Here is a 54,743-nt window from a genome sequence, read left to right as displayed (position 1 = left end):
AAAGATATTTCAAGTCTTATGGTGAAATACAGAAATCAAAGCTCAGGAAACAACATACTGAATTTCACACAGTGAAGGAATGATCTGACTGTGGAACACAGTGACTTAAAAATAATTTCAATAATCTGAGGGATCCAAAAGGCTCTACAGAGCCATATTAGGCTGTATTGAAACCTGGCTAAGGTAGAATTATAGGATGCATTTAATGAACAAAGAAATGCAAAAGATATGCTATGGAATTTGAATGTATCCTGACTGGTGTAGACATTTTACTATTAATTAGTAATAAAAGTATTCTATAACAGTATTCCCCTTATCAGAGAAGAACATGCTATTTTCTGTTCTGTGTAGGCATGTCTCAAAGCTAGTCTGCTAAGATGAAAAATGAGATATGTTCATTACCAAATCAAGACACTGGAATTTATTTTTATCATTTATTAATATTTTGTTTTCAGCTTAGAATTATGTATTAGGTTTTCCAGATAGCACTGCAACTCATTTCATATAGAGTAAGAGCTACAAAAAATAGTTGCAAGTTTTGCACCAACATATAAATGAAAGATGTTATTTATTTTAAGCCAATTAGCAACTGAAAAGCAGAACAAAAGTAAATGGCTTTTTAAAATTCACAACCCCCTCAGATTACTGTATTAGTGTCAAAATAATGCATGCTTTATCCACCAATTACATTTCCAAATACTCCAAATACTCTGTATTTGACTTGAAATCATTATATACAGCTGGAGCCTTGCCACTGCTGTGCATGAGCTGAGCTGTCCTTGTAAAGACTTTGCATAGATTCTTCTAGAATGCCAGTTCTTGCCCTAACCTGAGGATTGTCATGAAGTTTCACTTATTTAGATCATATGAGATAGTCGCAATTGCTAACAGGTAATCACGTACCAATAAATGATTTTGAAAAACCAGCTATCTGACCCATAGAAGGTAGTGTAATTCTCATTAAGATTTTTCAACAAGGAAGTACAGTTTGAATTACTGAGAAAGAAGGTACACTCATATTGCACTTTTTACAACCTTGGAATCCAAGTGTTGAAAACCCTGCACACTGAATAACAATCCTTGAAAAGCAGCTAGCTACTGGTTAATATATATTGAATGATCATGTAATGAACAACAGACAACATTGTTGAGAAGTCATGTGACACTTTAATATTAAATATGCTAGAAAAATAAACAATATAAATGCAAAAATTAAGTTTTTAATATGGCATCTTATCTGCAAGTAATTTGCAAAACAATTTTTTTAAGCCAAATTGTTACTGCTTTTTCACATTGAAGAAAAAGTTTTGATTCATTGAATTGTAGATGGAATGCCCATGAAAAGTTTTAAAGATAAAAGATTTGAAAGTTGAGATGAAATAATCTTTCTAAACAAAAGGAGAGATTTTTCCATCCTGTGAGAATTATTATATTGATGCTTACAACTGATTTGAATGCATTTACGTGAGCGTTTCAGTACCTTGTTATTGATACTATTTCTGATTATGTGCGTATTTAACAGATGTGACATTATAATTTTTGCTGAATTTTCAGGGCTTTGCACAGTATTCTGTACTCTTCTATGGTTATTACAATAACCAGAGGACAATTGGATGGCTCAAGTTCAGGATGCCTCTTTCATACTTCCTTGTTGGAGTTGGAACTATCGGCTACAGCTTTATGATTGTAATTCGAACGTAAGTTCTCCTTGTGTACTATTCTCTGGAATAAAGTACATTAAAAAAAGGCAGATGGTTTCACTGTTGACCACAGAGACTACCTTTTTAAAAAATATGATAGATATAAGTGAAAAAAAAAGCAAGATCAAGGGCAAGGTCAAAGTAATGTAAGACAGCTTGAGCCTGTATTTATCTGTTGCTCTAGCCAGAAGTGTTGTGAAAGTGGGAAGAATATTTCTTGAAGTAAAAAAATGTATCTTTCCTGCATCTTCAAAGTGAAAAATAAATGCAAAAACAAGGAACAGAGCTGTCAGTCCATCTTTTCATAATACACTGCATCTAGCGGAATGTCAGCTAACATCCAGGAAATATAAATGTTGAACCTTTAAAAACACCTTATCTGAGTTAAAATCTTTTAAGAAGGGAGAAGACAAAAATAAAGTAACATTTGGCAAATAATTCTGTGTGCAACTCACAGTCAGCAATAAATGATTCTCAGCCAATCTATAGCAGTTAGGTCACATTTGTCAAGTGGTGCAGAAGAATTAATGCTACTTTCCATAATAATGGTTTAATGTCCTGTGGAATGCAAAATAATCTCCAGAAGTGTGAAAACTATGCTTAATATAACTTCAAAACTTAATGTTTAAACAGGAGAAAGCACAGGGCTAAGTGAAATAGGGCTTTGGTAGTACAACTAGTGATATATTAGTCTTTTGGCTCTAAAATTCTGGACCTGAGTTTTGCCTAATGATCAGAATTTAAACAAAATAAAATTATTATTTTATAGTTAAATTCACTATTGGAATAAGTTGTTAGAATTCTGGCAGTTTCTAAGGAGACAGGACATTAATGAATACAACTTTCAATACTCCTGATTCAAGTAATGTGACCACCTCCCACAATAATATTTAGCTATAGTGGTGGCTTTAAAAGATGTTTACGACAAAAAAACAAAACAAAACAAAACAATAACCAGAGTACTGCAGGTCAAGATTCATGGACAGTTGTCAATACAGAGAAAACTGCAGTTAATCTTCTCCCATGTTTTTGTGCTGAAGCTGGTATTTTCATTTACATGACCATTAGATTCTGTTTTCCAAATATTGCATCATTTTCTACATAGAGCAAGAAGCATATCAGAATAAAAAGTTTTCAGTTATTTTGGAGGAGGAATAAATTACTATTATAAAAAAAAACAATTGGCTTAGTTGAAAATGCATTTTAAAATCTTTTTTCATAATGTAGTTTTGAAGATTAGAAGTCTTAGTCTCAGATACTTGTATTTCAATAACTGTCACCCAGACCTAAGAACCCTCATCTTTCTAGCATATAGTCTCTGGCCCAAAGAAAGCAATGTAGTTGTGGCTAAAATACATTGTACTTGCTCACTTCCCATCTGGCCACACGACCGTAATACTCACCAATATATAAGAAATCTTCTGAGCAGTTCTTGCAATCTTTTGCATTTTGCTTTTTCTCTAGAAGGAAATACGCACAGGATTGTTCCTGTTACAGGTACAGGAGGTGCATTTTTCTGCTCTAGACTGAGATCTGGTAAAGAGATTGTCTAAATGAAAGAGGTAGTGAAAACTGTAAGCACTATTATCCTATTTAGGAGAAATATTTATATTTAGGCCTTTTCTCTGTATGTTTTCCACTACAAAACATAAAATGGAAATATTTCTGGTCTCAGAGAAAGGATATCTCATGCACAAGACTCTTTGCTATTTCTTTAGGAAGTCTAATTGAATAATTGTGTTCTAGAAACCAGCAGCAGGGCAGATCCTGACAAGAACCTTTCATGTTCTCTGTCCCTTCTGTATAGAAGAAGTAAAACAAAAAGACTCAACCCTGCTGTTAGTTTATGGCAGCTCAGAAAGATTTTCTGTATTATCTACTTACTATTCTTTTCCTAGATTTGTGAATACAAATTTTAGTGGACTTTTCAAAATGAGGTACTTTGAATGTGTTGCTATTAAAAACGTAACAGCTGTGTTAATGAAATATAAAACAGGTGTTGCCTTTTCCTGACCAAGCAATCAATACAATACTGAAGGCTAAATGGCTTGTACCCTGCTACTCCAACGATGTGCTTAATAGTTTGAATAAAGTGATAAAGTATGCAGAAACAATGCCATTATAATTTACACGGATGACAACTTTTTGAGACAGAGAAACTAGTAGTAAAAATCAAGTCAAATCACCGAATAAATAATTTGGTGTTGGTGGACACTTACAAGTCTCATTTATGAGTGCACAGGAGATGAAAGGGAAGATAGCTGTATTTTAGTTATGCTTCTGAGTGGTATAACCAAGTTTAATTCTGGCTTTTTATTTTAGAGGGTTTTTTCTTTGTTTTCAGGTTGTTGGGGTTTTTGTTTTGTTTTGTTTTTTTGTTTGTTTGTTTTTTATTCTTTGTGAAGTCTCTCATCAATTCCATTGCCGTTCAGGATGCTCTGCAGTTTTCTATTTGAGAAGTCTTCTTGATATTGTTTTCCTATGTAGTTTCTTATCTTGCAGAATTCTTCTGAGATGTTAATGAAACAAATCCATTATTTCTCATAAAAATGTCTTTTGTGATGTCATAAATAGTCTAAATATAAAGATCTCCATCATCCTCTCTTGTTTCAGACTGAACTTTCCAGATTTAGTATAACATGATTGACTGCAACAATAACATTTTTTTCATAACCATGTTTGAATTGAGGACCAATTTAAAAATAATGCTCACACAGCAGAACCTACTTTAAATTTTCTGTGTCCTTCTTGCTTTTGTAGAATGGCAAAGAATGCAAATGATGATGGTGGTGGGGATGATACGAGTTTTAATTTCAGCTGGAAAATGTTCACAAGCTGGGACTACCTGATTGGCAATCCTGAGACAGCAGATAACAAGTTTGCTTCCATCACAACAAGCTTTAAGGTAAAATACAGCTCAGTATGGTGAGGTAACCTGATTTGTCATTCACACTGGTGCGAATCAGGTGGAACTCGAGTCAAGTATTAGCTCTGCCTAAGGCCTAGAATCTTAAACTAAAATTAGGTAGCTCTGTACCCTTCTGAGTCTGTGCGTTGTCACTTGTAATCTGATTTTTTTCCTGTTGAATGTGGAAGGAATAACATTAATGTTGACTTTTATGTTCTCTGTGACTGCAATAATAGCTTTAGAAAAAATATTTGACTGTAAAAATAATATTTTCCTTTTTGTCACCACTGATGGCTCACAGTTTCTATGGTGCTTGTCTGAAAAACATTTTTTTTTTAACACTGGTGATATTTTGCTAACCTTACATTATCATCTTTTCCTGCTATACTGAAAAGATACCATCAAATAAAGGAATAGAATAATCTATAAATGGCTAGCTATCATATCAGAAGAATTAGCTTCAGAATTTTGAGTGTATACTTGCTTTCAGTAGGGGAGGAAGATTACTTTCCTTGTTTAATACAAAGTTTTTATTTTCAAACAATTACAAAATATAGTCCAGTTTGCAAAGCAATACGAGGTGTTCGTAGGTCTCCTTCCAGTTTATACGGTATATTGATCTCAAAAGTAATTTTATGAAGAATCTGGGGCAGGAGGTGAACTGCACTGCCGTGAAAACAGTGAAGGGGATACATTCTATTTGTCAAATGTTAAAGAATGTGTTTATACACTGGGGTCACTGAAACACACCAGTGCAACACATAAAGGAAAATTTAATTTTCAGTATTATAATGTACAGGGAATACCCTGGCAAGTTATTGGCAGATAATAAGCAAGGTGCTAGGCTTGCAGTCACACTGACAACACACAACACAGGAGCTGGAGGACCAAGCACTAACTGCACTATCCCATCACACATGACACCCTTCCTCTCTGCTGTGCTGATATAGCCTATACATCACACCACCCTTCCCGCTCTCCAAACTGCTAGCATAAAAGATAACAGCGCTCCAATTCAGTAAAAAGAAAAGGCCCCAGGAAAGCAAATATTGAAGAAATATTGAACAAAAGCACTGAAAGCTCACTGTGTGAGCCTTCCCTGCCCATGCACTCAGGTCAGTTGCTGAAGGTTATTTGAAGAAGAATACAAATCAGTTGAGACAGAAACTTACTTTTGAGAAATAAACTCATGAAGCTTTTCTGTGATCTTTGCAAATGAGCAAGGAACCTCAAAGAGAACGAGTGAGGTCTTGGCTTGGGCAAGGTCATGGGAGTTTTTCTCAGGAGCTGCTGTAATCTCCTTTCATTTATGTAACAAACACAAATCATAAGAAAAGCAGAATCATGTAGACTAACTATTACAATGCCAGAGTGCAGCTTCCTTTCTGGGCAACTGATGTCTATGCCAAAGTGAGAAGCTGTAACCAAACTCCATTCTCATGAGGACACTTCAGAGCAAAAGCTCTTTCTGGTGGCAAGTGCAGTAGCTGGAGATTATAGTTACAAGAGTCTTTATAGCTATCAGTCCTGGCACAGGGTAAATTTGGGGCAAACACTTTATTTTGCAGGCTGAAGCTGTGCACTGTTTGCCTTTTTTAGGATTCCTATATCTAAATTGTCTCTTAATTCATTCTGGGTTTCTGACTCCTAGAATAAATCTTTTTGCTCTTTTCTCACAAATGCACATCTTTAAAGTGTTACAGTTCTGTGTCTGTAACTAGTTGCACATTTATCCTTCTGAGTCACTCAAACTCTAAGCACCTTGGAAGCTCCTGGAACATGCTGGTTTCTCATTGGTGCACGAATGCAGATCTAACATGACTCAGTGTGGACACACACAATGGAAGCAAAGCAAACTCTGGGGAGCCAAAATCCTGGGCTATCACAGAATTACAGAATCCTAGCGGTTGGAAGGGACCTCAAAAGATATGCTAGAGTCTGAATCACATTTTATTATACAATATAAGCTTATCTCAAAACATGATGCCCAGGTGTGCATTCATATCTTTGTAATTTATTTAACTGGCTTCTAACAACTGAGGGAAAGATGTGGGGTCTTGGCTATTAAAGTATTCATAAAATTATTTTCTTTTTAACAAGTGCAGGAGGCAATTTTGGAGGAGCAGGAGAGCCGAAAAGAGGAAAATATTCACTTGACCCGATTCCTGAGGGTTCTTGCTAACTTCTTAGCCCTATGCACACTTGCTGGGAGTGGCTACCTCATCTTTTTTGTCGTCAGAAGATCTCAGAAATTTGCCCTGGAAGGTCTGGAGAACTACGGGTGGTGGGAAAGAAATGAAGTTCGTGCTTCATATTTCTAAAATAGATGTGGTCTGAAGCTGTGTTCCCCTACTCTGCATGTTGCCTTTTTTTCCTGAGAATTTAAATACTCGAAGTGTGTGTGTGGCAAACACCTAACAAAAGAATTGTTCTTTTCTCTTTGCTTACCTTGTCATTAAAATTATTATCTGTTGGTTGGTTCTTTCAAATGTGCTTTTGTATTTAGTTGTCATTTAAGGCCTTTACCTTTACTACTCTGTGCTGTTAAGACTATTTTCCAGCCACTCTGTGGACTCAGAAGATCTCTTCAATGAGCCTGCTCTCCTGTAGTTTTCCTCCTGGAATTGGCCCAAGCAAAGTGACTGGTGTGTGGCATACCCAAAGATATTTGGAGCTTCATGGATACAACTCTGCAGCATAGCAACAGGTCAAAGCTCGTTCTTTTCAGTTCCTACTGCCCAGTCCACGAGCCCAGTTACATTTTTTTGCGCTTAATCTGCTTTCTTCTAGAGCAGATAAAGCCTTGCCTGATACGCAGTGAAAGTGATTGTGTTTTATTAAAACATGGGCAGGTTTTGTTTCTTAGCAAAAACACCGTTGTGTATGTTGTAAAAGTAGCTGTTTGTTACTTAAAGTTCATCTTCTCCACTGCAATGCAAAGTAGATATCTGTTTTAGGGTAAGACAAAAAGATGCTAGCCACAATGGAATGAAGAAGTAAATCCCTAATTTTCAACACCAAAACCTGACTGAGAAAGTAACATAAAAAACTACAGCATTCCAAGTCTGGAATACATGGAAATGGGGCTGTTAAAACTGGGTGAAGTTCATTGATAGAAGTTAACACATTTAGATATGATGAGAAAGAAAAGCCATCTACAATAACTACTTGGCTTAAAGCAACATGAGCTCAAAGTTTGACAACAGATGAAGACAATTCTGGAGGAATTTGGCATTGTCTCAGTTGAAAGGTGTGGTAACTGATTTGTATTAATAACAACTGTACTACTGAAATCTGCTATATTAGCTCATCCTGCCGTCTGGAAAGTAGTTTAACAAAAGCATGTTTACATTGTTTACTTTTGTTTGCTTTACAAAAAAATACTGCTAATAAGACACAGGACTAAGATCTGGAGCAGATGTATCTCTAAAGGAGAGCAGATAAGGCAACACTGCCATTAGTCAGCTGAAGAATTTTTCCTAATTACACCCAGTGAATGTATTTGTGATTTTCAAAGTATTGCTCATAACTGGATATGAATATATAATTCCATAAATATATTTGGCTTCTCTGTAACAGCCATTTAAAATTTTTCTTATTCTCTAGATCAAGATTTCTTGTTTGTGTCATTAATAAATGAATGGAGATTTTGATCAGGAAAATCCCCTATAAACACTTAATGGACTGCTCAGACCCAATGAAAGTGCAGCTCTTACATACAAATCAAACAATAGTATGTAAAAATTGTCATGATTTATAAAAATATTAAACTACTGATGAAATTTCTTTTCATCACAGTGGATGTATTAAGGAATTAAAAAATGTTTACACATAGTTATGGTGCTCTTGGAGTAATCCAGGGTAAATAGATTTCCTATCATATGTTCCTGAAGCTCCCAGCCTAATAAAGTGCCACTGGTGACTTTGTGGGCAAGACCTTTTTCTCTCTGACTACCTTCCTCTGTCATAATGCTGTAAGTTTGTAAATTCCCTCTCTGTATTGGCGGTACCTACTTCTGTCAGATCACAGTTCAGAGAAAATTGTCTAGTGTGTCACGGGGAGCAAGAAATCAGTGGAAACACGCAAACTGGGACCATTAAGGGATCTCACCAGTCTTTTTTGATGCTACTCATTCATGGCTATGGCTTGGTGAGTGGTCATGGATGAATGATTCTGCACTATGTGACAATTTCCTCACAACTGAGAAAATGTTGGTAAAATAGAGAATAATGCCACTCATTCCCTTGGAATCCTAAAAACTGAATTAAATTTGCTAAACAAAATTGATTTCTCTCATTTGATAGAAGATACTTTGCAGAGCTAGAAAGTAGTATAAGCACATCTCTAGTACAGAGGTACCCTGTTTTCTCAAAAATATTATTGTACTGCTTAAAAATTAGGCTTCTTCAAAGCAGAGAAAACTTCTGGGGAGACAGACTGATTTGTCTGATTTAGAATAATTTTTCTCCCGGACAAAATATAATAATAATAAAAAAGCTTTAACGTTTCAGATCTTGGAAGCCCCATAAAGCTTTAGCCAAAAATATCCTGCTAGTTACTTTAATATTCATAGCGGTGGGTATGAGGTACATTTGTACTTAAGCTATTAAGCTATGTTGTTAATGTTCTATTTAGTTCCAGCAATAATCAGGCAGCTTTATTAGTATGAAATATAATTTATAATGTTATTGTTTTTTTAAATTACACTTCATTTCATAGGAAAATAACTTTATTAATGCTTTATGCAGCAGGTGCTAGTTAAGCCTATGACTATTGCAACCATTTTCAGTAGAAACTATGATTTATTTTAGGTAGTCTACTTACTTTTAATGAACTTAACGTTTAACCAACAAGCACTCAGTGTTCAACATTTAATGTTGTGTTGGCACAGTTCAATATGCTGGGAGGCTGGTGTTTAGTTGTGGTTGCTGTCACAGGATTTCTTACCAGATTCACAGCAGCTGGAAAAGCTTGTGTAAGCAGTAATTTTCTAGCTTTCAGTCTGTCATGCAGAGACTTGGTATTTGGAGTGACTAATGTCACAGAGACATAAAAAAATGTTTTGAACCAGAATCTTGGTTGCTGTTCCTTTCTTATAGACAGTTCTGTCCCACTAGGGCAGAGAGGGCTATCAAGATTAACTTAGCAGATAGTGCATATAAGAACACATTGGCAATCAACCATAACTGTACCAGGCATGTATGCTGGCATTCTGCTCCTCTTTTGGTATATCTTTTCACAAAAAGCAATGACTTCTGTCCTGCTTCTCACATGCAGCAACAAGGAAACTTTAAACAAAGTCAGCAGGTACTACATTTTAAACTGCCTGGAGGACAGAGCTTTTCTTGCAAAATGCATATTCACTGTGTCTTCCAGTATGAGAACAAAGGTACATCTAATGAGTTGAGTAGAAACTAGAATTGGCTATGAACATTAAAATTTGCATCTATCTAAAGGAAGACTGATCTCAGGCAAAGAGAAATCCTCTGGGGGCTACCTGACAGAACAAGTAGCAAAACTGAATAGTTTTTTCTGGATTCTAGGACTTACTGTTTATGTATCTTTGCAATTGATTCCTGCAGCTTTGCCATCTTGGGGCATGTTTAGGTATAAACTCTCTGGTTTAATGGTAACTGAGACAATATGTGTTATAAACAGTTAGACACTTTGAAGACTTTAGGATAAAAAAGTTTACAATTATCGTTTACAATTAAAATGAAAAAAAAGCAAATATTTTGATCACAAATATCTCATCAACTTCTAGGAGTACCAAAAAATAAGAGTACCCACAATTCTCATAACGGATTTTTTTTTTTCAAAGCATTAATGTATGAAAACAAACACAGTGGTTAATATCATAACGTAAAAGGTGGCAGGATATTAAAATATAAATTCTGCCTTTTTCACTTATAAATCCAAGTACTTCAAGAGAGGGTCACTACAAGTTTTTGTTTGTTGGTTTCTTTTTTGGGTGTTACAAGACAATGGTGACTTATTTTAATAAAGTAATACCAGTTACAAATAATGGTATCTAAATATATAGGAAACATCAATGACATCCTGTAATCATTAATAAACAACTTACATACTTCCTAAAGAGTGCCAAAAATTGCACAGAATGCACTACCTGTTGCCTACAAATGCAAAAATCCAGTAATTAATGAGAAATCATTAAAAAAAAAAAAAAATCAAGATTAGTAAAACAGTGAAAATAAAGCTATTTATTTATTTTCATTAAGAACACCAGTCTCATGGATGAAATTATTTAGGAGTGAGAATGTATATATATTTTAAGTGAATGAATCTATTTGTTGGCATAGTGCTTTTCTGCTGCCATGTTATGCCTGAGAAGCAAAAGTAATCCTAAACCTCTGGGTAGCTAGAAGCTGGATATGTATTAAAATTTATAATATTTCTAGAAAAATGTATTCCAGCATGATGGAGGAATGTTAATTTCAGAGAAACTGAAAGAGTAGAGTTCTGTGAACAAGTGAATGAGTACATTATTTTAACTTAATTTTTTTTTTTTTAATTATGATTTATCTCAAATAATAATCTTCCATTTTTTGAAAAAACCTTGTGACTGAGACAATATTTTCTGTTTCTTGTTTATTATTTTTAGTCCCTTAAAGACACACTCTTTTAAATGAAATTTTATTTTAAATTGAAATTGAATAGCTGCACTCTGAATCTTCTTCAATTATTTTCAGTTTTGGCTGATGCGATGAATTATAACCAAAGATTCAAGTAGACTTGAAATCAGCAATCACTTGGGAATGTTAAATTAGTATGATGACTCACTTTTCTGTAGAAGTTATAAGCTATGTTGTACTTCAGACTTTCTGTAAAAGCTAGTTACCTGTTTTCCTCAGATTGCTTCCAGTAAACTTGTTCCACTTCCATACTGCTAAGATTATGAGTTAATCTTATTAGAAATTTCTAAAAAAACACAGGCAGAAGGAAGCTAGGTTCATTTTAATTTTATTCTGTGGTGAAGACCTGAGCTCTGAAGTACAATAGAGAGCTGGGCGATCACTAGTGGTATGACATTTAACAAGAGCAAGTGGCAGATCATTGATCTGAGACAGGGTAATTCTGATTGTTTTTTTAAAAAAAAATGGGGACAGGAGGCTGGAGAGCTGCCCTACAGAAAGAGATCTGGGGGCTTGGAGTGGTGCCAAGTTAAATATGAATCAACTGTGTGTCCTGGCATCCAGAAGGGCAAACCATGTCTTGGGGTGCATCAAGCACAGCGTTGCTGGCTGGTGGATGGTGGTGGCTATCCCACTTAATACTGCACTGGAGCTGCCTAACCTCAAGGGCACCTCAGTATAAGAATGGCATCAAGCTATTAGAGTGTGCCCAGAGGAGGGAGACCAAGATGGTAAAAGACCTTGAGGGCAAGATTTCAGAGGAGCAGCTGAGGTCCATTAACCTGTTCACCTTGGAGAAAAGTGAGGAGTGATCTCATACCCCCATGGAGGGCAGTGGAGCAGGAGGCGCTGACCAACTCCATCTCATGACCAGCAACGGGACATGAGAAAATTAAATGAAGCTTTTTTGGAGGAAGTTCGGAAGACAAGGTTTTTGACTGAGAAGGTGGTCAATCACTGGAACACAGTACCTGGGGAAATTACTATGACACCAAGACTGTCAGAATTCAAGAAGCATCTAGACAATGCTCTTAGTTATATATTTTAGTTTTAGGCAGTCCTGCAAGGAGCAGAGTGTTGAACTGGACCGTCCTTATGGGCCCTTTCCAACTTGATATATTCTATGATTTTGTGACATCTCAGATCTCTGCTACATCTCAGATAAATTTAACTTAGTGTAGTATTTCTACAGGAATGCATCTTTGTGTCCACATTTGGAACATGTGGTATAGATGTTGCATAGAACAGTACTGAAAATAGGTTTTGCTAAGCTCTCTGATAGTAGACTTCAGGTTAAAATGTAGGTTCTAGGCAGAATAACTAACCTCATTATTTTTGAGATTTAAGTGAAATGTAACATGAAAAAAAAAAAGATCTCATATATCCATCTGCAGTAGATTACAACTGACTTTTCTTCCCTTTCCTCCTTTATGAGAGCATTGTCTGACTCCTAGAGTGGATTTTGTTTTTTCATTAAATCAAAACCAAATAAAAAGCTGTAATGGAAATACATCTTCCCCTCAAATATATTTTTTTTTCTTTTCTTTCCCCCCTTCTCAGGTGAACATGGTTATGTCACTTTTAGGAATGTTCTGCCCAACTTTATTTGATGTAATTAGTTCTCTGGAAAACTACCACCCTCGCATAGCTCTAAGATGGCAGCTGGGACGAATCTTTGCTCTTTTTCTTGGCAATCTCTACACTTTCATTATTGCCCTAATGGATGAAATCAATCTCAAGGCAAGCTATTTACTTCCCTTCATTATTTTTAATATGTCGCTGGGGAAGGATGAGGATTTCCAGCCAGTTACAGACATGTCAGTTGAAGACATTATTTTCTTTTGGTACTGGAAATCACATCCATGCCTGAGCTGGTAATGGGAATCTTGGAATATAAAAGGTTGAGAATTGGTAACATTCTCATTCATTGGTAAACAAATTGGTTTGTTTGTTTGTTTTCTAATTTATTTCTTTACTTAGTTGGAAGAAGAAAAGATAGTCAAGTATAACATGACAATATGGGAAGCCAGTCTGTATAATGGTACTATTCCAGAAAATTCAACTGCTCCTCCAATACAGGTGGATCCTGCAGATGTCCCCAGAGGGCCATGCTGGGAAACAATGGTAGGACAGGTAATGTAACTGCTTTGAGCTCTTATTTGAAACTCAGCCTGTTACAGGATGTCATATCTAAATCCTTTTTATTTCTGCTAAGAAGTGATATCAAGTTGGGAAAATGTCAGGAAAAACTGATGTGAGATTTTTTTTCTGAACTAAAAATTTGAGAAAAAATTATCTGGTTTTCCTTGGACTCCACCTAGGAAGTTCTTTCTTCTGGTGTTTGACAACACTGAAAGAATTTCCCCCCTCCTTTTCACTATTCTCTTCATTTACCTTCCTCTTCCTCTTCCCATGTTTTTCTTGCAAAACCTGTTTAGCAATTTTGAAAAGCTGGATTAATCACAGACCCTAATAAATGCAATCAGTTTCTGACTACAACATATCTATAGAAAAGAGGGAAAAAAAGGTAACTCAACAAATAAATACATGAAAGATAGTTCTCATAGCAGTATTCTTTTGAGTAGGCATTTCTGTCTTTAGCCAAGTAACATTCAGTGAAAGAACAATAGTCATTTAACTGTGTATCAGTTGAACATTTATTCTTATTGACCTATTAATATAAAATGTAATTTTGAAAGAATTTTCTAACATCCTCTTTTCTTCTAGTCATACCCCATTGCTGTTTGGTGCATGAGAATGAATTCACCACCAAATCACAGCTTTTGCTATTGCTCTCTCACTCTGACTGTTTCACTATCTGGTTATCTTCACTCCTGACTCAATAAATCAACAGCAGGGAGAGAGAACCCTCCTATAGCCCCCTTATTCCTTTCACTGATGCTGAATAATAAGCTAAAAACATCAAGAGCTCATCACTGCACTAATTTTCTCATTAATTTCAGATCTGGGAGAGTAATAATAGCCTTTTCGCTTGATATACCCAATAGCCTTGGTATTGGGGTAAGGCCTGTTGCAGTAGGGTTTAGTGGGAATTAATAAAGTAAAAGTACAAGAATAGAGGATCATCATTAGGATTTTCTTCTTTCTCCTCCGTATTCACTAAGTGTTGGTGCTCCTTGAGAAATCAATCTTCCCAAAGTCAAAGGGATCCAAAGCAGTTTAAGGTATCAGCTCAGATTTATCTTACAGCAGCAATCTTCACTGTAAGCCTTTCCCAGTTTGATCATACCCTGGAAGTCTTACCTGATAGCATGACCACAAATTAGAGCAAAGGATACCTCTAGCAAACAAGAGGCAGTTTTCTGCTGACATTTTTCAAAATTAGTGAATGCAGAGAAGGACCACAGACTTTTTGATGTTAAAGCAGGATAAGCAAAATTAGGGATCAAGTCCACTATTTCATTATTATTGTAATTATTAATTGCTGAAATATATTCTTAAAATAAAATGTTGCTTTAACAGGAATTTGTGCGGTTGACAGTCTCTGACACGATGACAACATACATCACAATTCTAATTGGTGATTTCTTGAGAGCTGTCTTTGTTAGATTTTTCAATTACTGCTGGTGCTGGGACTTGGAGTATGGATTTGTAAGTATCTTATTTGTTATTTTAAGTCAGATCTTTGTCAGATTATCACTTCAAATTTTTGTAGTAAATTACATTTCCTTTTCAATCCTACAGAATTAACAGCTGGCTAGGCATATCACCTTCAAAATCCCTGAATGGCAATCTGCTCTTTTTTATCAGAATTTGCTTATGCTTTAATATTTCTTCAGACTTATTATTATTATTCAGACTTCAGTAGCTTTAGGAAATGTTTTTGTTTAGTTGGTTGTTGTTTTTTTTTACATTTGATTGTGTAAAAAAACTGGGTGTACATTTCTAATCTGAAGACTCATCCCCTGTTACATGGACTATAATCTCATTGATTCCTATGGGATTCCAGGTGGGGTCTTCTAGCATCCAGAGGCATCCAGTGTATGCAGAGAAAAATATGAGAGAACTTGTTCTAGAAATCCTATTATAGATTTTTTTTTCTAGAATTTGTTTAGCTCAAATAAAGTTAGAAAGTGTCATAACATAAATGGGTGTAGAACTCTTCACTTAGGATCTGAGACTTTCACTCTTTTATAAAAAAATGAACCAGGTTAAATTAATCAGCTAGGATGCTTACAATATAAAGTCTGATGTTTCTTTTTCACTTCTTAAGTAGCAGTGAGGATACTGGCAGCCTGTTCCAGGGCTCTGTCGCCCTCACCATAAAGAAGTTTTTCCTCATATTTAAATGGAACTTCCCATGTTCCAACTTGTGCCCATTGCCCCTCACCCTGTCACTGGGAATTCTAAAAATAATCTGGCTCAATCCTCCTTGCACCCACCCTTTAGATACTTATAGGCATTAATAAGGTCTACCCTCAGTCTTCTCTTCTCCAAGCTAAAGAGACACAGCTCTCCCAGCCTTTCCTCATCAGAGAGATGCTCCAATCCCCCAGTCATCTTTGTTGCCCTCTGCTGGACTCTCACTAGTAGTTCTCCGTCTCTCTTGAACTGGGGAGCCCAGAACTGGATGCATTATTCCAGATGTGGCCTCACCAGGGCAGAGTACAAGGGGAGAATGACCTCCCTCGACCTACTGGCCATACACTTCCTTATGCACTCCAGGATTCCATTTGACTTCTTGGTGGCAAGGGCTCATTGCTGGCTCATGGATAATTTACCAAGACTTTCAGATCCTTTTCCTCAGAATTTCTTTCCAGCAGGTCTACCCTAACCTGTATTGGTGCATGACGTTCTTCCTCCCCAGGTGCAGGACCCTACACTTCCCCTTGTTGAGCCTCCTTAAGTTCCTCACCACCCAGCTCTCCAGCCTGTGCAGGTCATGCTGGATGGCAGCACAGCCCTCTGGAGTGTCACTGTTCCTCACAGTTTGGTGTCATCAGTGAACTTCCTGCTCTGTCCCCTCATCCAGATCATTGATGAGTAAGTTGAATAAGACCAGACTGAGTATTGACCCCTGGGGGACACCACAGGTTACAGACCTCCAGCTTGACCCTGCTTCATTGATCACAATCCTCTGACTTCCGTCACACAGCCAGCTCTCCATCCACCTCCACTCACCTAGCCCACACTTCCTGAGTTTCCTAATGAGGATGTTACAGGAAACAGTGTCAAAAGCCTTGGTGAAGTCAAGGTAGGTAACATCTACTGCTCCTCCTCATCTAGCCAGCCAATTACAATGTCACAGAAGGCAAGCAGATCAGTCAAGCATGATTTACCCTTGGTAAATTAATGTTTACCACTTCCAATAGCATCCTGTGCTTCAGCATGTTTAGAGATGACATCCAGAATGAGTCGCTACATCATCTTCCCAGGGACAGAGGTGAGATTAACAGGCCTGTAGTTACCTGGGTCCTTCTTGCACTCTTTGAAGACTGTAGTGATATTGGCCTTCCTCCAGTTTTCAGGCACCTCTCCTGTTCTCTATAACCATTCAAAGATGATGCAGAGTGGCCCAGCAATAACATATATGTACAAATTTCTTCTTTTACTAAAAGCATTCATTTAGGAAATTATAATTTTTCAGAGGAAGATCAAGTTCTGGTGGCTTCTATTGAAATAATGCTTTTCTGGTACAGCAGTCTCATTGCTATTGGCTGGCTCCTATGAATTTCAGCCTTTACAGCAAGGTTTAGGTTTCTTTCTGCTAATTCTATGGTGTGTCTCAAATAGGCCTGGTATGTGGCTGGAGACAAAGGATACCAACTGGATAGGTTGTGGACAAATAAGCTAAAATACTTGCAATATCAGTATCACATGCAAGAATCTGAACACAGCATGGGCAAAGAACCAGAAAACTTGTAGAACCATGTGTTTTCATGTACTGAAATTGCATCTGCAACTTCCTTTTATTTCCCTCTCCAGCCATTGCAATAGCGGAGGGTGTATGTGGGGAAGACATGGATCTTTGTAACTGGTGTTACACCAGATAGGAAGTAACTCAGATAGAATTTTTTCAAAAGATGTTGAAATGATAGACTGTACTTTATCCATTTCAGAATATCTATGATTAATGGAAGAGCTTGAATGAGTGCAAGCCTGAAAGACATTCTGAAGACTGTAACACGGACTCTTTACCTAGGATGACTGGCCTTCCATTTGGCCTTCCTGAAGCCTCTTCTGTCTTGCTTTGTACTCTTGAATCAGCTGGTTTTTATGCAAGGATTTTTGTTCCATGGCCTCCCCGGGCACAGGTCCCTAGTTCTCTTTGACATGACTTTGGTTATCCAGAATAGCTGGATAGATGTATTTTTTTAAAAAGACTGCAATCTTCTGGTGTTGGGAGCCACAAGGTAAACTGCAGGACAGCTTGGTTTGAACTGGGAGTGCCAGTTGTCAGCTGAAAATGCATGTGCTCATCCATAAACACCTATACTTCATTTTTGTTCATTTTTTTTGTTATATAGAATCACAGAATCTTAGGGGTCGGAAGGGACCTCGAAAGATCCTCTAGTCCAACCCCCCTGCCAGACCAGGATCACCCAGAGCACATCACACAGGAACATGTCCAGGAGGGTTTTGAATGTCTCCAGTGAAGGAGACTCCACAACCTCTCTGGGCAGCCTGTCCCAGCAGTTCATGATCCACCTCACTACCTGATCATCAAGAGCACATTTCCTCAGTTTATCTACGAGGATGCTGTGGGAGACAGTGTAAAATGCTTTACTGAAATCAAGATAAGTCACATCTACCGCCCTACCATCCACCTAGTTAATTCTTCATAGAAGGCTACCATCAGGGATGTCAATGGAATTTAACACAGTAATTCAATCAATAGAACAGGGCCCATAAATGACTTTTAATTAAGGATCTGGACTAAAGAGCACAGAAACTATCTTTCTTTCTAGCCATTCAACCACATGCAGAGTAAAGAACATAAAGAGAGACAATAAGCAGTGAGAGTGAACCTCAAAGCCCACACACAATTGCTTCAACATCATCAAGAGAACTTGTGGTATGTTTATCCAGCAGTGAGGGGAATTCTTATGTCCATGGTATTTATCTTTGTTCTCAAAGTGTTAACAACACATCTACTGACAGGGTATGTTGAAACTAAGTTTTTATTGACATTTTTATTTGACAGTATGTAAGAATGGTTATAATGATCTTTTCCACTACAGTCCTCATGTCCAGTAAGCTGCTTGAAACAATAGCCAAGTGTGTAAGTGTAAACTGGAAATAATTAAATTTCTGGAACTAGCTTAAAATCTTATTTGGAAACTAGCTCTACCTGTGTCTCTGTGGTTAGTAGCCACGTTTTACATTTTATCAATTATTTTTTTTAGGCTTTTTTACACCTTAGGTGTTTTAGACAACAAAAACATCCTTTGGCAAGGGATTCCAGGAATTAACTTGCATGTTTTGTGGAAAAACACTTTCTTTTGTTTGTTTAAAATAAAATGTAAAATTATTTTTTTATTTTATTTGTTAATGTTACCGACTGTGTTATAAAGAGTAGTCACACAGTATTTGGTACCGTATGATGTTGTTTATCTGTCACATATGATCTCTATTCAGCTCTCCTCCTTAGTCAACTGCTTTCCACATTGAATACTACTGATCTATTAAATCTTTCATTGTGTTGAAGAAAACTCATAAATACATGCAACACAAATATAGCAGTTTGTTGTAAACATATGCAAACCACAAAGAAAGTGTGTATGAGCTCTAAATATTCCAGCAGTATAACAGCATAACATAGTACAATTACAAATTGTGACTTTACTTAGTGATCTTACTAGCACAGCTTTGTCTCAGTTCAGCCATAAGGGAATAGTTATTTTTGTATCTCATGCCCTTTCCTCCCTCTGTTAGTCATCTATGTAATTAGTACCTAGAAGGTACACATTTAATTAACTTTTTGTCCACCCACTATGTTGAACCATATGAAAGTCACCAGCTATGGTGTAGCAATGTTATTTTATTAAAAAGCTGATTAAACAAAATTTGACAATGCAAAATCATAAAAATAATATGCTTAAATCAGATATTTAGGTGTAAACCAAAAGTTTACAACCATTTCTTACCAGAAAGTTTATTTCTGGTGTATGTACACCCAAACTCTTATGGATGTGTGTATTTCAATTGTTGCTCAAATGCAATGTATTCAGTGTTTGCAGATGGAAGTGTTCACCAGTTAGAGACTGAGTCAGATGAATAGTTTAGTGCTATAAGACAAAATAATTATTTTATTAAAATATTAATGTGTCTATACTGGAAACAAAGATTTATTATACAGTCCTTGATTAAGCAGACAAAGTGATAATGAAACTCTACGGCTGAATCTTGAATTAAAAATGTAATGGTATAGTTCAAACAGGAATTAAATCATAGCAACCTCATGGCTTGCATTTTATTGGTATTAGATGACCACCACTAGCCACTTGAGTAGAGAACTTATGAATTTTTGTTTTAAAATGTACTCAGTAGCCATAATCATTTTCAATTCTCCTTCCTCTGAGCAAATTACAACATAATTTTCAGCAAAATAGAGCCAGCTGAATTAAAATCTGCATGATTGCCATGATTCACTGATAAGATGCAGCAACAAGCCTTACAACACTATGTCAGTATGCTGCTGCTGTTGGAATAGACAGTTTTAATCTACTGTAAATCATCACAAAATTCTTTGTGCTAACCTAATGAAAGCATCTGTATGATTTCTTTCAGCCATCATATTCTGAGTTCGATATAAGTGGAAACGTGCTGGGATTGATCTTTAACCAGGGCATGATCTGGTAGGTGTGGCGAAGCATGTTGCATTTGCAGAACTGCAGGATTTAGCTGTACCAGAGAAAGATTGTTCTAAAGTGCTGATCCCGTCTCATCACTTTAGTCTGATGGAAGTGTAATGCAATATATATCAAACTGTAGTACACTGAAATAAGTGGGACCACTTCAAAAGTAGTTCTGGGCTAAGAGATGCAACACAGTTTTACAATGAGACGTTAAGATCAACCACTAAAAAGCTGTGCAGATGATTCATCTTTTCTGTTGACTGCCTGCTTGCAAGAGCTAGCACTTGGACTGTGGTGTTTTGCTTTGAATATCACCTTTTCAAAATAGCTTTTCTCACATGTAAGGCCTATGAAAAAAGGCCTTAAAACAAATCCATGTACGATTATCTTTGGAGGCATGTGAATGTATATAAAATTTTACTGCTCCAGTATTAGGCCTAAGCTCTAGAGAACAAGTCTATGTTTCATCCCATTTTTTGGACTTTACATAAGTTGTAAAGAACATCAGACTCATAAAGCTCTCATGCAAGATTCTCAGTCTTCCTAAGGAACTGTCCTCCTCAAGCACTGCTGGTTTGTCAAAGTTAGTTCTTGATAAGGTCTACTTTTTCACCTTTTGTACGACTTTGCTGATCAGATTTTGCTTGTTGAAAGCCCTCACTTCTGTAAAGCCCAAAGCTTCTGTAATGAGAATGTCAAAGAAATGCTGCAGAAGTATGGCAAAGAGAGAGGCTGCAAATATTCTGCAGCCCTAGCAAACAAACCCTGCTGGGGGAATGAACTGAGGGCCCTGACAGCAGCACCACGAGCTAGCTCTGAAAGTGGCTGTCTTGCTGGGGTGACCATGGTACCACCTATGGCCTCTTAGGGACAGCATGCCATATGAGTAGGGCTGGAAGGAGTCCAGCTCTACTGCTGGCATGTGAGGCACCTAGATTGTGACCTGCACTTTAGAAACACAGTTTAGCTTGCAACTGGTATGTTGCTATCTGCCTTCAGATTGGCAACATTTCTCAGTCTCAACATTATGAAGCTGCAGCATAAACTCTGCTTGAAATTTTATACACAATTGATGGCACTTATTCTTTCTACTGCTGGAATATAGTCTGGAGATCATTACTTACTTGAAAGACTTTGAGGGCTGGGTAAGGGGGTTGATTCCCTAATAAAACTTCTTTATACCTATCATTTTTATACTTCATTATATGTACAGATTCTGCTCTTTGAATCTGCCATGCTCCAATATGCACATTCTGGCACAGAAATCATGACTTGTGCTTTTGTGGTGCTATTTAGATACAGCATCCTTCTGCTTACTGCTTTTTGCAGAGTTGGGACCACATTTGCATGCTAATTGATACTTGCAGGACTAAGGAAGGCCTTAGCAGTGTAGCATTTTTCAAAATAATGTCTGATGATTTAACCTAAAGCAGATACATCAGAAGACTAAAAAAAGATTGAGTGAATTATAATAAACATACACTGCCAAAACCTTGTTTACCATTAATACATACACAGGATAAACTGGCTTTGCTTCTATCTGAGCTTTACAAACTCTATTGCACATGCTTGTGCTCATCTGAAATAGAATAAAAATACTGAGATGCAGATGGTGAGCTGCTGCTGTCACAAAGCTAGAAAGGGGACAAGAGCCATGTAGGGGAGAATTTATTTTTGTGTATGAAGGAGACAATGTGTTTAGGAAAACTCTCTTTTCTTTCTCTGTGTTTTCACAAAGCAAGTGGGATGCAAATAATTTTCAAGTCCTGTCTATGAAACAGTTTGTCTACCATAAAACAAATGTTATACTGATATATTATTTTGGCAGCCATAAGTTACCCAGATTTGAAACTTGTTGAAACTGAAGAGTATTTTACAAGTGATTTTTGTGAAGGTAAGGAACAGGGCCGTGAAGTGCTCTCTCCCTTGAACTGTAGACTAGCAAGCCCTCATCTTTTCATTGAGGTTATATGAAAAGCAGCAGGAGAGATATTAATACAAGTCAGTCATAATATTCCTGTACATGGAAGTTGGTTTTTTTTACCATGTAGATCTATTTCCTATTTTGTAAGTAGAAAAACATCAAAGGTACTTCTTGAAATGGTGCTAGTATATTAAGAAAACTAAGCAAGAGTAAACTAGATCAATTTGGTGATACTTACCTCTAGGCCTATCTGTTTCATACAACACAAGTGAGATGCTACTTTAACTAAAGGGGCAAAATAAGCAGATGGTGTTTCACCAGGTGGTAATTTAATTGCAGAGAAAGAGGGCTTTCCAACTTTAAAATAAAAAGTTCCTATGGAGAATTGTCTGAATATAACACCAATTCTTCTTAAAGTAATGCTGAAGAGGCAAGATCACTAAAAAAAAATAAATAGTATGAGCTTGCTTTCTATGTGCACAGTGTGAGGGGCTGCAAAGCACATTGATACAGGGAATGGGTAGCATGTTAAGGAAGGCTGAAGTACTAAACAAATGTAGTTATTTTTTTCTTGTCTACCTTTCTAGGATGGGATCCTTTTATGCTCCATGCCTCCCAGCGATCAATGTGTTCCGTCTCCACACTTCCATGTACCTGCAGTGCTGGGCAGTGATGTGCTGCAATGTCCCCCAAGAGAGGGTCTTCAAGGCTTCCAGATCCAATAACTTCTACATGGCCATGCTGCTTTTCATTCTCTTTCTCTCCACACTGCCTGCTGTATATACCATTGTCTCCATCCCACCATCTTTTGACTGTGGTCCTTTCAGGTTATTTTTTTGCATTTTACATCCATCTTTTGTTATTGATGTAATGAACTGCCTCATCACATCACAGTGAATGATGCAGTATTGAAAAAAAAAGCTTCTATAGTAAGTGTTGGCACCTTTTAGACTGAGTGTTTAATTGTTACGTTTATCACTGGGGATAATTCCTGAAGCTGGAATCAAACTGAGTAATTCTTTAAGAAAGTTTTAGCTGAAGTGTAGAAAAGAAAATCTTCTTTTTCAGTTAGTTGTTATATAAAAAAAAAAGTAATTACTGCAGTAATTAACCCAGAAACCTACAGATACTTTGTTCTTCATGAAAATATGGGAACTTCAATGTAACTTTTAATGAAGGAAGGTTTGAAACTAATGAATATTTGTTCAACGTGGGTATAGGTAATGCTACTATTGAGCAGTCAGTGGAAAAATACTGATAGTGTATGGCTCTATGTTAAAAAAAGAGAACATTTTCCTTAACAAACCAAGCAGGAAAGGACTTTTGGAACATCTACTGCAATGCTTCTGTAAGAAAAACAATGTCAGTGGTCTAAAGAAAAAAAAATCCTAGATGAGCTGGCCATAGGACAGCTATGCATGAAAATTATTACATCACTGTAAAACTATTAAAAAAACCTCCTAACACACAGATACTAACTTTTATAGCACTGGTACACAGCAAAGAGAAAAGACAATTAGGCAGAACAGAAATGAATTGCAAGCAGACCATTTTTTTCTCATTGACCATAAAAAGATGAGATTTGAATTTTTTGCCAGCACTTCATAGAGCACAAGTTGCACTTCACTCTTTGGTTAGTGGTATAGAGTTCAGAAGTTGGTACATTGATTCTGTGAGAAATAACCTTGGTGGTAACTGCAGGCAAAATCTGTAACACAATGAAAATACTTGTATTTAAATACACATACATATCTATTCAATATATAAATAAAATAATGTTATGCATAAATATAATATAAATAAGAATATATCTTATTTTATATAATTACATATAATTTTACATATAATTATTACGTAATTATATATAACGTACAATAAAATAACACAAATATAATACATAAATAATATATTTACATATATTTATATTTGTATTGAATATATTTAAATATATATTTATTTGTAAGTGTATAAGTATATATTTTAAATAACATTACTTTCAGAGAATCAAGTGTTAAATATTGTTAGCATACACTTTATTGTCCTTTTCTCAGGTTCGGTGGTGTGTGACTAACTTACATGTTTTTACTACTAAACTGACATTACCATAGTATTTGCATGTCATACATTGTCAGCCTTTCTATTTAACAGTGGGAAGACTAGAATGTTTGAAGTAATATCAGAAACTCTGGAGCATGATTTCCCGTCCTGGTTTGGGAAGGTATTTGGCTATGCCTCTAACCCTGGACTTGTCCTACCTTTTATATTGCTGATGGTGTAAGTATAGGCTATTAACTCAAAGTGTGTCTAATCTAAGGTATATTAAGTTTCTTTCATTCTGAACCTTCACTGCCTGAATATTGAATTAAACACAGTACTGATCACCCTGTGTTGATGAACTTGAATAATTAATTAGCTTTTTATTTTATCCTAATTAAAGTGCCTTTGCACAAAGGGTATTAATATTTCTTTTTTTGTTCAGTGTCTTGTTGTTGCTGTTTTTGTTGCTTGTAAAAAATGTCATTTCTGCAATAGTAGCAAAGCTATTAAGATGCAAAAGCCTGTAAGGCATTTGAACTGCTGTGACTTTTATCAGCTTGTCCAGGAGGCAGAACAGCACATTATAAATCCTCAGCAAGTTCAACAGAAACTTGGCCAACGTGAAGCTGTTATTTCTCAGTAACCTGCCGTGCATCTGATCTTCAGTGCCTTCGCCTTTCCTTTGCAAACAATGTACTCTATGCTAACGGGGCAGAAGTGTGAGACAGGGTGTTGGAGACTTCATGAAACAGGGCTAATTGAAATTCTTTTAAAGTCAGTTCCTGGTAATGAGCCCCAGAATAATGTTTCTCAGAAACTGTGTTGAATCCTGCTCTGTAAAGACATTTTAAACTGCTGTGTTGGATTCCTAAGCATACTGCTGAACTAGAAGTTAATTCTTTGTAGATATCAGCTTGGATTTAACACTGCCAATAAATATAGAGAAGAATACAGAATACAATAGAAATTGAAGAAGGTTTTTACGTGAGCAGATGAAATTCTGAGATGAAATCTTGCCAAGATTCCTTAACATCTTATTCTATTTTCACCTTTGACTAGAAAAAACAAAGAATCCAGACTTTCCTCTGAACTATGTGGTCAGCTGCTACTGATTTATTTTTTTTTCAGCACCATTCCTTTCTTGGAATGGTCCAAGGCAAAGACACTACAAATTAAGAAAGAAAAAATAGGGGGAAAATACAAGGCTTAATGAGGAAAAACAGAGATAACAGCATATGTAGATGAGTTATTTACTGTTTGCATCAATTGAAGTCTTAATATCATTATTTCTCTAATTAAATCAGGATGGTGAGAAATACCGATTTCACAGAGTTACCAAAAAATTGATACAATACACTGAAAAAAGAAAATTACATTACGCAGTTATGTTTTTGTTTAGTAGAATAAGGAGATCTTTCTTTAAAATAAAAATGAAAAGCTATTGTTTTGGCTGTTTTCATGGCACTGCTTGAGTTTGTCTATTGCATTAGTTCAAAAGCTCTTGTAAGCACAACTTTCTCGTTTTTAAGGTGCGTCATACCAGTTAATTAAGTTGTATAAGTTATTCTTTAGAGCATGCTTCATAGTGAAGCATAACTTTTTCTAACATCTTCCTTAAATACTGTAAGATTGAATATAGAGTATTAATAGACAACATAATTTATCTTAGCTTTTTTTTTCCCCCTTGAAATAACAGAACCTTCTTCCTTCCATAGTACAAAGAAGCACATTTTTAATTGTAAAATACTATTACTTATTAGGCATAATAAATGAAGAAAAGGTGCAGATTTTGTATTAGTACAACAGTAGTTCTTGTTATAGGAATGTTCTAAGGGTTTAAATTTTTACCTAACAAGAAATATTATTTTTATTTAAATATAGCCTGAGTATTTATTATCTCAATGCTACATCCAAATCCTACAAGGAAGCTAACCTGGAACTGAAGAAGAAGCTACAAAGTGTAAGGAACAGAGAATTACTGATTTTTGGTTTTACAAAATATTGGAGAAGCTGTTCAGCTGACTGAAAGATGCCCTCTTTCTCTCCCCATCATTAGCAAGCAGAAGAAAATAAAAGAAGAAATAAACAAAGGGCACAGAAGTCAAATGAACAAGAGGAAAATCCATTTGAGACAGAAGCATCGCAGCCAAAGGATAAAGGAGCCAAGCAAGATGAATCCACACCAAACCAAAGTAAGGACTGTTTTGATCTCCTCAGGATAAGGAATTAATCTATGCCTGACCATAGTCTTCCTCATTGTCTTGTGTGCTTCTCTTGCCATAATCTTCTGAAAGATATTTACAACACTGAATTACAAGTAATCTCTAGACTATATTTCTTTCTTTGGCTTATTTAATAAATACTGTAACATGATTTGTCACCAGGTGACACTGAAGTGAAAAAAACCTATAATAGATCCATAACGAATTGCAAGATCTCAGCCCTGCAAAAAAAACCCCAAACACTTAAACCCTGGTTGCAATGTTAGTGATCCATCCCTCTTACCTATCACAAACCAGCCAGGTCCAAAGCTTGCACCCTCCTATCTTATTTTTTTGATCCAGGACTGCTCAGGACAGCACTTGCTCTCTGTGTCAGGTTCACCAGGAGAAGGTATAGTGGGACCACAGCAAGGTAGAAATCGTTGTCAAAAAGCCTAGTGTGGTCAGGCAGGTTTCAATCTGTCTTGTAGGATTTTGCAGGCTGTTTCTTTTCCCCTGGACACAGCTTGAGTTTGCCCATCATCCATGCAAACAGCCAGTACAGATTCAAGGCTATTAGAGAAAGTGATATTAGAGATATCTGTCTTTGGAAAAAACCTGTACAAGACATATCTGCAACCTCAAAACCTGCCTGCTTAACTTTGAAATTTCCACCTGCATTATCATTTATAGATGATATCTAGTTCCATCTAGCTATCTGGGAAGAAGACCTAATTTTCCTCCACTGGGGCCTTGCAGAAAGGATTGGAGGGAAAACAGGGTGCAAAAATCTTAAAATTACCTCAGATTTCAGGATGTTGGCAAGGGAGGGTCCAGACTTTACACCACGCTCTGGAGCTGACAGGTGGTTGCAGGATTTCACTGTCAGGGAATGTCTGGTTTATATGTTCATTTTTTAATTCTGTTCTCCAAACACATTTCAGACAACACGAAAGGACAGAATGGTAAGGAAGAAAAGAAGACAGGCCAGCCACAAGAAACCAGCTCCTCTCAGGCACTTCAGCATCCAGGTCCTGCCCTGAATGGCCACTATCCCCCACAAGGCAGAGGAGGAAACCTTCCTCCCCCCTCCATAGCTGTGACGAGGCCACCAGGGCCCAGGGGTTATGGAGGACCGGGCTACACACCCGGAAATCCACGCTTCCCGGGGCCACAACCAGGAGTTCCCAGGGGCCCTCCCAACTACAGATAAGGTGCCTCAGGCACATTGTGATCTGATGAAGGTTGCCGGTGGACAGAAGAGTGGTCCTAACCCCACATACACTCTTGCAAGTGCAGAACCCTGTTGTGTGCATTGTAAATCCTCAAGTGCATAGAAGTTACCCACATGCTTTAGTTTTTGCAGGGTGGGAGGCTTAGGAAAAAAACCCACTGCATATGTCTTACTGCATTTGGAAGCATTGCAAAAATGAGTTACCTGTGTCAATAGGTTACTAAACTTAGGGATACTTATTGGAAGATAATTATTAGAAGAATGAAAAACATTTTGCGCTCAGTTGATTATTTTCTTAGAAGCTTGAAAATGTGTCCGTAACATCTTTTCCTGTTTTCTTAGAAGCACAGTAAACTGCAAACACAGCTTTGTATAAATGTTGTGAGGGTCAGTTCTATTTATACACTGTATATTGCTCGTTTTCTGCAGATCAGATATGCTTCCCCAAAAATTTCAGGTTGTACATGGAGAAATTAAGATCTTTTCAAAAGCTGGATGTTTCCTTCTAAAGTATTTGTGAAAGTACTACAAAGGTAAAAGAAAAGTAATATTCTGCCTATTTCTATGAAGAAAATTTAACTTGTTGTGGAAGCCGCATACCTGGAGCTGTTCAAGACCAGGTTGGATGGGGTTCTGAGCAACCTGATCTGATGGAAGCTGTCCCTGCCCATGCAGGAGAGTGGGAACTAGATGATCTTCAATGTGCCTTCCAACTCAAACCATTCAATGATTCTATGATTATAGCACTGTTTTCAGCAAATAATGGTTTTATGATGTTCTGAAAGATTAAAATTAAATTAAAAACAAAGAAAAAAAAAAAGTGAAGAAATGTCTCCTGTGCAGAAAAACATATTTGACAAACAGAGGTAAGACAATTATGCAATAATTTCCTCCATATATTCACCAGGATTGTTATGCTACAGAAATACTTATTATTGCATAAGAATATGTTGCTGTATAATCTGCTCTGTGGGTTTATGATTGTATACTCGTATTGCCCTCTTTACAGTCCATGGTAGAACAGGCTTTTAGTCTGACAGGTCTGTGGAAATCCAGGATACATGCAAGACCATGAGCGAGCTCATGGTGATTATTCCATTGAGACAGCTTTATTTTTATGTTCTGATTCTATTTCCTAGTCCAGAATTTGGGCTTTGGTAATTATTTTAAGGGTCACAAGATTAATTACCACAAAATTAGTCAACTGACTGTCTTCTAAAAAATAAATGCAGTTCCATTGGGGGCCTTCAGTATCATACAAGTCCATTTTGTACAGTAGCAAAACAGTAACTCTATCTCAGTATTTCAAAAGTCTGTGATATCACAAAACAACTTCCATATAATGAAACTGCGGAACATATTAAAAAGCCTTACAAAACCCCTAGCATATTATCCCCGTAAAACATTATTACCCAGATTCAATTTCCAGCTCAAGCAGACTTTAAATCCATTGACAGAACCTGGGAGGATAAACCAAGGGAAAGTTCACTTTATACTTTATGCTTGTTCACTTTATGCTTGACTCTTGTATTGCCTCCGTAAGTGTCTGCTATGACCTTGAGATAACATATTACATCAATCAGACCTTTGGTGAGGACCAGCATGGCTGTTTTGTGTGTAAACACCGAGCACTGACAACAAAATAAAGAAATAAATGTATTATAATAACTACAAGGGAAGGTCTTTTCTAGCAAACAGACTGGAAATGCGTTGTTACTTAGGAAAAGGACAAATGGGTTATGACTGGATCCCAAGACATGTCTGCTTCTGGAGTGCAGCAAGTTTGTTATTTAAGTTAGAGGAATTACAGCTAAGTGCAATGTGAGCAATTTCATATTCCTCAGATAAGATTTCTGATTTATGGACTTCAGACACGTGGAAAAAGTACAGCAATTCCAACTGTCTTAATTTGAAATTTTCTAACATGATTAATTCTTAAACTACATATCTTATTAGCCCAGGAACTTAGAAGGTTGTCAGTAGTCTTATTGAAGCTAGTCGTGGGCTCCAGGGTTTTAGGGCTTCCTTGCTTTTAAGACAAACTTCTTCCTACAAGCTGATATTGGTCTGTTATCAGATACTGATTTGTATGGAGGTTTTAGTTCACTGTTTATTAACATTTCAGAATAAGAAAATGCTGACTATTTCTTAGAAAAAAGTATTATTTTTTTTTAATATAAAACATTAAGAAACTCATTTTAAGATGCCTTATGGCTTGGGGATACATGTAAGTTTTTCAAAGTGTGTTGGAATAAATTTGAACTGTAAACTGATTTTGATGCTGTCTCATTCCTGGAAATCTAGAAATAGGTTTATGCTACATTCTTTGAGAGATGAGAATTTTCTGTGGATTTGAGAAGCTTTCTTATTACCAGCAGGCTTAGTATATCATTCTGTGGAATTGTTTTACATCATGAACGAGAGAGACAAGCAAGGAATCCACCACCTGAAATTATTATGAGGAATTTCTCTTAGATCTATAGGCTGTATTGATTTTCAACAATGAATGGGTTCTCAGAATGCAGCTGTATATGGAGAGATGAGCATGTAATAGGCAACATGAATAACAATAACAAGACTAGATATACCTGTGATCAGCATCAGGCTGACCAAAAATGAAATATTTGTTCTTATTCTTTGGTACTTCTAAGTAAAGGTCTTTCATCACTCTGTTTCATAAAGCCGTGCTTTCATTGCTTCCTGGCTTAGTTCTTCTGTTTAATTGCCTTACATCTTATTCATACGTAACACCCATCTGTTCCTGTGTAATCTACTGTAGTGATCCTGCTCTAGCAGGGGGATTGGACTAGATGATCTTTAGACTTCAGAGTTCTTCCAGCTCCTGCCATTCTGTGGCTCTGTGATTCTGTGAACAAGGAAATATTTTAGTACCCTACTTGTTTAAAAAAAAAACCACAACAAAACACAAAATGCTCGCTGGTCAATTAGTTGAAGTTTTTATCTGTCTGAATCCCTTGTGTCATTTTTCAGTCCTCTGTGGAAAACCAGTAAACAACCACTAAACAACACCCCCCCCCCCCCCCCCAAAAAAAAAAAAAAAAAAAAAAAAAAAAAAAAAAAAAAAAAAAAAAAAAAAAAAAATTGACAAAAGCAATATTCCTCTACATCCCATAGAAAAGATTGTGATAACCCAAGGACAATTCATGCACAGTGTTTATAAGAAAACTATGAAAATTAGTATTTTCCTAAGTTAGGAATGACCTGTGGGTTGGGACTGAAGGTTCTGCATAGCCAACTCTACTTTACCTGCTGTTTACACTTTATAAAGACTGGACTACTAAATGTCTGTGTCTGAGCTGCATAACTAATGTTACCTACTCAGTTACATGCATACCCAGTGATAGCTGTGTTTCAAGTTGTTAAAGTCAGGTTTATAATGAAATGCATACTTTTCTGTGAGCTTTCTCTTTTCTTGTTCTATTTCAGATCACCTACTGCCTCTAATGCATTCCTGAGGCTTCTTATCACCTGATAATTGGGAAGCAGCATTTGCCATCGAGGTCTGTGGTTACATTACGGCAGGGGGACCTAGCTAAAGCATAATTTGGAGATATAAAACACATAGGCACTCAGTGCATAACCTGTAAATGTGAGGAAAATGCTGATGTTCTCATTGCCATGGTGCGGGGAGGCTGTGGTAGTCCACAGAGTCACTGCTACACTCCTTTGGTGAATTAGCTACCACAGGGAGGAACATTCACTTTTTATTTCTCTGCCTGGTGAGTGGAAATAAAGCATTTCCAGGTTGTTTTATCTAAAGAAATTGCAGAGTGGAAGGATGAAATTCCATGTCAGTCCAACTGTGGGTCAGCCTGCTGGCTTCTTCCTGAGAGGCATAGTTCTGAGGGGTTTGCAAGCTGCACAGGACACTCAGAGCTTCCTCTGACAGATAAGGGGTGCTGCCCTGCAGCACTGAGGTGGGAGACTCGTCTCCTTTGGCCACAGCTGTGTGCAAACTAGCTCTGTCTCACATGACTGATTCAAGCAGTGATGCTAAAACTGTGTATAAGGGAAAGGAGATCAGTTCAGAGTAACTAGGACACATGGTAATGGTTTGTGAGATTGAAATGCCATCATGGCTGCTACCCAGTTACTGAAATATTTCCTTGGGGGAAACTGGACTGTGTGAAACTGCAGGTCTTTGGCTGCTGCAGTCACTGCTTTGGAAGGGAGGAAGGGGTCTGAACGAGGAGTGCCACATCTTGTGCCCAGCCAGTTGTTCTTTCTTTGTCTCAGCAAAGGAAAAAGTCAGAGCCTTGCCCCACCAGTTTTCTGTCCCCTTTTGGTTTAGCTTCTTTCACTCAGTACAACGAGCAAGAAGCTGTGTCTCCATGGCCATACTCCATCACATGCAGCCACCAAATCCCATGCCACCAAATCCTATGTACAGCTCCTATATACATTCAGTACATGACAGGAGGCCTTTTTCCCTAAAGAGCAAAGTTATCCAGAGGATTCACATGTGTCTACGTTAACAAAAGGCACAAGACCAAGATATTTTTATGGCTGTAAATTTTTGTCTTATTGTCTAAATACTGTGGGAGGTATAACAGATCCTGCTGATAGCTTCCAAATAGAAATGTTGCTACGGTTAAGGTCCATATGTACTACTAGCATCATCTTTGGGTATAAATATTCTCAGTATATATTTGCTTGTATCTACATGATTAGAAGATTTTAGCTTAAACAGCTGAAAAATGTTTCATGTTAATAATAATTAAGTGTAGGAAGAAAAAACAGCTCCCTATATGTCTGGAAGAGAACATTCATTCTGCGTGAACATACTGACCAGCACTACAGGGGTCTGATTAGTTTATCCTGCTTAGCAAGAAAATCTAAGGAAAGGAGCTTGTATTCTGCGTCACAACCTTGTTTCTTTCAGGTGTAACATCTCAGCTGCAGTTAACAGTTATAGAAAGCTGTGAACCACATCTGCTGAAGTGTCAGCAAAATAATAAAAAAGGAGTACTTCACACTTTATCAGAGCCTTTTTTTTGTTGTCCTTGATTTTTTGTAGGAAGATGGTTTGTGTATTTGTACATACAACTCTATGCAGTTAACATCACAGTTCTGTGTATTTTGAAATTGCACAAGAAAGGGGAATTTAAAAACCTTGCTGATTTTCTGCTTCTTAGAATATTCTTAGAATGTGTGCACTGATATCATACATGAATGAAGTTTGCAGTAAATTACGTTTATCGCTTAGCATTGAACTCTTTTGTCTGTGTCCTTGCCAGGTCCTCCCTGCTGTGGTGAGAGATTTTAGTATTTCAATCTTTAATTCATTGCAAAGAACTCCCTAAAAAAATAGAACCCAAAGACTTTTTTCCTCTCTTTCTTTGACTGCAGCAGGAAGCAAAAAATATATTGGAGATATTTAAATGGCATAATTCTTAAAACAAATAGTTCACAATCAACATAAATTCTACTAATGAAAAATATTAATTTAAAATTTGAACTTTCTGACTACAGAACTACCTGTGCTTATCTCAAGTGACTGACTTCACAAACTAAAAGCTACATTTATGAAATGAGCTAACCAAGAGAGAGTCATATGGCTAAGAGAGCATTAATGCCATTAATTTGCATCTCTGAGAAGGGATGAGTCTTATTTCTTCCATTAGAAAAAAATCTTATAAAAGAGCTGTAAAAATTAATAGAAGTATGAGAAAAAGCGTTATACAGTAATTGCGGAAAAAAAAAAAAACACATTACTTCAGAGGTTTTCAAAGTACAAAGGCCAAATCTTCAGCAAAACACCAATAACCACCAGTGAGATTATACCAATCTAAAACATATAAAGTAACAGTTTGTCCTCATGGTTTGTCAATAGGAAGCATGATTTCACTGTAATACACATGGGATTAATTTATTGTGAGCTGAATTTAAATCTGATAGTTAAAAACCTTTATCTTTTTTCCTTTCTTTCTTAGCAAGATAGATAAAACAAATGTATTCTAGGTTTTTTCAAGAGTACTTCTTCTTCCCTCCCCTCCTCTCCCCACTCCTCCCGTCCCCCCTACTAGTAAACTGAACAGCTATCTTAGTGAGCACTTAACCATTAGTTTCACATCGATATGTCCTATCAGACATGAATTAATCTATTACTTGGATGCATAATAAGAAATGGTTAAAAAAACATACAGTAAAGTAAAAAGCACTATTTTTCTTTCCTTCCCCGATGCTTAAGAAAATTAAAAAAAAACAAACAACAAACACATGTGCTTTGGTTTTTTCCCCAGCAGAGGTCATAGCGACATAAGGTACTTCGCGTCCACGCGAGCAACTGCAGTAGCAAAGTTGACAGAACTACGGCTGCTGGTAGTTTCAGATCAACTGAGAATTTGTGGGAATGCCGGAAGTTTGCTGACACAATGTTTGGAATGGTGCTTTAAGCGCGTAATCGTTGCAGAACATGACTAACAATGTGTGAGCAGCGAGGCCAGTGCTCCTCCTTTTCTGTCCAAGGGTCTCTGTGGTGAATGTATTTCCTTGTGCAGGACTCCAGTTTCAAATCTCTGCTACCAGACTTGTCCCTGTGTCTTTTCCCTTCAGGAAATGCCGGTAAGGCAGCCGTGTCTCTAGATGGCACTATCTTCTTTTCTCCTGTTTCACATCCAACAAAACATCCTTGTGCCAGAGACTGAGCCAGAACGACTGGAGAGCGTAGTGATTATAGGGGTCGTTCCCTGCAAACGCAGGAACCTGGCCCCTAGTCTCTGCTATGTGTAGCCTTAGCATACAAGATTTTGTAGATTTCATTTCTATAAAATTCTTAACATGCCTTCTTGGATACTGAGAGCTCAGGGCACCTCCTGGAAATGATAACGGACAGCAGAATGCCTTCCACTTACACTGCAGCCCTGAGCAGGGTAACTTTAATGTTATTCTGCCAGTCTTCCAGGAGTTCACAGGCGTGTTCTAGGAAGGATGTCAATGCAAATTAAAAAAAAAAAAAAAAAAGAAAAAAAAAAAAAGAAAAAAAAGAAGTTAACTCAATTGTACTGTAGCTCTATACATAATATGCATAGGCTTGAAGCATAAAAAGTATGGTTTTCTGCCAAGCAGATAATAGAATAAAGAATATGTAAATCCTATGTTAAATTCAGATCCTTCCTGGCTCTGCAGTAACTATATCATTGTCCATTCATATGTTCCTTGCCTCACTGACAGATGAGGTATGTTAAAGCAAAGTTGTGCCGTCAGCTTCTTGAGGCTAAGAACTTTTTTTTATATATATAAACCCTTTGCAGGTATTCTTTTGAGAGGTTATTTTTTTCTCTGTGACCTTATATATTTTCTCCCTTCTCAGAAAAGGTTAATTTACTTTCTATCTTTGCTCCTAATTATTTTTTCAAGCTTTAATTTTTAAGCTGATAGAGGTTTGGGGAAATAAAATCTTTTCCACATTATTCGCTGGAGTTCCTCTGCCTTCATCTGATTGTTATGAACAAGATTTTACCTTGGCATTATGGATTTTGCTAGGTGGTTGTAGTCTGTGTGCACACATACACTGCCACTTGCACTCAGAGTTTTGTGCATCAGTAGTTTAGAGCAGCAAGTTTTCTCACACAGAGCACAATGGCTAAAAAGTAAACAGATATTTTCTGTTTAATCATGTAGTGTCTTATTTATACAATAAGAATTTTAGTTTTAAATATTTAACTTGTTTCTGGATTCACTCAAATGATGTGCTGTTTTCTCTGTCCTCACATTTGTTACACATTTCCCTGAATGAATACTATTATTAAAAATCTCACTCTCAGAATAATTTATTCTATGCAGTGTTCAAGAGAAAGATCAGATTTAAATGTGTCTATTTGGTTTGTTTAAAAATCAAAGAGCTAAAATGCATCTTTCAGATAAAGCATGATTTTGGAAGTTAAAGCAGTAACGGCAAAAAAGTAAAGCATCAGACCACAGTGAATATCTGATTCTTCTATTCAGAGCACAGCAGTGCTCAGAGAAGATGTTTACCTGAATCTCAAGGATATCTGGAGCTGTCCAAATGAATGCTGATGACAGCTGACTCCCCTAGAAATCTTCAGTTTAAAACGTCTCTTAATGGATGAGACCAAAATGTTTGTATAGGCTATAAAGTGTTCAGTCTTGTCTCTGTCTTCAAGTCAGTGCCAGCATGGACAGTGCTGAGTGCTTGCTTAAAAGCTCAAAAATTGTGTCAGTCTCTGATAGATCTGGTGGTTAGGTAAGTTTGACTCTGTTAGGATTGGATCATTTCAGCACACAGATACCTTCTCCCCTACAGTTCTTCCTGTGATGTTAACTTCTAACAAGCTGTGAATCTCTTCTTCCCAGATGCATTAGTGACATTAAAACCACACAAAAATCCAAGTCGAGCTGAATCACCCTACTGTCATCCCAGGCAGCTGTTGTGTGCTAGGGAAGTTAGGCACAGAAGGAGACAGGCAAACTGCTATGAATCTGGATGGGTCAGTTTGGTGTGAAGGAGAAAGCATATGTATTTTTCTTCCTGCCTGCCAGTGTGTAAAATTTTAAATATGCATAATCTTCTTGTATAAAATGAAGCTATTTCGTGTTCTGTTCTTGTAAATATATTCCATAATAAAATGCCTTACATGTAAGCTCATATTTGTGTGCCAGTTGCACAGAGCTGTTACTTAATATTTTTGTAAGCAAAATATTTACGGAAAAAAAAAGTAAGAATGAAGCAAGTAAGAAGTAAACGTGTAACAAATGCATCTCATAAAAAAAAAAAAAAAAAGACTGCTATGCTGATTGGTGACTAGTGTTTATAGGAGATAACTTGCTTGGATTATTTTCCTTGAGGTTTTCTGTAGATGAAGAATCTTACGTCTTCAAAGATTACCATCAACACTGTGGATAATCAGGGTCAAAGATTATTTTTCTTGGAGTCAACTCTCTAACAGGCACTGTGCTTAGTAATACCTGCTGTTTGTCCATAATAAGAGCTCTAAAATATGTGTTAATGTGCTTATGCATGGAACATATTTATAGTCCAAGTATAATGTTCATGTGACACATTTCTTCCTTCACAGTCAGATAAAGTCTTTCTTGGTTCTTAAATACAGATAGCTTTGGACAGTGTTGCTTGTTCTCACTTGCTTCACTCAATTAGCTCTCAGACATCCTTCTCTTCCAAGGTCAATGAAACTCTAATCCTGCTCAAATTTTGCCAGTCTTGTTCTTGATGTCACCACACAATGTGCTTCTTGGTCCTAAGCATGGTCTCTATGCATAATAAGGAGCTTTATTCAGAATAAATGTAGAATCCATATTACTGGAGTTATGAACCTGCAAGAAGCTCATAGGTAAGGCCTTCACACCTTGTATCATTTGGCATGGCATGATGATACAAAGGAATCTGTTTCCAGAGCCACATTTGTGATAAATGGGTCTGTCATAGACAGGAATTGAAGGTCTTGCAGGTTGCTAAAAGCATCACCAAAAAAGGTATCAGAAAAAGGTGACTTTAATACAGATTTATGAAAGTGTGACTTAACAGATTTTGATGGCAGATTTCCCTTACACTTTCCGAGGAGGTGTGCTGGACCTTCTCATCTCCAGGAGGGATGCCTGCCAGAGAGATTAATTCTCAAGAATTAAGACCCACCCGGCTGCTGCCAGGCAAGGGTGAGAAATACTAACTCCTTCACTGCCTTTATTAGCAAACTTAATGTTAAGTAATTTTCACCATTAAATTTTAAGATTATAGGTTCTTTCAAAATTTGTAATTAATGTTCTAGGTATAAAACTTGTTAATAAGTAAATTGCTAATATTTTAATAGTTAATATTTACTGTTTGATCTAGCTACAAGTAGTAAAATTTATTGTTAAAATACCTTTTGCATTCAAATTTCAACTTCTGTTCAAATTTCCCCACAATTTGACTGTGCTTGTGTCTTCTACTTTAAGGATTGAAGACTGCAGTGTTATATGCAGTAATTCTTGATCTGTGCATATACATCTCATCTGTTACCTTGTTCTGTTAGGGACGCACCCCCAAGTCCTTTTCCTCAGGACTGATTCTCCCTCCTGCCTGTTTTTGTGCCTCGGCTTGCATGAACTTTCACTTGGCCTTGTTGAACTTTATGAGGTTGGCATTGGCCCAACTCTTCAGCCTGTCAAAGTTCCTCTGGATGGCATCCCTTCCCTCTAGGGTGTCAATCACACCACACAGTTGGTGTAGTCAGCAACCTTGCTGAGGATACACTCAATCCCACTGTCTTGTCTCCAACAAAGTTTTTAAACAGCACTGGGACCAGTATTGACCCTTGAGGAACACCAGTTATCACTTGCCTCCATTTGGACACTGAACCATTGACCGCAAGTCTCTGCATGCAGCTATCAAGCCAATTACTTATTCACCAAATGGTCCATTAGTCAAATCCATGACTTGTCACTTTGCAGACCAGGACGTTGTATGAGACAGTGTCAAATGATTTGCACAAATCCAGGTAGATGATGTCAGTTGCTCTTCCAGTCTCCACCATCTCTGCAGCCCCATTGTAGGAGGCCACCAAATTGGTAAGGCATGATTTTCCCTTAGTGAAGTCCTGTTGACTATCACCAGTCACTTCCATGTGTCTTAGCAGATTTTCCAGGAGGATCTGTTCCATGATCCTGTCAGGCACAGAGGCGAAACTGACCTGTCTGTAGTTACCTGGGTCTTCCTTTTCCCTTTTTTTTTTTTTTTTTTAATAGGGGCTATGTGACCTTTTTTTCCAATTACCGTAGAATCATAGAATCATAGAACTATTCAGGTTGGAAAAGACCCTGGGATCACTGAGTCCAACCGTCATCCCTACTCTACAAAGTTCTCCCTTAAACCATATCCACCAACACCACATCCAAATGCCCCTTAAACACATCCCAGGAATTGTCAGGAACCTCACTAGACCTCCATGACCTCTCAGATATGATGGTCAGAGGCTTAGCAACTGCATCCATGAGCTTCCTCAAGACTAGTGGATGGACCCTATCAGGTCACAAAGACTTGTGCACCTTCAGGTTCTTTAGATGGTCACAAACCTATTCTTCTCCTACAGTGGAAGGTGCTTCATTCTCCTAGTCCCTGCTTTCACCTGCTGTGCCCTTTGCAATGAGGCTGGAGCACCTGCCAGAGAAGTCATGCACATGCAAAGAAGTCATTGAGAGCCTCGGCTTTCTCAATATCCTGTATAGCTAGGTATTAATTATGGGTCTAATGTGATTTGAAATATCAGTAAATTCAGATTGATTTACACTGTGATATCAAATAACAAAAATGGATTTTATTATTTTCTAGCAATACTTAATAATAGTCAACAGTTTTTTTATAATCAAATACAGAGGTTCAATTAAAGATCTAAGTTTCTCAACTAAATTGTGCATGCACACACAGGTATAGATGCTAATCTATGTTAAGATGTTAATTTTGGTACCTAAAGATCCGCAAAATGCATGACAACAAGTTATAATGAAATATACCATCGATTCACCCATGACATCAAATTATAGCAAATAATACAACAAGATATTTTTGCTGTATATACGAGAAGTATCAGACAACTTATTCTTTTCCATCAGATAGAACAAATTCCTTTGTGTGACACAAGTAGCAACTTGGTGCCATTCTGGAGAGCTTCAAAGGGCCTCCCTTTCTGGACCAATATTTATCTGGTCTCAAGATTATTTACTTTGGTCAGTATTTTTCCATAAGGCCCATGATTTAATTAGATAATCTTTGTCAAATTTCCAAGTGGGCTTCTGGTCAGGACAGGAGGGTTCTCAGGTATGTTTAGCAACCACAGAGTCTGGGAGTGACTGATTGCCCTAAGTCACAATATTTTCACTACAACTAGAAGGTACCCAGTTATTTCAACTCACTGCTCCAGCAGGCAAGGTCATAAAGCACCAGGTTATCTCAGCCTACTGCACTTGATTTTGAAAGAACAACAGTATTTGACCCACCACCCTTGTAGCTAAAGCAAGAAATATGTTGACTGTTGTTGATGCTGCAGTGAATGTGGTGTTTGCGCTATCAAAGCTTCTTGCTAGTCCATGAAAGATGTACTGGTGGCTAAGGGATTTTACAATGTTCACAGTGATGGTGTCCAGTTTTAGTGGTTTGTTTAATAACATGAAATGCTTGTCAGAATTTGTCAAATCACTCTTTATGTCCAGATCCATCTTGGACTAGGGTGTATCGAACATTTGCAATTGTCAAGCTATTAGTTATAATGTCATGCTCCACATAGAACTATAAGCAATTTGAGGATATAAAATAAAATAATAAAACAGACACTCTCGTTGTTGCTGTCTCTTCTACCTTTCTTGCTTCTAAATAACCCTGAGCATGAGTACTTTTTCTTATCTACTTCTATTCTGCTCCCATCAAGGACAACATTATTGTGTTTAGGTTAATACTTCTCACAAATCTGTCTGCAATGCCTGCTAGTAATGTAAAAAAGGAGCTGTGGTCTCTTCCTCTTGCATGGCCACTTTATTATACCCTGTGTGGATCATCTTTGTTGCTGCCCTTTGAGGACTGTTTAACAAGTTGACTTTTCAACAGCCAAACCACCTAATCCTCAGTTCTGTTTATTAGATTTTTATGCCTGTCCAATTTTTCATGCAATAAGTGATTTATTTCCTTCCTGCAAGAAAATTCAGCATGTTTTTTTACTGATTCTGTTTATGTTGTTCTTCCAGATCTTTAACTCTTCTTTCCAGATCACTATATTAATCAAGCTACTGTTTTTCTCTCAGCATAGCAAAGGTTATAATTCAGTTCTTAAGACCTCCCACTAAGTTCACAGGGAACAATTATTCCCAAATTTTCACAGACATTTTTGCTATGTTATTTTAAAGTAGACTTTTCCTAAAACGGAGTTACTTAAAACTCACTTTTCAGTAAGGCAATAGATGGAAGACAACATTAACACCAAGAGAACTGGAGTATGACTTGAAAAAGACAAGGCAGAGCAGAAGGATCAAGCAAGACAACTTCAATCTGACAGCAAACATGATGATGGACGGTCTCAGGGGGACACAATCTTTTAAAGCCATTCGTGTTAACTCTTACAGAATTATGATATCTTACAGGTTCTTTAGGAAGGACAGACAGGGGAGATAAGGAGAGGCTCTCACTCTCTGTGTCATTGATCAGCTGGAGTGCATGGAAGTCTGCCTGGGTATGGATGAGGACTTGATTGAGAGTTTATGGATCAGGATTAAAGGGAGAACAACAACAGGGGACATTATACTGGGGCTCTGCTACAGGCAACTTGACCAGGAAGACAGATAGGAGCAGCTTCACGTTCACAAGCCTTGGTCCTTTTGGGGGACTTCATCCACCCTAATATCTGTTGAAAGGACATTGCAGCAAAACATAAGCTGCATTGGAGTTGCCTGGAAAGCGTTGATGATAACTTCCTTCTCCAAGTGATAAAGTAGCCAATGAGGAGAGGTTCTATATTGGATGTGTATTCACTAAAAAGGAGTGGCTGGTGGGGAACATGAAGCTCATGGACAGCCTTGGCTGCAGTGACCATGAGATGATGGAGGTCAAGATCCTTAGGGCAGCAAGGAGAGCCCACAGGAAGCTCACTGTCAAGGGCTTCAGGATGGTAGACTTTTGTCTCTTCAGGGACTTGACTGATAGAGTACCATGGGATACATTCATGGAGGCAAAAGGAGCTGATGAAATTCAAGCACCACCTCCTCCAAGCTCAGGAGTGCAGAAAACGAATGCCAGGAGACCTGCATGGGTGAGCTTCTGAACAAATTCAGACATAAAATGGAGGTCCACAGAGGGTGAAAGCAAGCACATGTAGCCTGGGAAGAATCAGAGAAACTGTCCAAACAGACAGGGACTAGGTTGAGAAAGCTAAAGCCCAGAGGGAGTTAAATCTGCCAACAGACTTCAAGGGCAACAAGAAAAGCTTTCTCAGGTAGGTCAATCATAAAAGGAAGAGAAAGGAAGATGTGCATCCTCTCTGGAAGGAAATGGAAGACAAGTTTATGGAAGGCAAACACAGGGACTGTGAGAATGAAGAACTACCCACTGCAGAGGCAGATCAGGTTCAAGACAACCTAAAGAACCTGAAGATGCACAAGACCATGTGACCTGATGATACACCCATGAGTCCTGGGGAAACTGGCTGATGAAGTTGCTGAGCCACTCTCCATCAGATTTGAGAAATCATGACAGTTTAGTGAAGGTCCCAAAGGCCCAGGGAACCGCAGGCCAGTCAGTCTCACCTCTGTGCCCAGCTAGATCATGGAGCAGATCTGGCACAGATCCTCCTGGAACTATGCTAAGACCCATAGAAAATAAGGAGGTGATTTGTGATAGCTAACGTGCCTTCACCAAGGACAAATCCTGCCTGACGAATTTTGTGTCAAGGTATCATCTCCTGGTATGATGGGGTTTCAGAATTGGTGGATAAGGGAAGAGCAACTGATGTCATCTACCTGGACTTGTACCAAACACATGACACTGTCCCATACAACATCCTGGTCTCCACACTGACAAGACATGGATTTGGCAGATGGGCCATTTGGTGGATAAGTTATTGGCAGGATGGTCGTACCTAGAGAGTTGCGGTCAGCAGCTTGATGTCCAAGGGGAGACCAGTGATGAGTGGCATTTCTCAAGGTTCAGCCCTGGGACCAGTGCTAGTTAACATCCTTCTCAGCAACATGGAGAATGGGATTAAGTACACCCTTGGAAAGCTTGCTGATGACACAAAGCTGTGTGGTGCAGTTGACACACTGGAGGGAAGGAAGGTCATCCAGAGGGATCTTGACAGTCTTCACAGGCGGGCCCGTGCAAACTGCATGAAATTCAACAAGGCCAGGTGCAGCCTTCCAGTATCTGAAGGGGATCTACAGGAAAACTGGAGAGGAACTGTTTACAAGGGCATGTGGTGATAGGATGAGAGGTAGTGACTTTAAACTGGAACACAGTAGATCTAGATTTAATAGCAGGAAGAAATTATTTACTGTGAGGGTGGTGAGACACTGAAGCAGGTTGTTCAGAGAATTTGTGGATTCCCTCTCCCAGGATTTGTTTAAGATCAGGCCGCATGGACTCTGAGAAACCTGGTCTAATGCAAGTGTCCCTGCCCATGCAGCAGGGAGAGGAACTAGGTGATCTTTAAGGTCCCTTCTGACCCAATCCATTCTGTGATTCTCTGAGATCTTACAGTCTCTCAGGGTGATCTTCAGCTTTGCTTTAATTCCTCGTGACACATATTTCTGCTATTGCCCCATTCCCTTTTCTCTCTTTTTCTTGCATTTGTCTTTTCTGTACGTATCTTTTGTGTCTCTGATGGAATATCCTCCTCCTCATAAGCCCCTTTGCCTGCCAAGATCTCACATCTTTCAAATTCCTCCCTAAAACCTACTTCATCAGGGAGTTTTCACTCCTTATCCAAGGCAGATGCCTTTCTTACTCTGAATATTTTTTCCATATATTCTCTTGTCTGTCTTAAGACCTGGATAGCTGGCATTTGAGGATTACCAGCAATTTTCTTTCTTGAGTAAGAATAAGAATTCCTTACAGCTTCACTGTTTTGACTGAAATAGCCCAAGGGTCTCTCTATCCTGTTGTTGCCATTCAACAGCTTAACTTCCCTTAAAAAAAAAAAAAAAAAAAAAAAAAAAAATGTTTGTCAGGGCAGGGATGGCCTCTGTGACAGACAGACAATGCCTTTAATTACTCCATGTTTCTAGGACTTACTTTTCTATATGGTATAAAATTGCCTGAAAAGTAACTTTCCAATAAGTCTCTAAAAACTAGTCATACCTCCTTGAAAATTAAAGTATGCATTCACTAGTATTAAGGGGATAGAAAAGCAGTTAACTGGAAAAAGGCATAGTCCCATGCGAGCCTGCTGGGATTTTTCTGCAGATTTTCTACTCAGGCACACACTGCCTGAGAGAACTATAAGAAAAATACCACTGTTTCCTTCCAAACATAAAATATATATTTAATAATTGATGATGATGATAGCAGTGAGTTTTCAAGAGTTTTAGAAAGGAAATGCAGCAAGTTCACTTCTACTTTTAATTTTAATTTTCTGTGAAATTATGACTACAACTTCACTGAATTTATAAGCAGTATTAATATAGAGATCAGGTATTAATCCTCTCATATTTCATCCCAGTAAATTTCAGTGGTGCTGCTTTGGCATGTAGCAGAAGTTACAGGGTAGTGATTCAAGCCCAGAAAGAAAGGATCTTAGTTACCTGGGTAATATCAATGGAGTTTCAGTAGTCATTTATTCATACCCAGAGTAAGTGATTTCAAGCCACTATACCCATGTGCAGATACAATGCAGAGGGATAACAAAGATGCTCCCCAAGTGTTCTCCTGGGTTCAGTACTGCGGCTGGTTCTGTTTAATATCTTTACTATCTGGACAAGGGGATCAAGTGCACCCTCAGCAAATTTGCAGGGTGTTGATCTGCCTTGGGATAGAAGGGCTGTACAGCGGGAGCTGGACAGGCTGGATTAGTGGGCTAAGGCCAATTTTATGAGGCTCAAAAAGGCCAAGTGCTGGGTCCTGCACTTGTGTCACAATAACCCCATGCAAAGCTACAGGCATGGGGAAGAGTGGCTGAAAAGCTGCCCAGAGGAAAAGGCCCTGGAGGTGTTTTTTGACAGCTGGTTCAACATGAGCCCAGGTGGCTAGAAAAGCCAACAGCCTCCTGGCCTGCATCAGAAATATGGTTGCCAACAGAAGCAGGGAAGTTTGTTAATTATTGCTGTAGTACATTTTTACTGTTGATTCACACTTCTGTGTTATCCTTCTTTTATTATTTTGTTTATGATTTCTTGACATTGAACCAGGATTGGGTTTGATTGACATCAATTGCTAATTAAATTATTTTAAAGGGAAAATGTGGGGAATGTGGATTTGACATTTTTGAAGAAAAGATAATGTAGAGGCCATAAGGTGAAAGACTAATCTAAATACCTTATTAAAAAATAATAATAATAATTAAAAATTGACTAACATCCAAATGAGCAAAGCCTCTTTCCTTTCAATTCCTTTCAAATTCTCCATGCTTACTGCTTAAAAATTTGTTTTAGTAGGGGGCAGAGCTTATATGTAAGGTCATGGTGAGGCTGATCCTCTCTAACAAGATTTTAATTTGGGCTCTGGATGCAGTCCAGAGAAAGTACAGCCCTGTCAGTAGCAGGTATGTAATTGCAGTACTCCATGCCTGTAGACCACTGGCCCAGAGCTTATTTGGTGGCTCCTGTTGGTGAGTGGCCTGCTGGAGGGTGCTGGTAGCAGCACCAGCAGACAGTTGTGAAACACTGAGGCTGCACAGACCAAGAGACCTTAGAGGTTATGATCAGCTTGGAACACACATATCTGCAGAGGGCCTTTATAAGAATAAGAAACTAAATGAAAAGGAGAGGTTGAAAATACAGAATAATGGAAACCATGCACCAGAGGACGAAAGAGGAGGGAGGAAAACATGAAAGTTACATGGAAGCGTACAACTACAGGAAAAAAAGGAGCAGGTATAAATCACAAAGGAGATTGTCTTCCCTCAGTTCTCCTTCTCTTCTAACCTTTCAGTATTTCTTGCTTGTTGTCGGTTTATACTTTTAGTATACCTACCACTACAAGGCCATGTGCTGGCTCTTTGCACATTGTCCAGTGTTCTGTGTGTTCATATTTTTTGTTTATAATACTGTCAAATAATTAGGGACTTTAGTCTCCTCAAGCAAACACAGTGTATTTTTGATGACCTAAACACTCCATTAGACAGTAGTGCCTATTTAAGGATATAAAATATGTGCTACATAGTGCCCAGGGGTAAAAGAGTGCAATAGAAAAGACTAATGAATGGAACAATATTAGGGTTTGAATATTTTTAATATTACCAGGTTACATTTTTATAGTATGGTGAACAAATGCAGTAGTCTAAGGAATACATAGAGAAGTAGTATAGTATTTTTGAAAGACACAAAAAAGTATCTACCTGCTATTACTTGTAAGTGCATTTATATTAAGACCACAAAGAAAAGAAAACGCAATGAGAGCTTAGCTTGCCATCTAACATTTTAAAAAGCACATAAATTCAAGCTGTACTTGTAGGATATATTGAAAGAGGAGCATTTTCATAGCACTAGAGAGACTTTTCACTGAAAATAAAAAATAGTTCTTTATGACAATGAATTTCAAATTAGTTAGCTATGTACCAGACATTAAAGTTTGCTTTGCTCTGTTAGTCACCTAAATTTTTTCTACATTATTCTTTATATTGTTAATATAAGCATGTAACTCTTACACAATCAGAAAGCAAAAAGGTTAATGAATAATTTGAGATATAAAGCTTCTGAGAATTCAGATAACCCTTTTAGATTTGTTTGACGATGCTAAATTCTGCACCTCCAGCAGCATTATGAGTTCTTCTGTGGGATTTTGATTGTGACAGTCTTAACTTCAGTGTATTCATGAAGGCCATATTCTCCCCTAAGAAAAACAAAACAAAACAAAACAAACAACAAAAAAAAAAGCAATATTAATCATAATGCTTTTTATATGACTTATATCCTGGATGGGATTTTTGTTGGTGCTGTGCAAATTGGCCAGATGTATAACATGTATAGTGGACATATTTGGAAGACATCTATGCAGTTAGACTGCTGTTGAAAGGCTTCTGAAAAGCTGTGAAAAAGAATCACATTTACATCATCCATTACATGTAGTTTGCATAAAAATGTACATATTTTGATTTTTACTTATTGCTTTAAAAATGCATGCTTTCTACCAAGCTAAGACAGGACAGGATTCAAATTGGAACAGGACTAAATCTTGGAGGTTTGAAAGAATTTGATTAGTTTATAATTTCTGTACACTCCTCCACTTCTAGTTTGGAAAAAGACCAAACATGTGAAGACTACAGAGATTTTTTTTTCATAACTTTTGAGCCAGCTGGAATATACTGTAAAAACATTGTTGTCACGAGACTTTTAAACTGACAAGCCTTGTTTAGCTTAAGGATTTTCAAATGTCATGTGTTTTCAAAAGTGTAGCATTTAAAAGAGAATCCACAAACCACACATATATATATCTTCATGCCAATGGCACTTTCTATATATGTAGAAAAAATGTAAACACAGTGATCAGTTTTGTGTATCAGTAAATTGTGGCAAGTTACTAAAACCAGTCGTTTTGAAAAAGTGTGTGTATCTAAGTAATTTTTTTATTTCTTCATAAAGGAATATTTGCTTGACATTGTATCTGACAACATGGAGCCTCTAAACACTCCTTAGACTCATCTGACAAAATCTCAAACGGCATCCTAGTTAGGAATATTTAAAGCGAGGGTTTGGCATTTCATTTTGCAGTTCCTGAGAGTCTGCATTTTTAGAAGTATTTACTTACATTTCTCTCCCATTTCCTGACATCTTAAATCCTCCAAAAGGACACTGAGCAGACACTGCACTATAACAATTAACCCTGGAAGAACAGGAAAATTACTTTGGACAGTGAAAAAAAAATTTTCATTTCTGCAAAATCAATGTTTTTCTGTCACTTGTAAAAAAAAAACAACAAGAAAACCAGACACCTATGGTGATAATGCACAAACTGAATCTGAGTAATATATTTGCAAAATTATTTGTAGTTCAAGAAAAATAAAGCATTATCAGAAGCTACACTTGTGATCAGGGTTCTAGCAGTCAAGAATCTTCAAGCAGACTGATGGTAATACCTTTTGCTGATAGTTACCATAAAATTCCTTCCTAACTTAAAGCTCTCAAACTAAATACTAGTCACAGTTAGGTCTTATGCAGGTACTGTTTAAATAAGTAAATTCAGGATCATTTCAATATATACTTAGGAATTTTTGTTTCATTCTACTCAATGTTAAACCGTATTCTGTGTTATGTTTGAGAACAAAAATATGGTAAAGAAGAAAAAATTTCACAAAGGAATTTATAGTCTGAAGAGTTTTGGCAGAATGTGCATACTGTTGCCTAGCTGAAAAGCACTTCTTGACTTGAAACACTGTAGAATCAGATATTCTGTTTTCACATCTTATAATTTTTCCTTCTGCCAGTCACCCATTTTCAACAAAAGAGGTTCTGCTTATGACTGACAATTCTTAGACAGACCAACAATCACGTAAGAGTAAAAACCCAAAGATTCCACCTTTTTAAAAATTTTCTTCCACTTAAAAAAATATCAACTCCGAATTCAAAACTGTTAACCTATTTTTAGAAAGTATATGTTTTGAGGTCACAATGCTTGGGCAAGAATTTTGACTGCAAGTTATTCCAGATAAAAAGTAAACTTGACACAGGTTTTACGTTCAAGTAAAATTGGTTGTTTTCTGAAGTATCGAGATGACTGTAGAGAAAGGCAGGTCTCTGTCAGTGATAATCATTAGATTCAGTCTACTGTTCCTCCAAGCTTTCACTTTGACATCTCTCAGCCTTTGCCTTTCCAACTCCATGTGGGTTTCCTCTTTCTTTTCCATCTCTGGAAACTTGCAGCAGTTCCTCCTCCCTTGTTTTTCCTTCCTTTTTTCAACCACATTTAGTCAATCTTTTCCATCACAGGTATTTGTTCTGCCCAGGTTAATGGCCACAGAACTTCAGATAATTTTTTTACACAGTACAGAAAACAATTCCCACAAGTTAAGTATGTATTGAGCTATGTCCAGATCCTGAAGGGAAAGGAAAGCAGCAGTCTCACTCTACTTCCTTTTGTATTCTTTAATTTTTAGCAAGTCAAATTTCTTTTTCAGGTTAAGTTTAAAGGGCAATTGTGTGATGACTTACAGAAACATTCATTTTTCAGCCCATTAAGTACAGGAAGGTGAGGGGAAGAGAGACACAAGAGGATGGCATTAATCTGCCTTTCTAAAGGCGACTAGGAAATTAAATCTAAATGCATGTGTTTATATTTTAAAGTATATATTATTTTAAAGTATACATTATTTAAATATAGAAGTATACCACTCAGACAAGTATTAAAATGTTCTACAATTACTGCCATCGGCACCTGCAGTTTTGAAAGAAGAGTTATAAAAGCCGTTACTTACCATACTGTTCCAGCCTGAAGAGCAGCTGCAAACGTCAGTGCTTTATCAATATCTTTGGTAAAAACTGCAGCTGCTAAGCCATAGGTAGTATTATTTGCTCTCTTGATAACTTCATCTACAGATTTAAACTTCATGATTTGTTGAACAGGTCCAAATATCTGTTTCAGACACATATAAACATATGAAGGAGACTAGTACCACTTACTATTGTAAATAATTTATATATTGAAAATTTACTTCTGTCAGCTCACCTTACTCCTTGATTCATTCAGTTAAGTGTGTACATCTCAGAACTGTTTTTAATAGTATGGAGCAAACCAAGACAGCTTGTTGTAAAATTATTCATAAAACAATAAATAAAAAACTAAAACTGTAAGTGTTGAAAACAAATAATTAAAGATGAAAAGACACCCTCCACAAGGATAGTTAGCATTGAATCACAGTATATTACATACCTATGCTGCTTACCAACAAATTGGTATTTTTGTGATAAGCTCTGGTTTTAGAGTTGAGAAACACATTCAGTTTTTCCTTTCCCCAAACTTTCTGTTACACTTTTATCCCTGCAAGTAGCTGCATAACTGGGCATATATAAAAAATGAAACAACTATTTCTGCTTTCCATAAGGGTGTTACATGAGATAGTAGTCCCTCATGCTCAGTTTTCCCACTACTGCCACTCTTTGATCTCAGTCAGAGGTGCCCATGCCTACCATACACTGCCAAGGCTTTGCGGGGTATGGGGGCATTGCCACACTTAATTAATGCTATTCCCAGAAATCATGAGCTTTCCACTTGATTTTGCTGGGAAGTGTTTAGTATGAGTTTCTAATTACAGTTGCAGAGATTGATTTACATAGATCAGAAAAACACTGAACATTCTCTCTTTTTCAAGTTGTGAGTTTCAGAACATGGGTGTTCTTTAAATTGCCTTCTCTCTTGTATTACATTATTTAATACACTCAAAATAGTGTGAGAGAAGCAGTTCTTCTACTGCTGACCTAATGGAAATTAATAGAACTGTGAAGAAACTAATTTCTCTACAATTTCCTACCTTCCTCCCAGTCTGGCAGAAACAATCAAAATTATTTCTCATGCAGCTCTCTCCTGTTTTACAGCTCTCTCCCCTTCACAAGTAACTATAGATGCTCTGGTGTTAATTTTAACTGTCTGGTGACTTGCTGAATGAACTAGGTGCGTTCAGCAGACTGCATAAGCAGTACCTCTTGCTATATAAAGTAATATTTAGGTTTGTAACAATTTTGAAGGAGATTTTTAGTGCAAAGAAGTGTAATGAACACCAACTGCAGCACAATTTCAGCAGTTAATAATCAAGATGAACGTCAAAAAAAACCAAAACAAACACCAGAGAGAAGAAACCCTGACTGGACTTCAAAGCTCCGTTTACAGAACTGTTTTTCTCAATGGTTCTGTGCTCTTAACTCTCCCCCATTCCTTAGAGATGATCGCTTCTGCCCTGGAATTGACATTTCAGCTGGATCAATGAAAGCTCTGTCAGTACTGCGTAGATGCTTCTGCAAACTGATCTAGGTCAAAAAAACACCTGCAGAGGCAAAACTCTACTTTGTGTTAATTGCCACCAGCAAAATGCCCATGGTAGCGCAATCTAACTATTTCAACTTACTGCAAAATAGCTGGTTGGTGCATATTGTGTCCAACCCCCACTGTAAGTGGCTCCTTAAGCAGTGCAAAGAGTTCACACACTGTGCCTTCAAGGTTTGCTTCCTTGTTACAGTTTGCCATGACTCTGTTATGTAAGACATGGCCAGTATGGGGGTGATTCATACTGTCTGAACCTCAGCATTTCTTATCTACTGTCAGCTTAAACTGGAGCCTTTATTGGCAGGCTAACCTCATTCTTCTCTCCCTCACCTCCAATGAGTTGTTGAAACAGGCATCAGAGACCCAGAAAATAACAGATTTACTGAGAATGTGTTGCCACTTGACCTTCTAAATGGATATTTGTACAAACATTTAAAAAGACAATATTCAGTGAGTGTATAGACTGCCAAGAGTTTATTTACCTCTTCTTTGGCGATGCGCATATCATCTGTAACATTAGAAAAAACTGTTGGCTGGATGAAGTAACCTTTGTTTCCCCATGGACCTCCTCCACATTCCAGTTTGGCTCCTTCTTTTTTCCCACTCTCAATTAGCTCCAGGATTTTTTGAAACTGATCCTTATCAATCTAAATGAAAAGATGTTACTGGGATGAAAACACCACACACTAATAAGTATTGCTTTTCTAACTCATTAGCCAAAACTGAACAATGTTCCAGCTTTGTTCAATCGCATGTGTTGAAGTGAAACAGCTGGAGAGCTCTGCAAACACTCTTGTCTCTAAATTCTCAAAAATTTGCAGGCTTTTCTCAAATAGACCAGTAATCAGAAATTTTGACATAGGAAGATCAGATGTAGAGGGACTGATACCCTGTGTTTGCTCCAGAAGGCCTGTGAACTGGAGGACAAATAGAGCTTTTGAAGAGACTCTGTGACAGGAGATCACAGTAAATGTCTCTGATATGGGCTATCATTCTATGTTTCTAGAAATAATTAGTCAAAGCACAACAAAGAATTTGAAGACAAACTGAGTTATATAGCATAATTACCTGAAAAGAAACTGTATTGCTACAATTTTTTACTCATTTTCATCAGACTAGTTCTAGAAGGAGAAACTTTGCTAACCTGTGAAAAAAGTTAAGATTTGTGCTTCAGCGTGCTAAGAAGAAATAAAAGAGGTCAAGAGAGGCAAATGATGAGACTGGAAGAGAAGGGAGTCTTCATGTTCTTTCAGAGGTTTCCTTTAATCTTTCATTTAAATTGTTAGCATGAATTTCAAATTCAGTAAAGCCACAATAACATGAGAGTGGATTCTTGTTAGTTTTATATTGGTGGTACATCAGACACCTGAAGGTTATTGTTTCAATCTTCCCATCCTCTGGCATTTAAATTATTCAGCTGAACATATTAGCTTGTAAGCAATACACCCTTGATATCAAAATAGCATCCGCAATCCTTTTAAATTCTCCAAAGCTTGTCTTGGAATGTGGTTTCCAATTTACTTAGTGTCTTTGATTACATAAAATTAATTTCATAACCAAGGAAGAGCTTATTACATATTATAAAACATGTGGGTGTTGCTTTGTCTCTAGCTTTTGCTTTTTCTCTTGTACTGTTCCATTATTCTGTGACAAATATGTGCATAATTGCTCTTCCAAGAAAGTATATATACTGTAGCACAAGTTGATATGGGAATAAGAATATAGATGAAATCCAGGTAACAATATTCTAGTGTGATCCACTGAATCCACACCATTGCGGGTTTTTTAATGTTGCATTTAGCATTCTTTTAACGGGGAAGCTCTTGGTATAAACTCTTAAAAAGTTTCCTTACTAGGAAATAGTTTCCTTAGTAGGAAAAAGTACAAAATTATACATTATGGTTTTGCAATATTCTAAAACTGATAGCAGCAAACCCTCAAGTTACTCACAATGGCACTATTTGAATATAATGTTAGCAATCTCTGATATGGGTGATCATAATTGCACTTTCACAGCTGTTGCACGAAGCTTTCCCAAAGTATTTCAGTTCTAAATAATTGTTCCCATTCCATACTAAAAAGAAGTAGAAAAGAGAAGGAAATCTCAGCCCTAGGTCTGTGGTACTGGCACAAACAGCCATCACTCAAGTTTTTTCCTCCCGGTCTTCCAGACTGACCCCTAGACAACTGTACTTAACCTTGGTGCTAAGGCAACAATATATTTCAAAGTACATTGAACTATGATGATGTGTCTTAGGTATATTGGAAACACATAATATTACTTACTTGAGGGCCTTGCTGTACAGTAGGCAACAGAGGATCCCCAAGAGTATACTTTTTTGCTCGTTCAACGCTCCGACGGACAAACTCATCATAAATAGGCTCCTCCACAAAAATCCTAGATCCTGCTATACAACACTGTCCCTGGTGGTAAAACAGACCAATATGTGCAAATTCCACGGCAGTGTCCACTGCAAAGAAACGTGGAGCTCATCAGATCATAATCTTGAATGGTCATGTCATATATTCTTTACAAATCTGTATCACTCCTTCTCATTTCCCTTTTTAACACTCTTTATTTTTATGGACCTTTAAAACACGGCTATCAATCCACAGTATCAAGATACACCTAGAAAAACACACATTCAGCTGTTCTATGTGAAATACAGATGCAACATTATGTGCTCTACCAATGGTACTAAGAGGTGTATTCACCCAGAAAGCTAATAAACATGTATGCATTCATGCTCCATTAAGATGATCCTTACTTAAAGTAAGGGTGGACAGGTTGTCTTAGGTTCATATCCATTCAGGAGCCACCAATTATTGATGGCAATCTAACTTTTAACTATAGCATGACCAGAAAAAAATAAAAATTCCTCCTGCATTAAACAGGTAATTTATGAAAAAAAAAAGGAAAAAGAACATTGGACTTGCAGAAGTACTGGGTTTGTATAATAAAAATGCTACTAACAGTCTGCATCGGCAAATATAATGTTAGGACTTTTCCCTCCAAGTTCCAATGTAACTCTCTTCAGATTGCTCTTCCCTGCAGCTTCTTTAATCAGTTTGCCAACCTAGAAGGTAGGGAGAAGACAGTTTAATCTCAAAAAGTTTATTATGACCTCAATAACACTTTTATGAGTTCCTGAAAAGTGCAAATAAGTTCACAGCTGTCCACTATCCCAATAATTGTAGAAATAATAAATAAATAAATAAAAATAATATTGAAAACAAGATATAGGATGCAGGTCACTTGCAGTCCACAAATCATTTATACCATTTCTCATAGACACACTTGTGTTTACTGCCAAGGATGTATGGAGCTTTTTTGATTGCCACCACTCTACTTGCTTGTATCTGTACCTTAAGGTAGGCACTGGTTTCTGCTCTGCCAGTTACTCTAATTATGTTCAAATTCCCATTTTATACGTGGAGGCACCCTTTGATGTACAAAGTGTATCAGAGAAAAAGTAGATACCTACACTGCCTGAATGGCCACCTTTTCCTTATTCCAGGTTCTTCTTTAGAAGAAGGAAGAAGTGAAAATGGACACTGCGAAGCAGATACCCTACCATGCTTCCTTCCAATGCTGGCATAATTAAAGGAACTACTTAATCTGAATTGTCACAGAAAAACTGTGAAAGGAAAACCTGCTCCTGGCCCTTGTGGCTTTGGTGTGTAACTGTTCATATGTAGCACCATCAGATAGATTCCTTCTTCTGCCAGCCTTTCTGCCTTCATTTGTTGCTGATAAATAACATTTTCAGAAGAAGAGAGCTGCCATCAGTCTATTAATACACTCTCTGATCTACCTGTATTTGGAGGGACACAAGAATTGTAGTTGTTACAGTCCTTTGGGAACATCTGTGGTCAGATATCAGCATTTTTAGGTTGTTTCCCCATTACTTTAGTCCTAAAGGTTTATAAGAGTAAGCACAGTTCTTGCACTCAGTGTGTACTGATCATTAACATGAAGAAATGATATTTAACGTTGGAGTGTGCATCTAAGAACTTAAGGGACCAGTTGGCACCCCTTCAATGTACTTATGCTTATACTGAGATGTCTTCCATCGTATCTCTCTCAGTTCCTCAGAGCAAAGCTTAGGAAAAAATAACAGTGAGACCTTCCTTTCAAGTATTAAACTGATACATATTCAAATAAACTTCTAAAGCCACCAAGATGATCATCAGTTTAATTAAAATACCAAACAAGCCATCACCTCACCTAAGTGTGTGCAGAATAAGGTTTCTGAATTACCTTTCTACCATCCAGTTATTATAAAAATTGAAGACAACTGAGCACAGCCTGATTAACTTTTTGCATTTAAAAAAAAAAAAAAAATTCTTAAAAAAGGAAGCAAACAACAAAATTGTAAATATTTTCTTTTAAAGGGTGAGACTTAAAATATCCTTGGTATACTAGAACCCATTGTATCTCATGGAATGCCTTTGTTTGAAGGGCTTTCCTGCAAAACAAACATTGTTTAAATATGTTTAAAGTTAATAATAACCAACAAATCATTAAACAGACTTCGTTTAACAAGCCAGGAGCCAAAAGAAAGGAAAAAGTTACATAGCCCAAGTTAGATATTACATGATCACTGGGAATCAGAGGAGCACA

The 54,743-nt window shown here is 37.3% G+C and overlaps 2 protein-coding genes across 4 annotated transcripts in view; one reads left to right on the top strand and one right to left on the bottom strand.

Annotated features, from left to right (window-relative positions):
- Positions 1-1,399: 1,399 nt before the first annotated feature.
- On the top strand, positions 1,400-27,456 carry TMC1 (transmembrane channel-like 1; the record flags this gene model as incomplete). The annotated part of the gene is made up of 13 exons (XM_010002630.1): positions 1,400-1,420; positions 1,545-1,697; positions 4,461-4,605; positions 6,714-6,908; positions 12,823-13,002; positions 13,243-13,395; positions 14,746-14,874; positions 20,014-20,081; positions 22,593-22,832; positions 24,154-24,279; positions 25,924-26,002; positions 26,099-26,234; positions 27,188-27,456. Coding segments are annotated over 13 exons (1,894 nt in total), but the record flags the coding sequence as incomplete, so codon positions are not given.
- An 18,137-nt stretch (positions 27,457-45,593) lies between these two features.
- Positions 45,594-54,743, bottom strand: part of ALDH1A1 (aldehyde dehydrogenase 1 family, member A1) — a 47,496-nt gene continuing 38,346 nt past the window's right edge. For all 3 annotated transcript variants that reach the window (XM_010002628.1, XM_010002626.1, XM_010002629.1), the window contains 6 exons: positions 53,094-53,196; positions 52,406-52,590; positions 50,602-50,766; positions 48,558-48,715; positions 46,895-46,969; positions 45,594-45,979 (listed from right to left, as the gene is read on the bottom strand). In XM_010002628.1, coding sequence (XP_010000930.1) covers positions 45,907-45,979; positions 46,895-46,969; positions 48,558-48,715; positions 50,602-50,766; positions 52,406-52,590; positions 53,094-53,196 — 759 coding nt within the window. In that variant the 3' untranslated portion in view covers positions 45,594-45,906. The remainder of the gene's footprint in view (positions 45,980-46,894; positions 46,970-48,557; positions 48,716-50,601; positions 50,767-52,405; positions 52,591-53,093; positions 53,197-54,743) is intronic.

This window comes from Chaetura pelagica, unplaced genomic scaffold (assembly GCF_000747805.2).
Source record: "Chaetura pelagica isolate M959 unplaced genomic scaffold, ChaPel_1.0 scaffold598, whole genome shotgun sequence".
Taxonomy (NCBI): domain Eukaryota; kingdom Metazoa; phylum Chordata; class Aves; order Apodiformes; family Apodidae; genus Chaetura; species Chaetura pelagica.
This window is presented reverse-complemented; position numbering and strand designations above follow the sequence as displayed.